Source organism: Polyodon spathula, chromosome 37 (genome assembly GCF_017654505.1).
Source record: "Polyodon spathula isolate WHYD16114869_AA chromosome 37, ASM1765450v1, whole genome shotgun sequence".
In the NCBI taxonomy this organism is placed as follows: Eukaryota; Metazoa; Chordata; class Actinopteri; order Acipenseriformes; family Polyodontidae; genus Polyodon; species Polyodon spathula.
Genome location: NC_054570.1, coordinates 906562 through 976724, shown reverse-complemented (window position 1 = coordinate 976724; position 70163 = coordinate 906562). Strand labels below are relative to the sequence as shown.

At 44.3% G+C, this 70163-nt stretch overlaps 5 protein-coding genes across 5 annotated transcripts; 4 read left to right on the top strand and 1 right to left on the bottom strand.

Annotated features, from left to right (window-relative positions):
* Positions 1-7892: 7892 nt before the first annotated feature.
* On the top strand, positions 7893-23682 carry LOC121304195 (IgGFc-binding protein-like). Its single transcript, XM_041235165.1, has 19 exons — positions 7893-9276; positions 10427-10761; positions 11435-12008; positions 12255-12859; positions 12946-13513; positions 13772-14355; positions 14548-15112; positions 15417-15616; positions 16074-16245; positions 16641-16954; positions 17172-17745; positions 18021-18613; positions 18724-19291; positions 19423-20003; positions 20846-21410; positions 21659-21858; positions 22180-22557; positions 22714-22985; positions 23561-23682. Exons 1-19 carry the CDS (start codon positions 7965-7967, stop codon positions 23568-23570), a joined length of 8970 nt encoding a protein of 2989 aa, XP_041091099.1. The 5' UTR covers positions 7893-7964; the 3' UTR covers positions 23571-23682.
* Positions 23683-32093: 8411 nt separating this feature from the next.
* Positions 32094-33850, top strand: LOC121304156 (IgGFc-binding protein-like). Its single transcript, XM_041235120.1, has 3 exons — positions 32094-32159; positions 32410-32989; positions 33234-33850. Exons 1-3 carry the CDS (start codon positions 32094-32096, stop codon positions 33848-33850), a joined length of 1263 nt encoding a protein of 420 aa, XP_041091054.1.
* Positions 33851-37697: 3847 nt separating this feature from the next.
* LOC121304217 (IgGFc-binding protein-like) lies at positions 37698-40347 on the top strand. The gene is made up of 4 exons (XM_041235219.1): positions 37698-37819; positions 38227-38555; positions 38795-39368; positions 39740-40347. The coding sequence occupies exons 1-4, from the start codon at positions 37732-37734 to the stop codon at positions 40345-40347; spliced, it is 1599 nt and encodes a 532-aa protein (XP_041091153.1). The 5' UTR covers positions 37698-37731.
* A 198-nt stretch (positions 40348-40545) lies between these two features.
* On the top strand, positions 40546-44930 carry LOC121304209 (IgGFc-binding protein-like). The gene is made up of 7 exons (XM_041235198.1): positions 40546-41107; positions 41230-41825; positions 42109-42679; positions 42934-43133; positions 43557-43937; positions 44145-44431; positions 44807-44930. Exons 1-7 carry the CDS (start codon positions 40585-40587, stop codon positions 44814-44816), a joined length of 2568 nt encoding a protein of 855 aa, XP_041091132.1. The 5' UTR covers positions 40546-40584; the 3' UTR covers positions 44817-44930.
* Positions 44931-45475: 545 nt separating this feature from the next.
* Positions 45476-69678, bottom strand: LOC121304192 (IgGFc-binding protein-like). Its single transcript, XM_041235161.1, has 29 exons — positions 69636-69678; positions 67990-69213; positions 66054-67280; positions 65371-65708; positions 64621-65191; positions 63843-64441; positions 63072-63639; positions 62388-62983; positions 61485-62055; positions 61160-61359; positions 60754-60889; positions 60050-60381; positions 59300-59870; positions 58522-59120; positions 57751-58318; positions 57067-57662; positions 56164-56734; positions 55839-56038; positions 55433-55568; positions 54729-55060; positions 53978-54548; positions 53200-53798; positions 52429-52996; positions 51745-52340; positions 50842-51412; positions 50257-50456; positions 47610-47981; positions 46824-47094; positions 45476-46228 (listed from the first exon to the last, which is right to left on the bottom strand). The coding sequence occupies exons 2-28, from the start codon at positions 68603-68605 to the stop codon at positions 46825-46827; spliced, it is 13074 nt and encodes a 4357-aa protein (XP_041091095.1). The 5' UTR covers positions 68606-69213; positions 69636-69678; the 3' UTR covers positions 45476-46228; position 46824.
* Positions 69679-70163: the final 485 nt, after the last annotated feature.

The window sequence follows — 70163 nt, the reverse complement described above, 5'->3', positions numbered from 1 at the left end:
ATCTTAAAGTTTCAAGGAAGTGGAAAGAAAAAGCGAACAACCAAAATATTGGCCGCACTATAAAAGGGGGAGCAGTGATAACGTTAACAAAGCTAGGCTCTATATATATATATATATATATATATATATATATATATATATATATATATATATATATATATATATATATATATATATATATCTTACCTTTAACATAAACTTCATGAAGGTCTTCATCGTCTTCATTTTAACAGTTTGGATGAAAAAATAAAATCAAATAATATGAATGAATAAACAAACACACACAATAAATCAATACACACAGATGGGAAGATGTAGCACACTTAGTTGAAGATGATGAAGGAATCTGTGGTAAATTCAGATTACCGGATGCCTCTAAAAGAAGCAGATCTGTGATCGTCAGAATGAACAGCCGTGTTATTTACCTGAAAAGTCTCCCGAATAACCCTCTGTTTCCAAAGAGGCTGCAACAAAGAGGGCAGAGAAACGGTTAGAGCCGGACTGGAAATGTCTAACCCTAGTCTGCATTTCAGTACACTGGACGATCAGCCAAGACGTCCAGACAGTGGTGAGATATGTTTGAACACTATTCATGCTAATCGTTGCATTGTACCCTTCTTTTATTCAAAAACATGAGTTATTCCTTATTGGAAAGAAAACGGACAGCATGGTAAAACCACAACAGAACCGAACCCCTACCTGCAGCTTTTAGCAAGACACACAAGATCAGGATCCGCAGCATGGTGGAATACTGGAACACAGAAGGACTGGGGTTATTATTTATCATATAAAATGAAAGATATAACAATCAGTTCATAGTAGTAACTTGTTTGTTTTGTATTATGTTGTTTACAGGAGTAACGTAGTGAAACTAGCACTTTGTCTCTCTTATCTTAAGAAGGAATTCTTATCTGCTCCTGGAGCCGAGCCAGTTGTGAACTTTGCAACCTGACTTTTACAGCATGGGAAAAACAAACAGCTTAAATGTGAGTCTACAGTATACCAGGAAATGTGGTGTTGTGCTTTATTGAATCCATTCTGAGACACCGCCACTAGAGGGCAGAGTGTGTCACAAAATGAAAGGGTGTCCCCCTCAATCAGAAGACTGTAAAGTCATAAATATTTGGCGAATCACACCCATAAAACCTATTTTGATCCAGAAATATTGGTGACCTGTTGCAACATACTAAGCATGCATTATCAGTGGAGTTTGATATTTGTGCAAAAAAGGTTTGCGGTCCTTTACTTTTTTCATATAAAAAAAAACACATCAAAAGTGTAATCCCACCTTATTTCTATTCAAAGGACATTTTGCCTACAAGCTTGTTTTTGCTGGAGTGGAGAGCTGGTGTGTTGCTAGTCTCATTGCTGGATTCTTTGAGAACCCTTTCCTTTTCTATCCCATGCACTAAGAGATATTTTGCAAACTGTTATATTTAAACAATCAACACTGATATTTACAAAACATTCCCATGAACAGAATTATGCAACAGGACACAATTCAAGTTTATCGTGTCACATTCGCAGTTTCAAACACTTCCATGCATATCTCAAGGACTCTATCGATAGGATCCATTATTTATTAATGTACATTATAATAAGAATAATAATAATAATAATAATAATAATAATAATAATAATAATAATAATAATAATAATAATAATAATAATAATAATAATAATATGCATTTACCATAGTTTAGCTTTTTACCAGATTGGCTCAGCTACACTTTGCCATGCTCTTACATTTCTAACGACGAAGGAAACACGTCTATATGATATTTAAGACAAAGTCTTTTCCTCTCTTTAATTAAAACACCACCCCTTAACTTCCTCGACTTCTTACTCTGACGTTAAACAAGTCAGCTTCCCATTTATCAATTGTGAGACCCCTTCATCAACTTTTAAAATAGCTCCCACAGCGAACATCTGCAGACTGGACAATAGCCCTCGCTGAGCAGAGTGGCGGGGGAGGAGCCTACCACGTGTGGAGTGACGTTTCCTTAGTAACCAGCTGCTGCTGACACACAGTAAGGTACAGGAGCAATGAACAGCTGTCTGATTACAGGAGGAGAAGGAGGAACTAGAAAATAAGAGAACAAAACATATCAGGATTTTAGTCACGTGTGCACAACAGGTGTACCAAGACAGGAAGTGAATGTTGTTTTTTTTTTTTTTTTTTTTTTTATTGTGCAAAATGCAAAACAAAATTATGAAATGAAGGAAATACTGGTCAAAAAAAATAATGACGAATTAAGTTAGCAGACAGTGTCTGATCACGTTTAACCATCTGTGTGCTGATGTAACGTAGACACTGCCATCCCAAGGTGGGAACCACTAGACTAGACACGACATGCCAACCTGTCAAGCCCCTTTCACACTGACATGCTCTAACGGGTTTGGACCTGGTGTCATGTGGGTCAGCTACGTGATTTGGTAAAGCAAGGGTGACAGGCAGACATTCACAGCGTGCGTATCAACGCCCTGGAAGCAGCTTGCTACAGACGCTTCCATCCAGCCTTCTCTGGACTGAACCTCCGGCCCAGACGTTGATTAGAGCGAATGCTGCTTCATTCCCGCTGCGATCTGTGTCTGTATCTCAATCAACAACAATATGGCTGAAAAGAATAAACAGAAGCGCTCCCTGCGGAAGTGAAACCTTCACTTCACTCTTTGTTATTTTGTCGGTTTACGAACGCCCTTCATGCCTTTTGTCTCGCTCAACCCGGGTCAAAGTGTGTCGACCCCTACACGGGATTCTGACCCGGGTAGCCAGAGCCTGGGTCCGGACCCGGGTAAGAGTGCCAGGGTGAAAGGGGCTTTAGTCTGGGTACCCAGGGCCTATTTCCAATGTGAGACTGTGAGGAACTAAAATCCTTTAGCACAGCTTCACATCTTGCGCAGAATACACACTGTTATATTTTTAAATCTCTGATAATATAGTAAAATGAAATCTAGCAGGTGTTAGATAGCCTAATACTGTACAGTGCAAACAGTAAGGGGTTGTGCGCTAAAGTTTTTGTGCTGTGGCAAGGTGCTACATTGCAAAGTTCTGCAACTTTGCATTATACATATAGCAAGCTTCCTACCCACTGCACCATTTAATATGCACACCACTGAGCCTACTCCTAAGCTAGAGGCAGATTCAAACACACCTGCATCATACATCTCTGCCCCAGAATTCAATTGCATTTCCCAAAGGCACAGCAAGCACGGGGCAATTAGAGCACAATGCTATAATATCAGCGTTCTCTAAAGTGCTGTACAGTCCAGAACGAATCAACCCCTTGGATGTCAGACTAAACCAGATTCTCCAATCTCACCCTATAGAGCCATTCCAGTCCCCATATGTTTTTTCAGCCAGGTTTTCCCCAACTAATTTAAGACTGGGCTGGAACAAAGTCCTAGACTGGAATAAACGTCAAGAGACACCTCATGGCTAGTTCTGTTACAGCAACTCAAACGCAGCAGGTCCAGTAACAAGTGACCGCTGTGACCTAGCACCTGCATGCAAACTACAAACTCTGAAGAAAAAGCTGATACAACAAAAAGGAAACATCCTACCTTTCACAGCATCAAGGCACCAGCGTCTTTTATATTGTTCAATAACAGCGTGAACTCCAGAACTCCCTGCTGCCAAACTACTATGCAAACAAACAGGTTCAGCAGCTCTTGCAGAGCCTCTGCTCTCCCGCACTGTACAGACTGAAACGTTCCCTCCTTGTTGTATTTTCAAGGACTGCTTCTACATTGCCGAGAAGCAAGAGAGGGAAATGATACAGGAAGCAGACTCTGAGTCCGATGCATTATTAAACCACAGAAAACATCCGCTAAAAAAAACTAGAGTAAGATGTTCTAAGAAAAGGAGATCATCTGATGCAATTCACAAAGACACGTTTAAGTACTTTGTAACTATGCATGATAACACTGTATTGACTAAGTAACTGCTGTGTAAATACACAGTAAATGCGACAGACTTTAATTTTACCAACGAGATTGCAGAACACACTTTGGATATCCCAAACCCCTTCTTACCTTCTCTGGGCTTTGTTTCTCACACAACTGTTTTTTCTATGTGAAGAAACATAGTCAGACAGGAACTGAGTGAAGAAGAGTCAGCATTATAATGTTTCTCCGAATTCTCGCTTTGATAATGATCATGAAAGCAGAACTTAAAATTGTCTGACTCAAACATTTCTCTGTAAAGCTGTAACCTCAGCGCCTTTTCACATCTCCGCTTCGTGACAAATTTGACTTTATGATTGGTTTTCTGCGAGTCCAACTCAAAACTACTCGATTTTGTTTGAAACAGCACACGGTGTCTGCTGATTTGAATTCTCTAAAGTAAGTTTTCATGACTTGCCTCACACTTAAAGGGGGTTGCTGGTTTTTCGTGTGGGGTATACTATCCTGCGACATAACGCAGCACAGCTGTTCTGCTCTGTGGTTACACTGTGGAAGTGTGGATCACCTCAATTGGGTTTTCCCCTCCTTGTGTTCAATGCTGCAGGTGCTACATGTAACCAATACTGTATTAATAGACAGCTCTCTGGTCATGGCAGGCATGCAAAGCGTTTGCCCCTGCTTCCTTGTAAAGCTTTACCATGGAAATTTTGCTTTCACAATGCGTTTCCCATAGCTTACCCTGGCTTGCCGTGTTTATGAATATGCTTTAGCATATTTCACTATTCTTCACAATGCTCACATATGCTTTATTAAACTTTGCTTTTACAGAGGTGAACTTTCATGAGGGTTGGCAGTCAAAGATCAGATATTTCTATTGGAACTACAAAGCGGGTGTTTGCAGAAACTATGCACGCGTTCTTATATTCTCCATCTGTACTGCCTCTGATGTAGACACGCTTGTGCAGTTTGGCTAATATGGAGATCATTTTATCCCACTTTGAATTGGTTTAATGTGAGCACCAAAGCGAAACAGCTTCAGTGTGCTGTTCATTATTGTGAGATGTGAGAAATCATACAAGACTGCGTTGTATAACGATGGCGAGCAGAGCCTGGTCAGCACACCGCACCGCACGCTTCTGCTACTAACGCTGCAGCATCAAAAGTGACTGCCTTGAAATTAGCATGGTACTGGAGGGGTCGACCTGAAACCGGGCTACCGTGCCACCTGGCATGTCCTTCAGTTGCTGGGCTGTGTTGTACTGGACGTGGATCCTGGTGGTCTGGAAAGCGACTACGTAGACCAAGTCTGAACCTGAAGGGGAAGGCAGGGGTGGCACCACATAGCTGAGCCCCCAGTTGGGGGCAGGGATGAGCTGTTGAAACCCATAGTGACACTTTGACTTGTTTTGAGGGGAGCAGGTGAAGACTTTAAAAACTATTTTTCTAACACTAGCAAGCACTTTCAAGGATGAAAATAAGACTCCGCTATTGCACAACAGTTTCACCCATTCCAGGACAACCTTATTTCCATCCCTGTTCTTGTTAGTATGAGAAACCTTATCACTAGTCATTTTGCGTACCTTTTTAGTTAATTTTAAGCAGATTCCGTGCTAAACTAGACGCAAGACAATAGATTTAAAGCAGGCGTGTCCAATCCACTACAGGTTTAACAGGTACAATGAGATAATGAACGACTTCAGGGCGTGGACGGAGATTTAATTGGTTCAATTAAAAACAAAATAGAAACAGGCGTGGAAGGGATAGCTTTGGCCACCTCTGGTTTAAACGCTTGGGGATGAAAGAGCCGCACCGAAGACCAAGGAGTTCTTAAAGAGCCATATTGAACACAAAAGAAAATAACAAATGAAAAAAAGACCGTTGAACAAGACTTCCACGCCCCTTCGGCGTTTCGACACCTAACAGCACTCAGCTGTCCTGTCCTTTGGGAGTCGTGTTTGCGCTCTGTCACGCAGCTCAGATTAATATGCTATAGGAATAGTTTTGGGTTTTTTCTGTCTAGACTCCAGACCCTCCTTCCTGTTTAATTCTCTATTATTTTATTAAATCGCTCAATACAGCTGTCTGCCCGCCTAAATTCATTTTTAATTCTTTAATTCAGAAATCCATCTTATATCCAAAGGGTTTCGTAAAAAAAAAAAAAAAAAAAAAAAGCATTCGCGTCTCCTGCGTGCTTCCTTAATTAAAGAACACATTGTAAATAATGTCGCGCATTCACTCATAGACGAGACTACTTGGAATGAAGAAGTACACAGAACAGGGACTCTGAGGTGTACATTTACTAATTAGAAGCATTATTGTTATAATTAGCCGTATTATCATTATTATGTTCACTAGTTTAGCCTTTTAAACACACGACCAATTACAGTTAATGCCAAGAAGGTCAGCCCAAGCCAACAATTGAATCTCGGTCCATTAACATCTCCAGCCCCGCAGGTGAGCCGAGTTTGCGATGCTAATTAGAAGCAGCCCACCCCAGACTCGATAAATAGGGACCATTCCCTCCGGGCTAGTTCAGACCGCTTTCAGGTAAGTACTTTTCAAGTGCTAGGATGAACGATGGCGAGGACGGTTTGTAAATAAATAAATAAATAAATAAATAAATAAATAAATAAATAAAACAAACAAACACACGAGTGCATGCGAAACTCTACAGAGTGGTTCTACAGCGTGAGTTGAAAGCTGCGCTTGTTGAAACAGGTCTGGCAGCGCGCAAGGACAGACTGTACTGCACATTGTAACCGTACCTGTACTGTAAGATCGCTCCACTGCCTTGATCCAATACGCTTTCAATAACAAAATCAGCCTTAAAGAACCCGTTGAAGGTGTCGCGCTAATCTATGTAGATGATATATATTTGTTAATATGCACAATACCCCCCTTCAGTCACTGTGTGCATAATTGCGCAATGTTCAGTTTCGTACCTATTTAAATAATGTTTTTTTGTTTTGGCTTTTTTTTTTTTCAAAATTTATACCAGGGCAGCTTTTCGAACTCCATGTAGTCCACACACCGTTTTAAATGTTCTACCGAAGGAGATATCTAATAGGTTTATATGTTGTTTAGCACACGAATTTGTTAAATTGACTAAGTACATCGATCAAACGGATACACAGGCTGCTGTAGAGTGCTTTGATGTGAACGCGGTGCTTTCAGCTGTGCACTCGCCCATGTAAACACGACACAAGTTCTAAAGCCTGTATATTTTGTTTCTTCCAGCAATGTGGCGAAAACTCTTGCTGGTTTGCGCGTTCTCTGTGCTGAGTGGAGGTGAGTCTTCAGTAGTTTTAAATCGCTGGGCTTTTCAGAACGTGGTGATCTGTTTCCCCTTCCCAGCAGTTTCAGTTGTGGAGACCCAAACTTGAACGCTTGCCCTTGTTTTGTCATTGTGTAAATAGTTCTTGTTTTTATCTGCAGCAACAGGCGGTAATGCACGACTTGCTCGTGATACGTGACTATTTTAGGTAACTCTGTACAGGCATTTTATACACACCCATGTTCCTTGCAACTACTGCATAGGAAAACATTTCAAAGCAGAAAGATATATATATATATATATATATATATATATATATATATATATATATATATATATATATATATATATATAATAAAAACACACAGCGGTGAGCAGTAACTGTAAAAATGAAAAAAGAACGGATTACCTCGTTGGAGTTATGCAGGGTGGTTGTCCAAAGTCAATTCCGTTCGAGTTTTGTAAAAGGCGGCTGGTTCTTGGTCATTCCTTTGTGCGACTGTCTCGGCTTGAACTGACTTCCTGTATTGCTGTTTAATTTGGAAGCCGGGGGAGGAATCTTCTAATATTCAGTTGATGAAATTTGAGCCGCAGTGTGAGGTAGCTCTACACACAATGGGTTGGCTATACTATCTGACATTGTGAAACACTGCTGAGCATTCAAATTCAAGGAACCTCAGGTTTTTATAGGATGAGGTTTGCAGTGAGATCAGGCAAATAGGATAATTAACAAACGATGTAGAACATGTGTAACTTTATATAAAGCTTGTATGTCTGTGAGTGAATGTCTGTAAATCAATATAGTTCTGCAGTACATGTAGCTTCTCAAGGGTTTCTTAACTCTCTCTCTCTCCTCCTCCCAGGTTTCTGCTCAGCAAGTCCTGCTGGCAAAGAGTTTGTCAATGTTTTTCTGCAGAACAATGACCCGAGCTCGGACTCGCGCCTGGAGGTGATGATAACCTCGTACTCTGCCTCTACCTTGGTCAAAGTGCAAGTCTACCAGTCCTCTTTCAGGAAGGAGTTCACTCTCTTCGCTGGCCAGAGGATGTCTGTAGAGTTACCAAGGAAGGTTGAGATGCGGGGTAACACCTATTCCTCAAACGCTTACATCGTGCAAGCTGATAAAGAGGTCTCTGTCTTGGCAGTCAGCTGCAGGTCAAGAGCTTGTGTCACGTCCCTGCTTTACCCAGTTGGGTTCTGGGGCAACCATTACTACGCCATCACCCCTCAAGTGCCCCAGCAACAGACCTACAGGCAGATTGTTATCACCAACCACGAGTATAAGAATGACATTGAAATCTCCCTGACCAGCCAGGTCGCTTTTCAAGGCACCCTCTACTCCAAGGGAGATGTGGTGAAGATTACCCTATCTGAGTTTCAGAGCGTGCAGCTGCAGGGTGGCAACAGCTTATCCGGCACAGAAATCAGGACGCGGAAATCCGTGGGTGTGATGTGCGGATTCACCTGCTCCCCTCAAAACAAGTCAAAGTGTCACTATGGGTTTCAACAGCTCATCCCTGCCCCCAACTGGGGGCTCAGCTATGTGGTGCCACCCCTGCCTTCCCCTTCAGGTTCAGACTTGGTCTACGTAGTCGCTTTCCAGACCACCAGGATCCACGTCCAGTACAACACAGCCCAGCAACTGAAGGACATGCCAGGTGGCACGGTAGCCCGGTTTCAGGTCGACCCCTCCAGTACCATGTACATCACAGCCTCCAAGGGCATACAGGTGATCTATTTCTGCACAGGAAGTGTTCCTGGGGCTCTGCCTGCCATCGCCCCCTTCATGATGGGCTTAGTAGACACTGACACATACTGCTTCAGTTACGCCTTCAACGCAATGCCGTCCTTTCAGAATAACGCTGTGGTGGTGGCCAAGGGTGCAAATGGGATCCTGATTGTGCTCGATCAGAAACCCTTGTCCCCAGATGTCCGCTGGAGTCCTGTGAAAGAGTCTGGCTACTCCTGGGCAGTGATGAGCATTGCAAACTCTGGGGATCACAGCATCAGGCAACAGGATGGCATTTTTGGGCTGTACATTGTTGGCACTGCCCCAGAAAGTTCCTATGGATACCCGGCAGTGTGCACAGAACAAAGTAAGACTTTCAATTGAATATTTCAGTCAACATGTAAGAACATAGTTTACCAACGAGAGGTGGCCATTCGGCCAATCTTGCTTGTTTGGTTGTTGGTAGCTTATTGATCCCAGAATCTCAAGCAGCTTCTTGAAGGATCCCAGGGTGTCGGCTTCAATAACATTTACTGGGGAGTTGGTTCCAGACCCTCACGATTCTGTGTAAAAAAAGTGCCTCCTTTTCTGTTGTGAATGCCCCTTTGTCTAATCTCCATTTGTGACCCCTAGTCCTTGTTTCTTTTTTCAGGTTGAAAAAGTCCCCTCGGTTGACATTGTTAATACCTTTTAGGATTTTGAATGCTTGAATTAGTTTGCCGCGTAGTCTTCTTTGTTGAAAACTGAATAGATTCAATTTTAGCCTGTCTGTATATGACATGCCTTTTAAACCTGGAATAATTCTGGTCGCTCTTCTTTGCACTCTTTCTAGAGCAGCAATATCCTGTGACTAGCCATGCTGGTCCACACTCAAGGTTCTAACATTTCTCATTTTAATTTTGTCTTTTTGAGTGTTTTAATAGGATCAGTTACAACAGTAAAATGATAGTAAAAAAAAAAAAAAAAAAATACAATAACTTTAAGTCATGCATAGAGGGTCCTAGAAGTCGGGCATTAGTTTTATCTGCATTTCATGTGACGTTTTAAGCAAATGGCTTTTTGATTTGGGTGCAGATGAGGCGTGACATCGTAATTGTTATAATGTAGCGTGAGCGGAGGAAGGCAGCAGCAGGGCTGGCAGGTGATGTATTCACACATGGAGACATAAGCCCTATAACATGAGCTTTGCAAAGGAGCCGGCTCTCTTGTACAGCGGTATCAGCGCTATGCTTTAGTGCGAGAGGCCCCAGGTTCGTGCCCGCTCTCTGCCTGTGTGTGGGTTGCCTCTCCCTGTGTGATGTGCCTGCCTTAACAGTTAACAAAGATCGCTACGATGCGATACCTGATTTATGGGCGCTCTGTGATCTCTTGGATGCATGTACTGGTTGAATACTCTTAAAGCCAGATATTCTACAAAGCTAGTTTTGGAGGGGTTTTTTTTTTTTTTTGGAGCCAGTTGAATTGGCTTGTGACAGTTGATGTGAGTGAATACTCACTCTAACGATCTATATTTGCAGTTGTGGATCCTTGCCAAGTTGTGCGTTGTGGTTACAACAGCAGATGTCAGGTTATAAACAACAGTGCAGTCTGCGTCTCTGACTCAAGAACCTGCTGGGTGTGGGGCGACCTCCACTATCACACCTTCGATATGACAGATTTCAACTACCGAGGCAACTGCACCTACACCCTCGTCCAAACTCCCTGTGGGAGCTCCAATGCCACCCCCTCTTTCACCATCCAGGCAGCCAATGAAAACATAGGAAGTGCTTCGGTGTCCTTCGTCAGAACGGTCTTCATCATGCTTATGGGAGTCAACATCACAATCGTGAAGGAGGAGCAGGCGTTTGTGAGGGTGAGGCGGAGATTAAGAGTTGATCTCGTGGTGTGGGTGCCATTGTTTGCTTCCTAACTAAATAAACAATGCATTATTTTAACATGGATTACTCCTGAACAGGGCATAGTAAACTATATCCCCTAATACACTACTGCAGTAATATCACAGGACCACTTTAGTGTTTATTAAGAAACAAAGCACTGTTAAGGCGGTTGAAGAGTCACGTGGCTTGGGGTATATTTGCATATGTTGATATTTGTATTGAATTCTGGGCAGGGGAGGGAACGACGACCCAAGCATGGTCCCGGCATCTGTTCATTCATTCAGCAGCAGTATTTATGCTCCATAATTAAGTGTAAGTGTTGCCTCCCTGTTCCCCGTGGCTTGTTATAGTAAGCCAAATTATGCGTGGATTGACCTCGTACAAGTTCGTGCTATGATCACTTATAGGGGAAATACAGCAAGAGCTCCAAGTAGCGTGCTTAGTGTGGTGTGATTTCTGAGGGGATCCATTTTGCTTGTAAACAGTGCTAACTAGTGGGAAACTTGACTAATAACACCAGAAACTTTTTAGGTATTTCTAGGTTTTGTGCATGAACAATTTTACTTCAGTTACATTATGCATTTGAATTTGGCATGCAGCCTACGTCATCCCATTATTTCCTGCTTCTCTTGTGTTTATTTTTTTCAGGTAAATGGTGTTAAGCAGTACCTGCCTCTCGCTCTCCAGGACAGTAAAGTAAAGATCTACTATAGCGGGTCTTTCGCTGTTGTGGAAGCAGACTTTGGTCTTGCAGTGAAATACGACTGGAACCACCACTTGGTGATCAATTTGGCCAGCAAATTCTCGGGCCAAGTTTGCGGGCTCTGCGGCAACTACAACGACAACCCCGCTGATGACTTTGTGACCCCGGATGGCAAAGCAGTATCAAACGAAACTGAGCTGGGCAGGAGCTGGAAGGTGAAGAGGGACGACGGTCCCTTTTGTGTTGACGACTGTAATGGCCAATGTCTGCAGTGTAGCGATGATCTGTCCCAGGCATACGGGACTGTGAGATACTGTGGTCTGCTTGTGAAGCAAGATGGACCTTTCAGAGACTGCCATTCCCGGGTCGACCCTGAAGCTTATGTGCTTAACTGTGCCTTCGACCTGTGTATCTACGAAGGAGACCAAACCCTCTTTTGCCGGGCTCTGAAGATGTATGCTGAAACCTGCCAAGAAGCTGGGATCAAAGTGTATGACTGGAGAGGGATTACACAGTGTCGTAAGTGCATAAAATTGATTGTTATCTCTTCTTTTTACTAGGTTTAGATAGTTATGAACACATTCTGATGTGCTTCCTGAGTGCAGGAACATTGCTGATTAGTTTCCCTAGTTAGACCTTGACTAGATGTGGGTTATGAATTTGTTCATATGTTAACATTGCATACTTTTTGCTTTTTTTTCAGTCAGTTCTGCCATTTAAATCAGCTGTAACATTAACCCTAAAGGTCTTTGATCTCCTCTTTAGCCATGAACTGCCTGGACAGCAGTCACTATGAGTCTTGTGGATCTGCCTGCCCAGCAACCTGCAGTGACCCTGAAGCCTCATCCAGGTGCCAGCTGCCTTGTGTGGAGACGTGCCAGTGCAACGCTGGGTATTTGAGGAGCGGCAATCTGTGTGTTCCTGCCCAACGATGCGGCTGCACCTACCAGGGATATTACTACCCGCCCAATGAGAAGTTCTGGGCTGACGAGAGCTGCACACAGCAGTGTTCCTGTGATCTCTACACAAGCCAGGCGACGTGCAAACAAGCTTCATGCAAACACTCTGAGGAGTGCAGGCTTGTCAATGGGGTGCGGGGTTGTTATCCTTCCCTTAAATCCTTTAAAACCTGCTCAGCTGAGGGAGACCCTCACTACACCACCTTCGATGGACGCTGGTATGACTTCCAAGGCACCTGTAGTTACCAGCTGGTGGCGCTGTGCTCCTACAATCCCAGTTTGACTCCATTTGAGGTGCATGTGCAGAACGACAACCGAGGAAGCACAGTGGTGTCTTACTCCAAGATGGTATGGGTGAAGGTGTATGGCATTGCCATTGAGATTGGAAAAGACTACAGTGGCAAGGTTCAGGTGGGTTGGTTTCAACAGTTTGCTTAAACTTGGTGATGAATTTCCTGAATACCAATACCGATGCATGGATATTTTCTTTTGTATAGGTGGATGGCATCTTGACAAACCTACCTTATTCTTTGAGTAATGGCAATGTGAAAATATACAAGATTGGGATGACTGCAGTTGTACGAACCGATTTTGGTCTCGTGTTGACCTTTGACTGGAACAGCCGTGTCACTGTCACTGTGCCTGATGCATACTCTGGCTCCCTCTGTGGCCTTTGTGGGAACTACAATGGTGATCCTGCTGATGATCTGCTTGGGAAGAATGGCCAGCCGGCCCTCAGCCCAGATGCATTTGGAGGGAGTTGGAAGACTGGAGATGTTCCTGGCTGTATTGATGGATGTCAGGGTTCCTGTCAAGTGTGCAGTGATCAAGAGAAATTGACATATGCAGGGAGTGGCTTCTGTGGAAGGATCACAGACCCAAGCGGGCCTTTCAGAGACTGCCTTGGTGTTGTGGATCCTAAGAGGTTCTTTGAGAATTGCGTCTATGATATCTGTATCTACAAAGGTCTCCAGTCTGTCCTGTGTCAGTCTATTGCTAGCTATGTCGCTAAGTGTCAGGAAGTGGGGGCCAACATCTACTCCTGGAGATCAAAGGGCTTCTGTGGTAAGTCTTCCTGAAGCACCGATTTCCAAGGTGTTAGTATTTATGAAGCCTAATTAGCAGTGCCTAGAAAATGATCGTTCTATCACTAGCTAGCGAACCCAGTGTTGAGAATAGATTTTATTTTAGAAGGTATCCTAACTCTGATCAAGCCCACTGCAGTTTCATAGCCAGTATACTTTCACAATGATCCACTTGCCTGAACCTATTAAACTTTTTTTTTTTTTTTTTTTTTTTATCATTTTCTACTTGTCCCCACAGAGATGCCCTGCCCTGCCAACACCACCTATGAGTTGTGCACAACTGCCTTCCCCCGAACCTGTGTTGACTCTCCAGTCCCTCTTGAAGCTCCCTGCATGGAGGACTGCCAGTGTGCATCTGGTTTTGTACTCAGTGGGGCGAGTTGTGTTTTGCCTTCAGAGTGTGGCTGCCGCTACAACAACGTGTACTACCAGGCTTGGGAGAGCTTTTTCCCAGACTCTCTGTGCCAGCAGCAGTGCATGTGTGGGTCAGATGGTAAGGTTGAGTGTCGCCCATACTCCTGCTCCAAAGATGAAGAATGCAGAGTAGAAAATGGAGTGCGCAAGTGCGCCCAGGTGACTGTTTCTGGGAAGTGCTCTGCCTCCGGGGACTCGCACTACCACTCCTTCGACGGGCGTGCCTTCGACTTCCAGGGCACCTGCACCTACACGCTGGCTGTGAGCTGCCCTAAATGGGGAGCCATGAGCAGTGTGGAGCCTTTCTCTGTGCGTGTGCAGAATGAGAAGTGGGGCAGAGGGATGGTGGAGCTGGGGATTTATGGGAGCAACTTTACCTTGACGAAGGGCCTGATTGGAAAAATAAAGGTAAAATGTTATAGGTGGTCTATATTGTCTTTTTACTTGCATTTGCACAGCAGCTAAAATGATGTCGTTGCTGTTTTTCAGGTATTTCCGTTCTATACTATGGTTTATTTAATAGATTTGATGAATGGTACAATAATTATGTAGATAACGAGCCATGGAGGAAATCCTGGTTTTAACTTTTTTGCTTTTTAGGTCAATGGAGTGCTGGAGAATCTGCCTTTTGTTCTTGGTGATGTCAGAGTTTACTGCAAAGGGGTCCATGTGGTGATTAAATCAAACGCGGGTATAAAAGTCACCTATGATCTGCATTACCAAATGTCTCTGACGGTGCCTCAAACATACATGGGCCAGATGTGTGGTCTCTGTGGAAACTACAACGGGAGCCCGGGGGACGATTTCCAGCTTGTGGACGGCAGCCAGACTACAGACGCCCAGGCGCTGGGGTCTTCCTGGAAGGTGTTTGTGCCGGGTGCTGACTGTGAAGATGGCTGTGTGAATGACTGCCCTCGCTGTGATGCGACAAGGATGGCAGTCTACAAATCAAAGATCTACTGTGGGATGATCACTGCTCCAAGTGGCCCCTTCAGTTCCTGCATCTCCAAAGTGAAGCCCCATAGTTTCTTCAATGACTGTGTGTACGACCTGTGTCTGTCTGATGGAGACGTCAAGCAACTGTGTCACAGCTTCCAGGCTTACACAGCTGCCTGCCAGGAGGCAGGGGTGAAAATCCACCCCTGGAGGAACGAGTCTTTCTGTCGTAAGTGTCAGAGCCTCCCTCACTGTTTTTTTTTTTTTTTTTTTTTTTTTTTTTTTTTTTTTAAATGTAAAAAGACCCAAGCGCTGTTAGATAAAATCTCTCCAGAGCAATGGCTAATGCAACACTCCCTGTTGGGCCCTAGCCACATTCCAAGCAACAGCACCCCTCGCTAGGTGAGATGCTGTGGTCCCCACAGTGTTGAAGCTAAATTGTTCGACCTGATCTATTTGTTTAGTTAATGTCTTCAGTGTATCTGATTCGGGCATTATGACATTCAGTTCCTTCATTTTTTTCTTCTCTCCAGCACTGCAGTGCCCCCCTTTCAGCCACTATGATCTTTGTGCAGACTCTTGTTATTCTACCTGTAATGAAGTTTCTCATATCTTGGATTGCTCTGGGAAATGCTCGGAGGGCTGCAAGTGCGACGCGGGCTACGTCTTTGACGGCCATGTCTGTGTTGAAGCAGAGGCGTGCAGCTGCTTCGAGAATGGAAGAAGATACAGGGTACTGCATGAGTGCTGTTGATCTATACGTATCCCCACAGAGTCCAATATGCAGGACTCCCTTGACCTTTAACGATTTGATAAGTTGCACGTTTTGGGTTATTCAGTTAGGCCACATTGACAGTACAGGGATGGAAAGGAGATTCCTTTTGCATAGCGGTTTTACCTTTTCCAGATGTTATGAGCTTTATTTAACCACAGTGTATACTGGTAGGTAACAAGCTCAGTGTCTTAAACATGTTAAAACCAGAATAGATTAAACTGCTCTGCTCTTGTTTCCACCCCTGTAGTGACAGATAAAAGTACTATCGGGGTCCTTCACTAATTCACACCTTTGCAATATTTCATTTTTTTTTCTTTTGGGATGAGCAAGTCGGATACACAGGAGTACTGTACTTATATGCTTGTACGGTCTGGAAGTTTACTCGACTAATTGTTTCCAGTGTCTTTCCTGATAGCGTGGAGAGGTCATGTTGATGGATAACTGCACAAAGAGCTGTACTTGTGCTCCGCCAGAACCAAACTGCAGGGATTTCCGCTGTTCTCCTGACCAGACGTGCGGTGTCCAGAATGGTGTTACGAGTTGTATTGACCCAGGTGAAGGTGTTCCGCGGATTAATGTATCGCAAGGTGACTACAATTCACAGGCTCTGCCGCTGTGTTAATGTGTTGCAGCTTGTCAACCCCATAAGCACTTGCTTTTTTCCTCCAGTTGTACAAACAAGCAATAACCAGTGTTTTTACTGCACTATAAACCTTGCAGTACTGCTTTCACCAGAAACTAAAAAATGTGTTGAACTGTGCAATTTCATAGCCTACCTAAATGAAGGCTTGTCGCCAATAAGTATGAACAGGACACTGAAGATCTTAGATTCTTAATACTAAAATATATTTTCTGTTGCCTTTTAATTTAGGTTTGGTTTTAGATGGATTACAAAAATGCAATTTGTTTCATCTTTCTGCTTGTCATTTTTTTTATTTAACTACAAAGAAAGCTATTAACCTATAGATCTGTGTTCTTGTAGATCTGTGCGAAGGAACTTGTGGCCTGATGGAGACCTGTAGAGTGCAGAATGGAACAGGGGTCTGTGTTCCTCTGTCCACAAAGTGCTGGGCCTGGGGGGACCCCCATTACCGCACCTTTGATGGGTATAACTACGACTTCCAGGGCACCTGCACGTACATTCTTGCCATGAGCAACGGGAGCAGCTATGGGCTGGTTCCCTTCTCCATCAAGGAGAACAAGAAGAGAGGAGACTCAGCGGTGTCCTTTGTGAGGGTGGTGCACGTCTCTGTGCACGGCTTCAGGGTGTGCATTCAGGAGCAGAGCACAGTCCTGGTGAGTTCTACAAGCTTGGCATGCTTGTCTGGAATCTGGCAAAAACACAAACTATCTATCAATCTGCAAAGGTTTTAATTCCCCACCCTTCCCTATATGAAATTCTCCATATCCAAAGAAATTCTGCTCCTGTTGTAGGGTAAACCCCCCCCCCCACCCCATAACTAGTTCAAGCATTAAGTATGCAATTGGCTCAAAGTTGTCCCATGTTTTGCAGGTCAACAATCAAACAGCCAGTTTGCCCTTGACGCTCGCAAATGGAAAGCTTCAGGTGTACCGGAGAGGCGTTGAGGTGATACTGGAAACAGATTTTGGCCTGCAGGTCTCCTATGGTTGGAGTTCCACTCTCATCATCAACCTGCCTGGCAGCTACCAAAATAAAACGGATGGCCTCTGCGGCAACTTCAACGGCGTTCCTGATGACGACCGGACGCTCGGGAACAGAGCCCAGGCAGCCACCGTCGAGGAATGGGCCGCGAGGTGGAAGGTGAATGATGGAGACGAGCTGTGCTGTACCTCCTGCCAAGAGCAATACAAACCCTGCTCGCCAGAGGAGACGTCCCTCTACAAGAGCCAGGTGTACTGTGGGATTCTGAACCAGGAGGGTGGGGAACTGTTCGGCCAGTGTCGTCTTCTAGTCGACCCTGACCCTTTCTTCACGGGCTGCGTCAACGATCTCTGCCAGCATGGCGGCAGCAGGCAGGTTTTCTGCCAGGCTCTGGCAGCGTATGCTGCCCTCTGCAGGCAAGATGGGGCCACTGTCATGGAATGGAGGCACATCTATGGTTGTCGTAAGTATTAGATATATATATTATAAAAATATAATTTTTTAAATCTACATTTTGGTAGATTCTCCATCAGAATTTCATTTGAAACATAGCTTATTTACTTTCAGCTTTGTCACAGTTGGCTGCTTTATAATTACTCTGCTCTGAATGAGCTGCATTGTGTTATCTATTTATTTCCAGTGTGGGTTTGTTCACATCTTCAGCATCCAGGATAATGGTAGAGTTAAGTTACTCAATGTATGTTTTTGTGGGTTTTTTTTGGTTTTCCCTTCTCCCAGCTTTTTTCTGCCCAGACAATAGCCACTATGAATACTGTGGCAGCGCCTGTCCCCCCTCCTGTGGTATTCCCCAGATTATGATGTGCATCACGTTGTGTGTGGAAGGCTGCTTCTGTGATCGGGGCTACATGTGGAGTGCGGAGGGGTGCGTCAAGCCGGAAGATTGTGGCTGCGTCAGCGATGGCCGTTATTACAAGCCAGGGGAGAGCTTCTGGACCTCCAGCCGTTGTCCACAGAGTTGCACCTGTGACCCCGGGACGAAAACTATCCAGTGCAAAAATGCGCAATGTGCTTCAGACCAGAGATGCATGCTCCTTGAAGGAGTCTTGGACTGCCACCCGGTCAGCAGCTTCAAGTGCACCGCCCTGGGCAGGTCTCATTACAGCACTTTCGACAGCTTCCTCTACGACTTCCAGGGCTCTTGCTCCTACCAGCTTGTTGCAGTTTGCTCGCAGACACAAGCGCTGGAACCTTTTGAAATCCAGGTGTTTGACGGCAACTGTGGGAACAGGTTCTTCTACAGCAAAGACCTTAGCATTAAAGTCTATGGGACTGTTCTCGCCATCAAGAAAGCTTTTCCTTACAGAGTTCAGGTAAGGTGTTTTTTTTGCAATTGGAGTTCTAGTTGCTGTATCCTCTTTGAGGATAAATCTACTGTGTGGGGTTCAAGTATGCCTAACCTTGCATTACTTTGGTTTTCCAGGTAAATGGCTTGCATGCAGCTCTGCCCTACTATTTCAACACTGACCAAATAATCATCTATCAAAGTGGTTGGTCTGTGGTGGTGGTGACAGACTTTGGGTTAAAGGTAGCGTTTGACTGGAACAGTGCCATCACTGTCTCACTGCCCAGCACTTACCATGGTGCAGTCTGTGGCCTCTGTGGCAATGCCAACAACGACACCAGTGACGACCTTCTGACCCGCTATGGAGAGCTGGCGCCAAACCCGCAGGAGTTTGGGGCAAGCTGGCAGAACGAAACGACATCAGTCTGTGAATCAATCTGCAGCCCTGGCCCCAAAGACTGCACCACAGAGCAGGAGCAACAGTTCAAGATGGATCAGTATTGCGGCATCTTGCTCAATGCAATCGGCCCCTTCGCTCATTGCCACGATGTGGTTGACCCAGAGCCCTACCTGCGTAACTGTGTCTCGGACTCCTGTGCTTATGGAGGCCACTTCTCTGCCATCTGCAATTCCCTCGCTGCCTACACTGCTGCCTGCCAAGCATCTGGTGCAACTGTGTACCAGTGGAGGAGTGATACCTTCTGTGGTGAGTGTGGTTCTAAAGCATGTTCCATCGAACGCATTGCGTGAAGTAAAGATGCATTCTAACAATTCATAGCTTGATTTTTGATGCAGTACAGCATGTGTGCTTACAGGGATCTCCTCTCTCTTCCCAAGATGCTGTTTGCCCCATGAACAGCCATTACAATCTGTGTGGCACTGGCTGTCCTGCCACCTGTTCTGGCCTCTCCACCCCTGTTGGATGCAATGAAGGATGTAAAGAAGGCTGCCAGTGTGATAGCGGATTTGTCCTCGGTGGAGACGAGTGCGTCCCTCACTCAGATTGCGGGTGCATGTATAAAGACCAATACTACAGCAAAGGTGTCTTCTACCCAGACGAGCAGTGCGGACTGCAGTGCTTTTGTGAAGATGGTTCTGTCCAGTGTAACCAGTTCAGCTGCGGCCCCCAGGAACTGTGTGGCGTGAAGGCCGGTGTCCGGGAGTGCCTCCCCATCGATCACGGCAAATGCTTGGCAGTTGGAGACGCAGGTTTTGTCACCTTCGATGGATACCAGTTCAGCCACCGTGGAGCCTGTACCTACATACTGACTAAATCCCAGGGGCAGGGTTTCGTGAACTTCACAGTGCTTTTGCAGACCAAGACAAACAGCAGCAAGGTTGCCCTGACAAGGATGGTGGTCTTGCTTGTGCATGGGTTCAACATCACAGTTGAGCAGGCTGTGCAGTGGAACGTGAAGGTGAGTCTTAAACTGCTACTGTTTCACTGTGCCTGTTGGCAATCAGTAATACAGAGTGGGACCTGCTTGTTCGTTATGCTTTGATTTTAAAAATGCTGTTTGCAGTGTGCAGATTCAAACCACCTTTTAAGTTGCTTGTTTTCTTCCAATTTGTTGTTCCTGCTCTTGTTGGGTTTAGAAGGCTCTTAAACCTTGCTTTATTCTTTCCCTGCTTTGTAAAGTGAAGTGAACAGCAGATGGCAGTGCAGCACCTGGAATTGTATGGTTTATTTTTTGTTTTACCACCATGTGGCAATAGTTTTGATGACTACTTCCTGATGGAGTGTAATAGATTTTTTTTGTTAAAAAGGAACATTGTTACTACAATATAACCCAAAGTTTTTTTTTTTTTTTTTAACCCTTTTAGATTTACAATTGAGTGTGTTTAGGTTCTAGTGGACTTAAGAAAATCTAACTGGGTTTGAAACAAATTGAAAGTTATTGACTTTCTAATTTTTTTTCCACTGCATAGCTTTTACTACAGTTTTAGATATTTACAAATGTTCTGACTTGTTGGAGAAACAATATCAGGTTCTCAGTGTCAGTTTTTGACCCTTCCTCTTCCACTTCAGTCCATCAGACAATTTCTGCAGAGCTGGACAACCACTTGCAACTGAAAGAAAATGAGCCTCTAGCCTTGCAGAGTTGTATGAACATCTCTTCCAACTGGTGCAGCCATTTCCAGACAATACAAATAAGTGAAAGCATTTCATTTTCATGCATATAAAGCTACATAGGTGCCTCTGGTAATGCTTTTAGATTTGATTGGACCTTAAATTGGGGTTTGAAATTTGTTTTTCTAGGTCAATGGAGAAGACTTCACTCTTCCCCTGAAGCTAAGCAGAGGTCTGATCTGGGCCTACCAGGAAGGAGGAAGCATCGTGCTCTGGACAGACTTTGGACTTCAGCTCGTTTCCAGTTCCTCTCATTACATTCAACTCTCCGTTCCTGGGAACTACCGAGATCGCGTGTCTGGCCTCTGCGGGAACTTTAATGGCAGAGTCGTGGACGACTTGTTGCTTCCCAGTGGCGCCCTGGCCACAAACCTCCCAGGCTTTGCAGCTGGCTGGACAGTGGCTAACGTTGGAGAGCTTTGCGAGGACGGCTGTGGCCTGAAATGTCCCTTCTGTGATCCAGCCCGAAAAACCCTGTACAGCAGCAGCTGTGGACTGATCATCTTGGCTAGCGGACCCTTCAGCACCTGCCAGTCTCTAGTGGACCCCAGACCGTATTTCCAGCTCTGTGTCAAAGCACAGTGTGACACAGCTGGCAGCCCTGGGGCACTTTGCCAATCTGTGGAAGCCTATGCGACTGCCTGTCAGGTGGAGGGTGGAAACATTAAACCATGGCGACGTGGTGATTTTTGCAGTAAGTATTTGCAGAAAAGGAGGCTTAAGGGTCAGCAGAACTCAGCCTGATTGGCTTGTTTCGAGTTCAAGGGCTACCCTTTGGGCTTTATTTAATGTTTATTATAAAAGTTACATATTGAAACGAATGCAAATGACTCTGTTTAATATTTAAAAATAAGTCTTGTATGCCCGTCGCTGAGCTGGGCAGACAGTAACGGAACTGATCTGTGCAATTTTAACTTTACTCTCCTGGATTGTATTTTGTAGTGCTTCCTTGCAAGCAGAACAGCCATTTCGATGTGTGCGCGGACAGCTGCGCAAACACTTGTGCCGGGATCACCAGCCCGTTTGCCTGCGAGGGGAAGTGCTTGGAAGGGTGTCGGTGTGACGATGGCTACGTCTTCGATGGTGACAGATGTGTGCCTGCGAGTAGCTGTGGCTGTGTGTACGATGGCAGATACATTAAGGTAATGGACATCTGGAGCCCTTCCTGCATTCACTAGTCTTCATTTTCTACAGTGTGGTCATGCTCAACAGAAGGTATTTGTTTAAAGGCTGAGTTGCTGTTTTGAATGAACTTTAAAAAGGCTTGCAAATGAAGGTGACTGCTATTCTACAGGTCTAATCCTAGAGCAGGCATTGCAGGTTGCATTCAGTCAAGGATGAGACGGGAATAACCTGTATACTGAGGTTTAGCCAGTTTTTATAGAATTGCTTTCTGCAGTATAACCCTATTGATTTTTATCACGCATCTTCTCTGCTTTGTCTCCTTGATTTTTGTCTTCCAGTTTACTGAGAAGCTGTACAGTAGGGACTGCAGAGAGAGTTGCTGGTGCCACCCGGCAGGAGGTCTGGTCTGTGAGAGCGTGGCTTGTGGGGCGGAGGAATCCTGCCTGCTCAGAAGCGGAGTGCGAGGATGCTTTGGGAAGGAAAGCGTGTGCCAGCTGATCCAGGGCTCGCGGCTGCTCTCCTTTGATGGGATGTCCGGGGTGCTCGGAACTGGATCGCCGTATGAGCTTGTCTACCTTTGTGACCAGGTTTCTGAGAAGTGGATCAGGATCGTCGTCTACAGTGGGCTGTGCAACGGCATCCGAACGACAAGCTCCTCAACGCTGCACATCTTCTTGGGCCAGACAATGATTACTGTTCAAAAAGAAAAGGTTTGGGTAAGGCCTTAATAGTGGAAAAAGGTGGGGGAGCAGGGGGAAGTTTGGGTAAGAGTTAGGAAGCAAAAAGTAAATGTTTGGATAAAGGCAATGTTGATGGAGGAGGAGTGGTACCCATTGCCTGTCTGTATGGGAGACTTTGTCACTTTGTTGCAGGTCAATGGGCGCCCCGTTACCCTTCCAGTGGATGTTGCCATTGGGATTTCAGCCAGCCCTGACCCTAGTGATGGCGTGGTGGTAAGACAGGGTTCGGAGGTGGAGATCGGGTTCAGCTCCACTGGGGATGTGACTGTGAAAATAATGTCGTCTTGGTACTCCGGCAAACTCTGTGGTGCTTGCGGCAACCTGAACGGGGATGCTTCGGATGAAGTGATGAATTCCAATGAGCCACTCCACTCCTCCTGGATCGCAAGAGATTTCTCTCTCTGGTGAGTGGTGGAGATTTCCGGCACACCCGAACTACTCAACTGAGGTGAAGCCCGCCAGGGTTAGTGGTTCATTCAGCAAAATGTTCCCTGTTTTAATATATACAACACTAGTACCTACTTTATATGTAGGGTGCCAATAATATGGCATTAAGTTGGACAAGCCATTCGATCAATACTTAAATATTTAATTTATTAAAATGACACACTTGGAACTACGCACGCCTTAACTACACTTTCTGGAAACTATTGAATAGATTGTGATCGTAAATCACCAGCAGGATACATGTTACAGTAGGTTTATTTAGATCTGCAGCTGCTTGTGTAGTGTGTTTTAGTGAAGAGTTTCAAAAAGATACAAGTCTCATTCCCACTGGAACTTGTTAGCAACTTCCATCCTAATTGTGCGAGATCTACACTCAGCAACATGTCAATCGCAAAGCATTTAAACTACAACACTTTCTATAGAAAGTTTAAGTACGTTAATATTGGGGGTTTGTCTTTTTTTGTTGGCTGTAATGATTTTGCTTGGTGGCTACCTCCTCCTTGTTAAAGCTATGTGATTTTATTTTTTGCAGTCGCCCCTGAGATATTGGAAGATTGACAAATCCAGAGCACTTTTGCTTAAAACAAGTACCGGTCTTGTCATTTTGGTGTCTGTAAACTCATTTAAAAAGCTGTGACTCGCTACAATAAAAGAGAGAAAGAAACCCTTGGGTTCGTGTTAATTTTTTTGTGTGTTTATAACTGTGCCAGATTTAAATTGAGAGAATGCATTATCAATTATTGAAAGTTTTTTTTTTTTTTCATATAATGGAGCAGTAGAAGGAAGGTAGTTCCAAGATTAATCTTAACCTCGCCCATTGGGAATAACCCAACCAGATTGAGTTAACAGGTATGTCGGACACAATGCTCAGCCCAAGGTAAATGCATGTAGATATGAGTCCATGTTAATTTATTGACTTGCTCTTTCATTGCTACCTGGCTTACTGATAACCTGGCTCTAATGTGTGCTGAATTGTTTGATCAACAGCTTAGTTTCCCGTTTCCAACTCCCAATGACTCACAGATATCTGTACACCCTGTTGATTTAGGTAGGTGCTTTATGTATAGCTTTATACTAGAAATTCATCTTAAACCATAGATGAAGCAGATGATGTGTACAGAGGAGGAGGGTTGGTGAATGATTCATCTGGTAAACGATTCATCTTTTGTGTGTTGAATTCAGGGTTGACTTGCGGTTTTAGAGTTTGCACAAACCAATAAACTTCCATTCCAGAAACATTCCACTGCCTCAACAATTGATGCTCTGTCTGAAACATTTACTGTCCATGCCATAGTCTATCCAGTTGGCATTTTAATTTGTGCATCTGTGTCTCTTGAACTGACCATGGTGTAGTTGATCTGAATGAACAAGTCTTACTCATTCAGAATAAGTAAATGAATTGGTAGCACAGCTTCATCTTCTGCTATCCCTTAAACCAGGGGTGTCCAATCATAATCCCGGAGAGCAATTCCACTCAATGTTTAACGGATAAAATAAGTTCCCAGACTACTTCAGGGTTTGGATGAAGGGTTAATTGGTTCAATTAAATATGGAGAAAGATTGGAACAAACTCCAGGAGTGGAAGGGCCCGCTTTGGACATACTTGTCTCTTTTTAAACCCTTTATTTTTTATTAATTTCAGTTTTGCTGATAAGGACCAAACTCTTTTGATCGGTTTTGGTACTCTTTGTTCTATGATTTTTCCCAAGTTCCATTTGAGATGGGAAATCCTACAAAAAACTTTTTTTCTGCCATAGACCATTTTGCTGTGCGTACGGTCAATAAGCACCTTATGTTAGTCAAAGATTTATTTGAAAACCAAATTTCATAATGGCCAGAACGCAAACACCAAGCATAGGTTTACTACTTTATTTGGACTTCAGTAACATATTTGTTTGTGCCAGTACACTTGATTTACAAATTCTGACACTGTGGCATATGTTACAAGAAGTACATTTTATAATTTCATGCCAACTTTCATTACAGAAAAGCAAATGGAGAATGCCATCCTCTCTCTCATGGTCCACTAATCTGTGGTATTGGTTTGGTGTGGGTATCAAAGCTTATACTTCAAATGTTTTTGCAGAATTCATTGTACTCCTGGTTGCCCTTGTCTTGATTCTTACCTCCCAGTGAGGTAATGCCCACTAATGCTTAATAATGAAACACAATGGTGGCAATTTACTTTTTCTAAGGACAAAAAAATGCTGTAACACAATGTCTGTCCTTACTCCTGGCCAGTTTTCTTTGCTGTGCCTATTCTCCTCTTTCATGCAATTCAGAATTGTTCCGAACACTACCCGTGGTAAGGTTGAACAGAGGATTATGTGATTTGCATGCCTCGCTGGCTCCAGTGTATTCCTCATTACACCCAAAGTATAAACGTGATCTTCTCATATTGGCGTCATGCCTTTCATTGTCTTATTTAGAAATATGAGTTAAGTTACCAAGGCTGTGTATTTATTTATTTTTTGGCAATATTTCTTCAGCTTAAGAATGAAACTTTCGCCTCTGTCCATCCCAAACAATTTCTAACAAGTTCCTCGGGTGCCTTACTGAACCCTGAAGTTCAATTAGAAACCAAGCTGGAACAAGTTCCTGGATGTGAGAGGATTGGCGGAGCCAGCAGTGAGTGCCTCTACTCAAGCCTCCAGCATTCAAGTACACTTTTACCTGAAGCAGCCAATATGAGGTCCTGAAACATTTTGTCTATCTTCTGTCTGTCAAATAAAACCATATTTGGACGCATCTGGTTCACAAAACGTGACAAGTAAAGCAAGCTTTATTAAATGTACATTTTGATTTTAAAAATGAGTGAAGCATGTTCGGGTTAACTGCGCACCCCTGCCCTGAGCTGTACTTGTTTGGCATAGCAGTGTGCCACCCTCATATCTGTTTAATATCGGCCACATAAAGTGAAACACCCTTCGCCTGCAACACACCCATAAGCAATTTTTGATCTATCATTCATCGGTTCTTTGTTTTCTTTCTTGGTGTCTGGTATTTTTCCTCCCTCCCACGCAATATGTTGTATGTACAGTATTGTGCTTTTTATGAATTGTAAAATGATCCATTTCTTCATTTTTTTTTTTTTAACCATTTTCTTTACCTAAACTGAGTACGGCATGCAGTGTAACCTTCACTTCAGAATAAGGTAGCTACCTGTGCATCTTCCGCTTAAATTAAAGGACTGTTTGCTATCCAAAATTTTATAAAGACAATATAATGTCACTCTCTATTCTCTTTCAATGAATACCTTTTTCGTTCTTTGTTTAGTATTTTATTATTCAATGTGAAAGACTCAGATATTTTAAAGGTAACACCATGGGTGAGAATCTGCTCCTGCTTCCTGGGACGGAATCGCTTCAAACGCCCTCCAATGTTCTTGCTTCACGTGGACCATAGGATCTACAGAAATGGTAGCGGGATGCAGCAGATCCAGAAACAAGTAAATAACCAGAAAGGTCTGCAATGCAATAAAGCTGCACTCCTTGAAGGGGCCATGGCTTCTCAGATGAGCTGTGTAGATATGGGCAGAGTGCATTGCTATTAAAATACACATAGCACAATACACCAAAGCATGCCTACACAGTGCCTCCCAACCCCAGTCCTGGGGACCCCCCTGTGTGTCTACTGGTTTTCATTAAACTGGGCGCTCAATTACTGAAACAGACCCTTAATTTAACCAATCGTTAGCTTAATTAGATCTTTTTAATTGTTTTCAGCTCTTATCAGTTGCATATTTCATGTTATAACTTGAACTATGCATGCACTTAAGAGCTGAAAAAAATTAAAAAGGTCTAATTAAGCAAATTATTCATTTAATTAAGGGACTAGTAACTCAATTGAAATGCAAACCAGCAGAGAGAGGGGCTCCCCAGGGCTGGTTTGGGAACCACTGCGCTATTACAATGCAAAGAGAAGTACTACCACAAAATGAAAAACTGGGGTGGAAATCAGACTCCCGTTCCATAGCAATATGATCCATTCCTGCTTTTGCTATAGGTTTAATGAGACGCACCTGAGCTTGTAGTAAAACCTGGAAGGGGTGAAACCGCAGGCAACATTCCCACCTTGTAGGCCCTTGACTGTTCCTCCAGTGTTAGAGGTCCTGTGCCAGCCTTCCTGACGCATTAGTTAGCGTAATGCAGAATTCCATTATCAACACTCAGATAAGCTTCTATACTCTCATCGTTCCTTTCCAGCACTGAGGGCATCACCTTTCACAGAGCAAGGTCAGCCATTCACACCTGTTTAAAGATAACTGATCTGGACCACTGAAGTTTACCCATGGTGCGCTTCTTATCTGACCTTTCTCACAGTGTTCTGGGATTATTTGGTTACACCTGATGCTTAAAAAATATTAAACAAATAGAGGGTCCTCCAGTGCAGGTTGAGTCACACAGTCAGGGACTGCAGAATTATGTCTTGGCTGGGCAAGGTCAGCACGGATTCCAGAGTGTGCATCTCATTGCCTCTGGCGCCTCCCCTGGTTACGGAGGCTTAGTTGAGTCTCGCTACTTTATCAGAAAGCAGACCTTGTTGACCGTTCAGTTTTTACACTGCAATAGCATTCAGGCCAGCAGCCCTTACAAAGACGAGGCCTCAAAAATGAAATTTATATGCCATAAAACCACAATGAAGATTGCCTTTGATATGGACTCAATCCTGCTTAATTGTCCTAATGTGTAATTTTGTATTATCTTGATCCCACCTTCCCTGCTTTATCTTTTGATTTACTGTTTAACGATCAGATCAAAAGCTTTCACAGTATATACATTTGACTATAGCAATATTTAAAACAAACACACTGTCTCCAGCTTATATTCAAATTTTTGGTTTATAGTTTTATTTTTTATTCCTCATCTATGCAAAATCCTGTCAGGTGACCAATTCAATAGATCTGAAGGGTTAAGATGCACACGCTTTCCATATGGCCCTGATTGTGTGTGTGTGTGTGTCTAGCTGTTTGTTTACATTCAATACACCCACTGCAAATATCCGGGTAGGTGGTTTAATTTTTGTGTACCAACTTCAAGATGGGGGTATTTAAGGAGGAGAACGAAAGCTGCCACCAAGCCAGGGGTCCTGCGCAGGTAAGTATGTTTCTTGCTAAGTGTGTATGGGGTGTAACATATACAGCATGTGACATCTCTGCCCTCGCGCTTCTTGAGGGGTGAATACCATTTATTAGATTGCTTATTAATGGGTACCACTGTAAAACATTGTTTATACCATTTATTTATTTTTATTAACAAAAACAGATGTATCTTATATAGAACATGTTTCCTTAAACCACCAGTGAAATGTTCAAAATATTCCAATATCTTGAAACATATATGTTAAATATATTTTAATCCATAATATTTGTATCAAACTATGCAGAAAGGGTATATTTGCCAATGTGTATATACGATCACTTTGTGCTTTTAGATCACTTACCCCTGGCATTGAATCTGTATTATGCTGCCGTACCAAATAACAAATAACTGTATGCTAATTGTATGCATTTATTTAATGATAACACTGGAAATGAGCTTTATATTTTTTTTGGAGACCCTACAGCATATCCAAACCAGAAATGTAAACCCTCAAAATACTCTTATAATGAACAACCTGGGGACTTTGCTTGCAATCCAACTCAACTTAAATTATGATGAAATAACAGAAACCCTTGGTGCATTTTTAGCTGTACATTTCTTACCCATTGCTTTCCATCGTGTGATTTCCACACCCTGCAGTGGTGCCGTTATAAGCTGGCTGGTTTACGATGCAAATACAGACTGTGTGTGTGAGTGTTAATGCATATCGTGAAGTACACATGCAATGAACTGCATTTCTGAACGCTCTTATCTGTTCTGTTTCAATTGTAGCCATGGGAACTTTACGTTTACTGCCTTATTTTGCTGCCATCCTACTCTGTGGTAAGAACTATATTCCATACTTTTATACGTTTAAATATTTTATAAAATTTTTATAGCTGAATCTCTCTCTGATTTACAGTGCATTCCTCTATCTCTGTGTTATATTCTTATGCCACTGCTATTGTTAGTCTCAAGCAAGGTAGTGCAAGGATTTAAAAGACACACATTTCTTTGAACCCAAATGGAAAATGAACAGAACTGATATACAATGCACACTAAAATGTCATAATTGTAAACATTTACAGAAATGTATTTTATGCTCTCCAATAAAAAATGTACATTGACACTAGAATTGTGAAGCCTATATAAAATATAAAAATATTCATTTCGAGATTTGAGCATTTACAAATTACACCCTGTAACAATTATTATTATTTTTTTTATTTTTATTTTTTTGTTCCTGGGTAGTAAGTGTTATTTCCTAATTGCTTATGCCTCAAAAATATAGAAAATGGCTAATACAAAAATGACTACAAAAAATTTAGAAGTGAGTAGTTTTTCGAGATTTACGATTATACTGTATTTACTAGATTTATTATTCTTATTTATTTATTATCTAGATTTAAGGGAAGTCAGGTCAAATTAAAGTAGGTCAATTGAATAAGATACTTATAAAGAAACCATAATGAGAGCTCATTAAAAAAAAGTCAGTTTAGATTTAGAAAGATACAAATCACTGGGTTTGTTTATGCAAGACGTGCTTCTGTGACATTTAGAACTGCACTGAACGCCCTGACACACCCAGAAGCACTTCTTTGTTTGACAAACTTGTTGTACTTGCAAGAAATGAAGCCTTGCGTCTTCCAGATGTGTTCGGGAACTCAAAGCACATTTCGCAATTGAATCAAAGACTAAAGAAGCTGTCTGTTCTTTTTAGTTTCGTTCTTTGATAACTTGTAAATACTAAAATCACAAAATGTTTTTTTTGAATTTAGCGGAGATTGACCGAATCCTGACTCTGAGTGTAATGTATACAGTTTAAAAGACAAACAGTTTATATTCTTTATTTTTTTATGTCTCTAATTCATCTCACTCCCTTGATGGAATGACAGCTTCATAATGCACTGCTTGTCTAATATAATTCACCGGTACCAGAATCTTTTTCATTATGAAAGCTATGAATACTTTTAGCTCGTGTGTTATTTAAATGTTCTTGCTGCCTCTCTCTTTTCCAGGCCTCTGCTCAGCTGGTCCAGCTGGGAAAGAGTTTGCCACAGTTTTTATGCAAAATTATCTTCCCAACTATAGTAACTCTCGCATTCAGATCCAGATCTCAGCCTTTCACCCTGACACCAGGGTCAAGGTTACCGTCTACAAAACCAGTTTCCAGGAGGAGCGTGTGCTTGGGGCAGGCCAGGGCGCCACAATTCAGATGCCCACGAACATCGAGCTGAGTGGCAGTGAGAAGTCCAGCAACACGGTCCTCATCACTGCCACCAAGGAGATCACCGTGGTGTCCCTCAACTACAAGTACCTTACAGCCGACACAGCCGTCATCTACCCTGTGGACGAGTGGGGTACCGAGTACTACATCTTCACTCCCCTGGTCTCCCCGATGGGAACCTACAAGGAGATGTCCATCACCAACTACAAGGAGCACAACACCGTGGACGTGTACCTGAAGGGAGCAGTGAAGTTTGAAAACCGGGTGTACCCACCAGGCAGCAAGCTGACCATCAGCCTCAAACCGTATGAGAGTGTCCAGCTGCTGAGCATCCACGACCTGTCCGGCAGTCGCGTTGTGTCCAGGCTGCCGGTGGCCGTGTCCAGTGGCCATACCTGCACGTGGAAGAACACCAAGTGCAACCACGTTTATGAGCAGCTGATCCCTGTCGCCAAGTGGGGCAACAATTTCATAGTCCCCCCTCTCAGCTTCCAGACCAAGTACGACACCGTATATCTCAGCGCCTCCCAGCCCACTGAAATCCAGGTTCAGGCCGGACTAGCCAGTCGATCAGTCAGCCTTGGTGAGGGGCAGGTCTTTGAGTTCCAGGTCAAAAATCCCTATCCTCTTTACATCACCGCCTCCAAAGGTATCCAGGTCCTGTTTCTGGCCAACGGTGGCATTTTATCAGACGGCACCATGTTTGACCCCTTCCTGATGACCATTTTAGCCACTGACCACTTTTGTACCTCCTACAGTCTGGAAGGACAGGCAGAGTTCAAGAACATAGCCATCATAGTGGCACGCAACGATGCCCTAAGTGGGCTTAAGTTTGACAACAACAATCTGCCAAGCAATGTGCAGTGGAGGGCAATAACAAAAACAGAGTTCTCCTGGACTGAAGTTGCCCACACTGGTGGTGCTGGTAGACACACTATCGTCCACCCCAAGTCCCCCTTCGCTGTCTATAGTATTGGTACAGCACAGATGAATGGATACGGGGCACCAGCACCGTGCGGTTTAGAAGGTAAGAACAGCATGTTCTACATCTTTCCTTCTGCAAGCCTAGGACAAAACTAACAAACAAACACAAGGGCAGTGATGTGTTGCACACACCACTGTTTTTTTTTTTTTTTTTTAAATAAAAACCCACCATGTATTCTGATAGAATCTGCATCTTGCTAGTTGGTAGTTGGCACTGTCTCTCACATCTCCACTTCCACCTGTAGTTGTTGTTGCTTTTCGATTCGATTTCTTCACTGTGTATGAAGTGTAGAGAAGGAGTTAACTAAAGCTCTATTTTAAAACCTGGCACAAAATGTGCAGCTAGAGGAAACAAAAGAAGTTGGTGGCACTTGAAATGGACCGGCTCACAACAAATGTTCTGAACATCACTCTCTCTCTCTCTCTCTCTTTCTGTCTCTCTCTCTCTCTCTCTCTCTCCCTTCTTCTTGCTTCTCCTCTCTCTGTACTCCTTCCTCTCTTCAGCTCCTGTAACTTGTCAGAGCGTGACATGCAGCGCAAACGAGCGATGTGAGATGAAGGACGGCTATCCTAGCTGCGTGGTTGACAAGAAGGGGATCTGCTTGGCATGGGGTGACCCCCACTATCACACTTTCGACGGCCGCAACTTTGACTTCCAAGGCACCTGCACTTATACCATCTCCAAGACCTGTGGCAGCAACAAAGGGCTTCCAGAATTCGAAATCGAGGCCAAGAACGAGAACCGCGGCAGCTCTCGTGTCTCCTTCGTCTTTATGGTTACTATCAAAGTACACGGCTACACCATCACTGCAGTCCGGTCGGACGTTGGCCATGTCAGGGTGAGAGAAACTTTACTGAAGATCGTTCAAGGTAGAGTGAAAGCATGGTAATGCTTAACACTGTAAAGCCCAGAGACATATGGTAGAGCATATAAAAAAGAGCTTGGTAAATGTGTGGTATAACCATGGGAAAAGTGCAAAATTACACTTCAAATTACTGTGTTAAACCTTTTCATAAGGGTGCAGTCATAATTGCTGCTGTTACACTCCCAAGACTATTCTGTCCAACCTCCGGCCCCTCTCATTGCAGGTGAACTACAGGCTCGGGTACCTGCCCATCAGTCTGGATGATGGAAAAGTGCTGATATACCAGAGCGGTCAGTCTTTCATCCTGGTAAGCGACTTTGGTCTGCAGGTTCAATATGACTGGGAGCACTACCTGGTTGTCACCCTTTCCAGCAGCTATGCCGGGAAAGTGTGCGGCATGTGCGGCAACTTCAACGGCAATCCAAGCGACGACTTTGCCACACCCAGCGGCTCCCAGGCGCCCAACTCCCTGGACTTCGGGAGCAGCTGGAAGGTCCCTGGGTTCGCCGACGAGGGATTCTGCAGAGACGACTGCAACGGGAAGTGTCCGGAGTGCGAGCACAGCCTCATCAAACGATTCGAGAGCGAGCTGTTCTGCGGATTACTAACCCGCATCATCGATGGACCGTTCCACATGTGCCATAAAGTCATCGACCCCAAGATCTACTTTGACAACTGCATCTACGACCTATGCATGGCCGACGGCCACCGGAACTTCCTCTGCCGATCCTTGCAGGTGTACGCAGAGGCTTGTCAGCGCGCTGGCGTTGTGGTATACGACTGGAGGACTGTGGCAAAGTGCCGTAAGTACTGGGAGTAGATAAGGCAGGTACCCTCTAGATATAAAAGGGTTTATTCAATTTATCTTGTAACAGACGAGTTTTAAAATATCAGCACGGTTCAGATTGTTAGAATAGGGCTGTGGTGTGCCAATGTTATTAAAAAAAAAATTCTCAAATTCTGGCATCTATTTGTGTCGTTTAAAAGTATGCAAAAACTAATTTGATTCTTCTCTGCTCTCATCCCGTTCCCCATTGTGGTTCACAGCTGTCTCCTGCCCAGAGAACAGTCACTATGAGCTGTGCGGCAATGCCTGCCCCGCCACCTGCAGCGACCCTAAAGCCCCCTCTAAGTGCACATCCCCCTGCATAGAGAGCTGCCAGTGTAACTCCAGCTTCGTGCTAAGTGCAGGGAAGTGCGTCCCAGAGTCACGCTGCGGCTGCAGCTATGAGGGCCGCCATATCCCCGCAGGAGAGAAATTCTGGGGAGACGACAGCTGCAAGAAACTGTGCTCCTGCAACCCCAACACAGGCAAGGCAGAGTGCAAGAACACAGGCTGCCGCGCTGGCGAGCAGTGCAGTGTGGTGGACGGGGTGAGGGATTGCCACCCGGTGACCTACAGCACCTGCTCCGCGGCCGGCGACCCCCACTACCTGACCTTTGACGGCCAGCGGTTTGACTTCATGGGTACCTGCGTCTACCAGCTGGTCGGAGTCTGCTCCAAAGATCCCAGTCTGATCCCATTTAATGTGCAAGTGCAGAATGATTACAGAGGCAACAAGGTGGTCTCCTACACCAAGCTGGTTCAGGTTACTGTATACGGACAGACAATCGTCATGAGCAGAGAGAACTACGGGAAAGTCATGGTGAGTGTCTCCGGCTAGGTGATCTATAATTTACCCAAAGACCTTTACCATGTGAGGCAATTTAACTGACTCACTTTATATCTTGCAGTCTTTTATATATATATATATATATATATATATATATATATATATATATATATATATATATATATATATATATATATATATATATATGTCTTTCAATAAACATCATAACCCCTAGAGCCTGACTGCCATGTATATTGAAAATCTATAGCCAGATTGCTTTGTTTATAATGAATTAACTATATGCTCTTTCTCTCTCTATTCCTCCCTCTCTCCTTGCCTCTCTTATGGATGCTACCCCTGTCCTCTCTGATTCAGGTGAACGGGGAGCTGACGAACCTGCCTGTTTACCTGAGTGACGGTCAGGTGGTGGTGTACCACAAAGGCTGGTACGGCATCGTGCACACCGACTTCGACCTGACGGTGGCCTTCGACTGGAACAGCAGAGTCTCTGTCACCCTGCCCAGCACCTACGCCGGCGCCGTCTGCGGCCTCTGTGGAAACTACAACCGTAAGTCCCAGGATGACCTACAAATGAAAAATGGACAGATGACCAAGAACCCTAACGATTTTGGCCAGAGCTGGCGCGTTGCTGAGATCCCAGGCTGTGTCAACGGGTGCAAGGGCACCTGCCCCAGCTGTGACATCACCCAGAAGAATCAATACCAGACCAAAGAATACTGCGGCATCATCAATGACCCCAAGGGGCCCTTCCGTGACTGCCACGCCAAGGTGAACCCAACCGGATACTTCGATGACTGCGTGTACGATGTCTGCCTCTTCAAGGGCCTCCAGTCTTCCCTGTGTCAGGCCATCACTAGCTATACCTCCGCCTGCCAGGATGCAGGGGCCAAGGTCTATCCCTGGAGAACCGACAAGTTCTGTCGTGAGTGCTGCTTTTGAACCCTTTACACCTACCTACTGCACTTGCTTCTTATGAGGTCTTCCAGTGGTTCTGCTAAACATCTAAGGGAAAAAGGTCTGATCTGGAGGTCTAATAAACTCGGTGAAGGAGACAAAGGTTTTGGCTAATGCACTTATCACTAGCAACACTGATAAATGAATAAGCAACTGTTGACTTCGCTGTAGTCTAACGTATGTTTTTGTGGATGCTGGATGTTCTCATCTTTGTAATTTTATTTTACTTTCCCCGCCCTCTTGAAAACCAAATGACTATGTCCAGTTCCCCCTTTTTTAACATCATCATTTCTTCTCCCAGGTCCCAGCTGTGCCAAGAACAGCCACTACGAGGTGTGTGCCAATGGCTGCCCTGCGACCTGCCACAGCCTCTCAGCCCCTGTTGGCTGCCAAAACTTGTGCACAGAGAGCTGTGTCTGTGACGATGGCTTCATCCTGAGCGGTGAACAATGTGTGCCCATGTCTGAGTGTGGTTGCTTGTACAAGAACAAGTACTACAAAATCAAAGAGGTCTTCTACCCCAGTGGGCTCTGCCAAGAAATCTGCACATGCCAGAAGGACGGCAAGGTAGAGTGCCTCAAGTTCTCATGCGGTGCAAACGAGGAGTGCAAAGTGGCAAACGGCGTGAGGAAGTGCCAGCCGGTTGGAGAGGCCACATGCTCTGCCTCTGGAGACCCGCATTACATCTCTTTCGACGGGCTGAGGTTCGACTTCCAGGGTACCTGCACCTACACGCTGGCCAAAGCCTGCAGCATTGAAGGTGACTCCCATCTGACAGCTTTCTCGGTGAATGTGGAGAATGAGAAGTGGGGCAACAGCAAGGTGGCCGTTACCAAGCTGGTCGCTGTGGAGATTTATGGGAACACGCTGATCCTGAAGGCGGGGAAAAGGGGCCTGATCATGGTGAGTCCCAATGAACCTTTCACAGTATGGGACTCTCTCTGTTTTCTAACCTATAAATTCATAGAAAAGAACCCAATAAGTCTGGGAATGAGAAGAGGTCACTTCCTAGTCCACTCTTTGCTGGGAATCTAATTTCAAAGGACAGAATGAAACTGTTTTTTTATGTTCCTAGTGTTTTACTTGTTACTACTTCACATGGTGTAATTCATATATAGCTTCATAAAAGTACCTCATAACCTCTTGTTTGTCTCCTGCTATAGCTGAACGGTGTGTGGAACAACCTTCCAGTCAGTCTGGACAGCGGCACAGTGCGGGCTTACCAGCATGGGGTCAATGTGATCATCGAGACCGACTTTGGCCTCAGAGTCACTTACGATCTTGTCTACTATGCCACAGTCACTGTGCCCGGCAACTACCGCAACAAGATGTGTGGCCTCTGCGGCAACTACAATGGGAACCGGAAAGACGAGTTCCGCCTGCCCAATGGCAAGGAAACGTCTGATATCAGGACCTTTGGAGAAGCGTGGAAGGTCAATGTCCCAGGAGTGGTCTGTTCCCACGGCTGTGACGGCAGTACCTGCCCTGTGTGTGACAAGGACAAGCAAGCAATCTTTGAAAAGCCCAATTACTGTGGCATCATCAACGACCGCAAGGGCCCGCTCGCCGCATGCTACAACAAGATCAGCCCTGAGAATTACTTCAGCAACTGCATCTACGATCTGTGCATGTCTGAAGGTGATACCAAAGTGCTCTGCCACAGCATCCAGTCCTACGTCACGGCCTGCCAGACACTTGGGGTGGATATTAAGAGCTGGAGAACTCCGTCCTTTTGCCGTAAGTGTCTTCTTTCTCTTTGATCTATAAATCGCTCATTGATTTGTATTGACCACACTGTAAAGCATTTATACTGTAAAACTTTAAATGGGCTGAGGTTCAACTTCCAGGCTACCTGCACCTAAATGATTGTTACATTATTCGATTTTTTTTTTTTTTTACACTCCTTGCTGTGTTGCCTGTTATTGGTTATAGATGCTTTATTAATTGTTTATAATACATCCTTTAAACACATAGGATGGAAAAGTTTTTTTTGGTTTTCGGGTTCCCCTTGCTAAAAATATTACTGCCATGCTAGTGACATTCCGACCCTTCACTGTGTAGATTACTGATGCACAGCCCTGTGTCTTTCTTGTTATCACTGATGCACAGCCCTGTGTCTTTCTTGTTATCACTGATGCACAGCCCTGTGTCTTTCTTGTTATCACTGATGCACAGCCCTGTGTCTTTCTTGTTATCACTGATGCACAGCCCTGTGTCTTTATTCTTCCAGCAATGACATGCCCAGCAAACAGTCACTATGAGGTCTGTCCTGAGGTTTGCTCCACTACATGTGCGGGAGTCACTGACATCAGCAAGTGCCCAGCCCAATGTGCTGAGGGGTGTGCCTGTGACGATGGGTACTTCTTCGACGGAGAGGGATGTGTAACAATGGATAACTGCGGCTGCTTTGAAAACGGACGTTATTACCAGGTATCCTCTGTTCCTGTTTATTTCCTTTTGCTGTTGTAGTTGAGAATACCAGATGATCACATCTACCCCAACCCTAACTTCAACCCCAACCCCAACCTAGTAACAGGGTGGCACTCCAGCCAACCCATACCCTAAAAAATAATGTTAATTAAAAAACAGAAAACAGACAGACAGACATCCAAGCAGTAAACATCAGCCAGGTAATGGAAATCTAATTGTGACTTGCTTTTACTTCGTTTCCATTTCGGGCCCCGTCATCCTACTCTCCGTGATGAATAGAAAGTAGTCAAATAAATTTTGCTTTGGCATTTTGCATGGGAACTTTGCCAAGTCAGCACAAAAAGACAAAACGCTTCATTTAATTGTCAGCTAAAGCAATTCGCCTGACCTGAATACGATAAATAAGTCATGACCTGCCACATGTCATTGTTAATATGTTTTTGATTAGGATTTGTCCTTTTGTATGCCCTTAGCCTGGAGAAGTGGTCACTACTGACAACTGTAAGCAGAAATGTTCTTGCTCGCCAATGGGTGGTCTTGTCTGTGAGGAGATCTCATGTCCCAAAGATACCAAGTGTGAAATCAAAAATGGAATCCGGGCCTGCTACAACGTAGGTAGGTTATCCACAGTACAAGCAGAGTATCATTTTATATTTTTACTCCCGTCTTTTATCTACCAGGAAAGCATCTTAAACTTTTTGCATTTGTTAATTAGTTTTTTGGGGTTTTTTTTGCGTGTGAGTGGATTGCTACAACCTCTGTGCCTTTTTAACCACTTTAAATAGAATCTGTTCTTGATAGTTTTAGCAGGGTGAATATTGTTGTCTTCATACATTTTATTGAGGCCAGAAACATTAAAACCATAGGAAATATCTGTCCTGTCAGTTCTGTGTTCTCCTGTGAACTAACCTATCCTGAATAAAGTGTTCGGAAAGACTTACTTCTTCTGGTCAGCTGTCCATTCAATCACTACAGTGATCTCCCCACAGTGGCACTAACCTGTGAATCTGCCTCCCCTGCAGATCCATGCAAAGTAGCAAATTGCCGTGCAAAGGAGACCTGCAAAGTGGAGAAAGGAGAGGCGGTGTGTGTGCCTCAGTACATTGGCACCTGCTGGGCCTGGGGGGACCCCCATTACCGCACCTTCGATGGATACAACTACGATTTCCAGGGCACCTGCACCTATACCATCTCCAAGACATCTGGGAACGATACCGGGCTGGTCCCCTTCTCTATCGAGGAGAAGAACGACAACCGTGGCAACACAGCAGTCTCCTTCGTCAAGCTGGTGATCATCTCTGTGTACGGCTACACCGTGACAATAGAGAAGTTTCAGTATGGAAAGGTCCAGGTCAGTCACTCTTCTTCATCTGCTTTACATGTCGCCTGCAGTCCCAGTTTTGCAGTACACGTTAACTCCTTTTATGTGAGTTCTGATTATTTGCAGGTATCTCATTTACAGTAAACTGGACAGGATTAGAACCTGTCCGCTATTGAAATCTAATTAAAAAGCCGGGGTGTGTGTGTGTATGCTGCATGAGGCATCGCTGCTACGTCTGAATCTTGTTGTGTTTGGCTGCTTTCTTGCAGGTAAATGGTGAGGTGTTGAATTTGCCAGTGACCCTTGATGATGGTAAGATCAGACTTTTCCAGAGCGGCCTGAGTGCTGTGCTGGAAACGGATTTCGGTATGCGGGTTACCTATGACTGGAACTGGTACCTGCTCATCCAACTGCCCAGCAGCTACTATGACAGTGTAGGTGGCCTCTGTGGCAACTTCAATGGCAACATCAAGGATGAAATGAGAGAGCCTGATGGCAAACAAGTCTCCAGCGTCATCGACTGGGCCAAGAGCTGGCGGGTGAAGGACAGGGACCTCTTCTGTTGGGACTACTGCAAGGGCAACTGCCCTACATGCGAGGACAGCGCACGCAAGCTGTACGAGAGTGACGCCTACTGTGGGGTCCTTACCAAGGCGGTGGACGGAGTTTTCCGCGAGTGCCACGTCAAAGTCGATCCAAGGGACTTCTTCGACAGCTGTGTCTATGATGTGTGTCTGAACAAAGGCGCCAAGGCACTACTGTGTCAGGCGACGGCTGCCTACGCAGGCACCTGCTTGAAAGAGGGAATCATCGTGAAGGACTGGAGGAAAATAACTGGCTGTAGTAAGTGAAGCATTTAAAATACCTATCGTTGGGTAGGGTTAAGAGCAAAGGTCTGGGAGCCTGGAGGAGCCTGGAGTAACCTGGCTGCAAATGTTGACCTGTGTAAACCAAAAATGCCAAATGATTTGCATGTGAAAACTGTTTAGGGCACAACATCACACAAAGGAAAAAAATAAAACATTCAACCAACTATAGGGCATAAGAAGGACAGCAGTCACACCAACAGATTGCTTACACTAATTAGTGTCTCTTCATAACAAATGAAATGTAATCTTTCATTAACAGACAAAGCACAAATTAATTGAGAACCATAAAAAAAAAATCTAAATGCAGTACTGTATGTTAACACACTTTATTGACTTTTCATACAGCTATGAAATGCCAGGCAAATAGCCACTATGAAGCATGTGCCAGCCCCTGCCCACAGACCTGCCCTTTCCCAGAAAACAGCCCGGTCTGCAAAGGCACCTGTGTGGAGTCCTGCCAGTGCGACCAGGGCTATGTACTGAGCGGTGATAAATGCGTGCCAGCTGCCAGCTGTGGCTGCTCTTACCAGGGCCGCTACTACGAGCCAGGGCAGAAGTTCTGGGCCGATGAAAGCTGCCATGTGATTTGCCAGTGCGACACCTCCCTAAAGATGGTGGTTTGCAAGGAGTCCAGCTGCAAATCCAGCGAGCAGTGCAAGGTGGTGGATGGAGTGAGAGGATGCCATCCACTCAGCTACTCCACATGCACAGCATCCGGAGACCCACACTACCGCACCTTCGATGGCAAGCTATATAACTTCATGGGTACATGCATCTATGAGTTTGTGAAACTCTGTTCCAAGGATACAGGCCTCACCCCCTTCAGCGTCAAGGTGCAGAATGACAACCGCGGAAGCAAAGCCGTCTCCTTCACCAAAGTAGTGACCATAGATATATTCGGTATGACGGTTACCATCAGCAAGGACTACCCCTACAAAATACTAGTAAGTTAACCATGTAGAATGTAATCCAAAACTGTACTATGTTGGACTGGGTCTGGATTTAATGAGCTAGCAGATGATTTACAAGTCAAGGCAGCATGAACATTGATCACCTTTTGATTTGATTTATTACTTCTCATTTATCTGCTATAAGTGTCCTGTTGCACCTGCTTACCCTATTTTGTATGTCTCCCTCCCTTCCAGGTTAACGATCAGTTTGTGTCCTTGCCATTCTATTATGAAGAAAAGATGGCAATTTTCCGCAGCGGCTGGACAGCGGTGCTGGAGACTGACTTTGGACTGCAGGTGACTTTCGACTGGAACAGCGTGATTACCGTCACCTTGCCCAGCACCTACCAAGGCGCTGTCTGTGGCCTCTGTGGCAACTTCAACAAGAATCCCTCTGATGACATGAAGACTCCCGGAGGAAATTTGGAATCCAACGATGTGAAGTTTGGCGACAGCTGGAGAGTAGGTTTGGTGCCAGGCTGCTCATCAGAATGCTCCGGTCCCTTGTGCAAAACCTGCTCCGATTCCCAGAAGAAAGTGTACCAGGCAGAGCGCTACTGTGGCTTGATCACAAGCAAGTCCGGCCCATTCCGCGACTGCCTTGCTAAAATAGACCCCAGTGGTTTTATTGAAAACTGCATGTATGATGCCTGCCAATACCAGGGCCACCACACAGTTGTCTGTGATGCTGTGGCTGTCTATGCCTCTGCCTGTCAGAATGAAGGCATCACCATCTACCCATGGAGGAGCCAGACCTTCTGCCGTAAGTCATCTGGAGTTTTTGTTTTATTGTGATTTACTGGCTATTGAATCTCAGCATAACCAGAACTATTTGCAATAGATTTCAACTCTTTAATTTGTGTATTTTTATTTTTTTTCTCCCAGCTGCCACCTGTCCCAGAAACAGTCACTACGAGGTTTGCGCCACAGGCTGCCCTGCCACCTGCCATAGCCTGTCCTCCCCCAAAAATTGCCACCTGCCCTGCAAGGAGGGCTGCCAGTGCGACAACGGCTTCCTCTTGAGCGGGGATGAGTGCTTGCCCATTGCAGAGTGTGGCTGCGTGTATGGTGACCAGTACTATAAAAAGTGCGACGTATTCTATCCCAAGGGCAAGTGTGAGGAGCAGTGCAAGTGCAGCGAGGACGGCGCTGTCACCTGCAAGAAGTTCTCCTGTGGGGTCAACGAGGAGTGCAAGGTGGCGAATGGCGTGCAAGCGTGCCACCCCGTAGGGGAAGGCAAGTGCGTGGCCTCAGGAGACCCCCACTACATTTCCTTTGATGGCCTCAGGTTCAACTTCATGGGCACCTGCACATACACTCTGGCCAAGCTGTGCGACCAAGAGGGCAAGCTCCGGCCTTTCTCCGTGGACGTTGAGAACGTGGCGTTCGGGAACGGAAAGGTGGCCGTCACGAAGATGGTGAAGGTGGTGGTGTACGATTATGTTATCACCATAAACCAAGGGATGCGATGGAAAGTCATTGTAAGTATTAGAACAGTGTTAGACAACAGTGCTATAATGCCATCAAGGGTTTTCATAAAATTATTTTTTCATTAAGTTAATCTAGCATACATGCTGTGTGAAGGCGGTTGGGAATTTCACTTAACCTTGCACAATTAGCTTCACATTAACTTGACAACAAAAATACTGAAACTCAATGCAATATAAATTGTACAGATTTTTGTGTGAAACATTTCAACACAAGTTATAATAAGTTAACCGGCTACCCCTGTCAGCTAAATAGAATTATCTTCATACCTTGCAGGTGGATGATGAGGTGTTCCACCTGCCTCTGTCCCTCGATAAAGGAAGGGTCACGATCAACCAGGAGGGCTGGAACGTCGTTGTCCAGACAAACTTCGGTCTGAGGGTGCTGTACGACGCTGTGTACTATGTAGAAGTAATCGTCCCCGGAAACTACCGCAGCAAGATGTGCGGCCTCTGCGGCAACTTCAATGGAAACCAGAAGGACGAATTCCTTCTGCCCAATGGCAGAGTGGCCGAGAACGCTGACGTCTTTGGGGCAGGATGGCGAGTAGACATCCCAGGGGTCGTGTGCAATGGCGGCTGTGGCAAAGACTGCCCGCTCTGTGACCAGGGCAAGCAAGTAGTCTACGGGAATGACAACTACTGTGGGATGATCAAGTCCATCACAGGTCCCTTCCAAGCCTGCCACGCAAAGGTCAAGCCGGAGCCCTACTTCGAGGACTGTGTCTTTGACGTGTGTGCCATGGACGGGGATAAGGACATGCTGTGCAAGAGCCTCCAGGCCTATGTTATCGCATGCCAGGCCGTCGGGGTGCAGATCAAAACCTGGAGAACAAAGCAATTCTGTCGTAAGTAGAGTGAAAAATGATACTTGGGTTGCAGTGTTCGGAATTAGGGGCTGTATTCTTTTTTTAAATTCTGCTAATTTTCATCTATTTTGTTTTCAGTCTGGTCTGGCTTATAAGAACTAGGAAGTAGTTAGGAAGTAGAAAATATTTCTTAACTGTCCTATTGTTTTATACCACGATGAACAACACTGCCATTTTAACAGCATGTATCCAAGCTCTGGTAAACAGGAATGTGTGTTCCCTTCTTTCCACAGCTGTTTCCTGCCCAGCTAACAGCCACTACGAGCTGTGTGCCGACACCTGCAGCACCTCCTGCTCCGCGCTCGTCACTGCCTCAACCTGCACCAAGAGCTGCTTTGAGGGCTGCCAGTGTGACAGTGGATTTGTTTACGATGGAGACAAGTGTGTGTCCATGAACACCTGTGGCTGCATCTATGATGGCAAATACATGAAGGTACGATCTCCTCTCAATGTGGAATACAGCACTACCAGACACATCGGGAGACATTAGAGACTGGGTTTGTTCAGGAAGCTGGTCATATCAGCCTGCTGTTCCAGTTATTCTCGAGGGGGAGTGTTACTGTTATTATGGGCTATTTTCATAAAGTAGTTGTATGATTTGAGTTAAAAAAGGTTAAAAAGGTCAGGTAGAGTAATAATTTGGCTTGTGGCATGCCCTGTTCTGTACAGTGCGCTGAAGAAGGCTCTAAGCAGAAAATGTTTATTTTACTTCCATTAGTTTCTTGTGCTGTAGTTACATTAGAATTCTGACTTGAAAGTTTTGGATGACTGCTTGAGTTACAGCTTAAGAAGATGTCACATGCATGCCTTTAAATAAGATTCAGACACGCTGACACTGTCATCTGTGCTCTGGCAGGCTGGCGAGAAGATTGTGGCAAAGGGCTGTACTGAGCAATACACGTGCAAGGCCACAGGGGCCGTGGATTCTGAGCCGCTGACGTGCCCCGCCGGGGAGTACTGTGGGGTCAAGGACGGAGTTCGGGGCTGCCAGAAAAAAGTGGGAATTTGCACAGTGAAGCCTGGCACTCATCTCCATTCCTTCGATGGGAACGAGGGCAAGATAAGCAGTGGAGGAGCCTTTGAGATTGCCTCGCTCTGCAACCAAGGCTCGGAGGAGTGGTTCCGCGTTGTGGTGGACGTGCGGACCTGCACCCAGAACAGCATCGCCGGCGCAGTCACTGTCTATGTGTTCTTTGGGAACACCTACATTGCTGTGAACAATGAACAACAAACTTGGGTAAGGAGGCTGTCTACATGTGAAAACTGGAGGGAATATACTGACACTGCTGCAGAGAACTGTGTGAATGTATATGGCAGGGGTGACCCACCCTGGTCCTGTTGCATTTTTTACATTGCATTATTTGTAAACATTAGTTGTATAAGTATTGATACAATACAGGGCGACTAAAGTCAACCTCCCCCTCCTTCCATACCCTCCATACAGGTGAACGGGAAGAAGGTAACCCTGCCCATTAAGCTGCAGAACGAGATATCGGTCCACATTTCTAACAAGCTGATAATCATTGAGAGGAAATCCAGTGTGCAAGTGACCTACAGCATCACGCAGGAGGTGACTGTTACCGTGAGCGCCGATCTCGCCAACCAGGTGTGTGGTGCTTGCGGAAACTTCAACGGCAATGAACACGATGACATGACGTTATCCACCGGCAAAATCTCGATCAGCTTCCAAGAGGTCATCAACTCCTGGAAGGCCATGGATCACTCAAGCTGGTAAGGGAACCTGCATGATTGCTGCTTGAGTTTCTCATCACTGAGAATTAGAAATCGGCTTTCAAACCCTTACCTCGGATGACTTCTCTAAAGAGGGTCAATAAATTAAATCTGAAGATCTGAGCTGTGATTATGCAGCCTGCCACAAGAACCTTTCTGCTGATAATGGGCCTGCATTACCTTGTAGAGCCTTCTGAACCTCAATGTACAGAAATGTGTTAGCGAGTGCTGTCTTCATTGCACAGTGCAGAGGCACTAACCTAACCCTTTATCTACAACTGAGCTTCTTATAATTGTGTGCAGTGATTTCATGACGTCCATGAAAATAACAAAAAAAGCTTGCTAATTTTGATTGTTCTCCTTCTTCTCTTGCAGCGGTCTGTAATCTCCTGACAACTTGTCCCAAAATAGCCAACAAACGCACATGCAATGATTGCAGTTTTCAAAATGGGCTGGGTTTAATCAGACTTTATTCAGATTTTTTTCTTTTTTTTTTTTGGTAACCAGTTAATTTCTTTTAAACATTTTTTTTCAGTTTTTTTTTTTTTTTTTTTTTTCAAAATAAATTCTAAAAATCTATAAATAAAACTATATTGCAAAAAAAAAGTGGGTTGTTATCTTCTTTAAAGAAAGTTTCACAATATTCGACTGTGACTGTTTTCTTATTTTGGTAACCTAGCAGCATCTCTCTCGCTTTGTATGCAGTATTCCATGACTTGTGATTTCACCAATCCAAGTTACATTTTCACCAGCCTTTTTAATGACGAGCTTAAAATACACACAGGCAGCACATCAAAGTCCCACAGCCATTGCCATTGTAAAGCTCAGAAGAAAGGGGCACACATCCCTATTGCACCAACACCCTGCAGCACGATGTGACACTGTGAAAAGATTATCATTCAGCAGCGTAAATTATCTCATATCCTTTTCCTTGTTTCGACTCCACTGTGTCCTCCCAATGAAACCCCTAGGATTTCAAATTATTCAGGAGTCTTCAACATAATAAAATAATTTCCCAAAAGAAGACACTTTTGATTATTTAAGACCATTTGTTTTTATTTATTTCTTTGAAAAAGATACCTTGTGATTGTTACAGGTACATTGGAAAGAAGATGAAAATAAATGTTTCTCTAGAAATGTGAAACCAGTATAGTAAGCACAGAGGTAATCACAGGCAGTAAATGATTGTAAGGCTGTGGACCCAATTCACAAACTTTTACAAGAACTATTCACACAACCGTCATATAGACTGTTTTTATTTTTAATTTTGTTTCAGAGAAAGTTGGAAGTTTATTCTCATTGTTTAACATACATGATCAATATGGTTTATAAACAGCCCTTAATGTTTTGTAAATAGGTCAACTACAGCACATCGAAATTAACACCAAAAACAAAAAAGTTTGCTTACAAAATTGGTAAATGGTACAGAGTAGAACTAAGGTGAATCATAGTTACCAACAGTAATGAGCATGTTCTATGACTGACACTTAAACAACAAACTTAAGCCTGGTTCTTGCTTCTCAGGCAAGGAAGTGACATACAATCAAAAGTGGGGCACATTGTGTTAAACTATTAATCTATTGTCAATTACTGTTTTTGAAATGTCTGATTCAATGCTTACCAGTTTTTAAAGAACCTCAGATATCAGATTGATACGCCCTCAAATGGTTTTATATATTTAATAAACGCCTAAGAATTAAACCCACACAATTTTCTATTTGAAAAACCACACCAAGAGAATAAAGAATGTGATGAGCTGGGTGCTTGATTTCCAGCCTCGGAGGTTCATGCAAAGCCCTGAAAAACACAAAGACAGTGGATCACAACATGCAAACATAAGCTTGAGAGGGCTGTCCCATTTGAGCAATCTATGATGTCATGTGAATAAAAACCTCACCATGATACTTAGACTAGAGCGAGATGTGGAGAAGTGAGGATGCGAGATGTGGAAAAGCATCATTGCTTTTCTTATCCTCAAGCTGTCAGTTCTTTTAAATACAATTCTGTTCATGTTAAGATTTGTCCCAAAAATGATCTGAACTTGGAAAGGCAAGACCTTCTCCCAAAGGTAGCTGTCCACATTGGTAACCAAACAACCACCAAATGACATAATAACTACCCCAGATAAAAAATAAATAAACAAGACCCATACTCATAAAGCATTTACCACCTTGTTCATTTTGCACCCTCTTTTTGTAAAACGGCAAACATATTATTTGAAACTTTTCAAACATCAGTGGTTTTTTTTTTTTTATTATATAAGTAAAAACTGGTGCAAACATGGTATGTGGTAAATGCTTTTTGAATATGACCCCAACTGCAGTACAAACATCGACGCTACTCTGCGGAAAATAAAAAGGGTGCCAGTCTGAACACGCGTTCAGAAACGTACCTCACTCCTTCCAGTCTGTGTGGAAGGCTAAGATGTTGGTTGCAATCCGGCTGCTTCTCATCATCAGGTCATCAGGGATTAACCCATTGAAATTTCCACACAGGCCGCAGAGCCGGCTGGCGTAGGCCTCGCTCACTGTCACCTTCACGTTACCCAAGCTGCAGTACTTGAGCTCAATCCCAGAGCTGTGCTTAATCAGGACAGTTCCCTGGGACAGCCTGATGGAAATGTCTCCTATGTCCGCTGGTAACATCACCTGCTGTCCATTCACCTGGAGATGTAAAGCAGAGTGCATTGCAGCCTGTAACTGTTTTTAAAATAAGTAGAAAAATAAATGTTCTACTGTTTTTTTTTTTTATGCAATCATTCTTAGCAGTTTACTACAATTACTCACATGTGTTGATAAGCCTGTTTGAAGTTCACAAGTTAATGTGAAATATCTTATTGTGACATAATAAATACTGTTCAGCTTTAAACTAAGTCTTTGTGGCAACCTCCTTTCTGCAGGTGTGGTGAGTGGCAACCTGCTCTCCCAAGTAAAGTAACCTGTACTTGAGGAAGTGTTTTCCATTGACTTCATAGTGTCAGAGTAAGAATCCACTCTTCTGCAGATCTCTGTCCAAAAAGGTTATTATCAACCTGCTGTAAATTATAATAATCAGAGGCGCATGTCCCCTTTACAAACTAGCGATCAGCTGACGCTGACATTGCAAGCACAGGGGTGCGGTTCAATAACCCTGTCTAGTCTAAACCTCTTTGAATCATAGTGCATTATTCTGCACTCACCAGAACCACCAGATCCGGCTTCAAAACGATGGACGTGGCTTCATAGTTAAAGTAAATAGCTTTCGTCATCGGTGTCGGGGCAGCCAGGTTTAGGTCAGCGGTGACTTTGAAGCGAGTCTGGGAGCTGTCGCAGAGGGTGATCATCTTATACTTTCCGCTCGACCCCAGTGTTGTCATCAGCTTGTCAAACGTGGTGAGCCCGCCCATGGAGAGCAGGTTGCAGCTGGCATGAGTGCGGCCGCACGTCCGGATTCCTCTTTGCACCACACAGCTCTCCCCTGGGGCACAGCTGATCTTCCCACAGCTTACATACCCCTCGACCGTGCACTTGCACCTCTCTGTGCAGTCTTCAGACACAAGGGACTCCCCCACCTGCATGGGCAAGCAAAGAGTTCGGGGATTGAACAGTCAATGGGAAAACAACATGTTTCATTGTATTTGTTTAAAATGATGTGATCATATAACAACATTACAACAGGTCTATCCCTCTAATTCATGTTATAGGTCTCAATGTGCAGTTTTGAAAGAAAAACCTATTATAACAGATATGTTTTTTTCAAAACATGATACAAATGAGCTTGTTACCTATACACACTTGTAATAAAAAAAGTGTGTTCTAGAAAGTTCTAGAAATGCGTTCGAGTTCATCTGTGCCCTTGCCCTATAATAACCCGTATCTTATATAACTTTTTTTTGTCACGCTTATATAACTTGTTTTTGTCAGAATGTTCTAGGGAAAGGGATGGTTTATTCAGAGGGCCGAGCCTCGAGGGAGTGATCTGGCCAATTACTCTCTCGCACGCAGAAACCTAACTTGGTAAGTTATAAAGGACTGAGTTCAGCCGTGATTCGTGCAGTCCTGCTCGGTAACTTGTTTTGGTTAGAATCCCATTCTAGGGAAAGGAATGGTTATTCAGAGGGCCGAGCCTCGAGGGAGTGATCTGGCCAATTACTCTCTCGCATGCAAAAGCCTAACTTGGTAAGTTATAAAGGACGGGGTTCTCCTCTGCTCTGATGAGAGTCAGCCGTGAGGATTAGCGTGCAGTCCTGCTCGGTAATTTCTTGGAGACAGCTGCTTTCTCTTACCAGGGTCGAAGGGCTCTCCCGATCCGCTTGGAAGGGTAAGAATTAGTTCAGTTGCGTCTCATGGATTGTATTGATCTGTGATTAATATAATCTTTGTATGTAACCTTGTTGGGTTGTGTCCCGTTAGGGATATCGTTATTCGCAGTATAGCATCTGTGTATGTGTGTGTGTGTGTGAAATAATAAAGGACCTTTTGAAATTACTCTGTGAAGTAATTGTCTTATTTACCTCCACATCAACTTCCTTTTAAATTTAAAGTAATTAAATTTCACACAACAACACTGTGGCAAATAAGGCTAGTAAAACAAGGAATGGATGAAACTGCTATGCAATAGGGGTCTTATTTCCATCCCTGTGATATACTGCACTAGGTTTAAAAAAGCCATAATTTTTTTGTCTTTTTGTGGGTAATTTCACCTGGAGATTGAAACAATATAAAGGATATAAATGACACATCTTGCTAATGCATTTTCGCACTACTGTATATTGTAACGTAGCTGCCTCAGAGACCCGTCTCAAAAGCAGGTCAGTTGGTTCCGGTTGCTGAATGGTAAACTGTTACTGTTACTGTTACTATAGGTTAGACGACATTGTCCTGTTACTTCCATCATAGCAACGTGTTGCTTTTCCAATCGCCTGATTGGTTCTTTGATCTGTCCAATCGCAGTGCTCTGTTTGTATTCCGAGTTTATATCAGAGTGCTGTCCAGAGGGAATGCGGGAGAGTTGGCATATCCACATTCTCCTGGTGCGTGTCAAATAAATGCCGGTGAAGGCAAGTTTTATTCAGGTAGGGACAGTTTAGCTTAGTTATTGTCTAAAAAGACAAGTAACAGAGCTTTTGTGCTAGTAACACATGAATACGATGTAGCTGAAATGTGGGAGTGCGTAAAACAAAAAGCCAAGGTCTCCTTGTGAAGTTACTGTTCCCTTCATCAATGCATCTCTTCTGGCACGGAGCTCAGGCAAGTGAACATTACTTAATGTGTACTTCTATGGGTTGTAAACCTCTTAGAATAATGGTGCTTATTGCTGGTGTACTATGGTACTGAAGAGCAGTGTCACCGATCAATGATTCTAAATATTAATGCATTTTGTTAATTAACAAGAAACAAATGATTAAACGAGGCTACGCAGAACTGCGCAGGTGTTTCGGCAGTGGTTACTACACTAGATTTCGAGTTTTTCTCTTCAATTCTTGATGCCTTAGCAACTCTGAAACCGTTAAAAACAACTGCATCTAATAACGCAGAATTTAAAATTGAAACATTGGGTGTATTTATTGCAGTTCACAACAATTCATGTTTTTTTTTTATTTAATCAAAACATGTTAAGTGTACAAAAAGCTAGGTTAGACAATGTGATTACAAGATGTGTGTGTGTTTAGATCGACAGATAGATAGATAGAAATAAATAATACATTGACAAATAATACTTTGTATGAAAACAAACTCAAGTGAGATCTACATGTTTTAAACGTGCTCAGAGCTGCCTTTTGTTTATATTAGTGTATGTATAAGTATTCTGGTTAGAATAACAGTGATATTTAAAACTAGACTGACCTTCATGTATCTCCCATTGTGAACACAGCCGCACTTATTCAGCAACACACATTTTTCCCCATCAGAGACGTAGCCTGACTCACACTGGCAGCCCTCATAACACTTGGAGGAGCAGGTGAGGGTGGTGATGGCACTGGCACAGGTGCTGCCACAGGTGTCAGCACACACATCATATTGGCTGTTCACAGGACAGGTCATTGCTGAAATGCACAACAACAAAAACACTTGTCTTGTGAATGCAGTAAACTATGGGTAAGGTTTGCAAATAATAATCAAAATTATAATTCCGGTAATGAGAAGAAAAGGAAAAAAAACCCTAACAGTGTTTGTAATGACCTGGCGTGAATATGGATATGTGTTGGAAGTCTCAAAGACCAGCAGGAGTAATAAGCTACCCGTTACCCCAACCCCCACATGGGGGTGCCTCGCTGGGCCACAGCTGCTAGGGTTAGATTATTGGGAGGCACTTCTACTAGAGCTAACCTGCTACATCAGTGGGTAAAGCTCTCAAAGTAAAATAGACAAATGCTTTGGTTGATCACACACACACACACACACACACACAAAAGACACATATCTACATACGGCAGAACCCATCATTCCTCCAGGGCTTGATGATGACTCCAGCATCCTGGCAGGCAGCAGTGTAGGCTTCCAGATTCCTACAGAGGATGTCCCTCAGCCCGTCGGTGGCGCATACATCAAAGACACAGTTTTCAAAGTAAATGTCAGGACTGATGATGGAGCGGCAGGCTGCGAAGGGGCCCGTTGTGGAGGAGATGATCCCACAGCTGTCTGCTTTGCTATACTTGGCCTTGTTGGTTTCGTCACAACGGGGGCAGTCCTGGTCACAGCCATGGTTGCACTTGGCTCCTTCTACAAAGACTTGCCAGCTGGCCCCGAAGGCATTGACGTTCTCTGTGAGTCCGCCACCCTGCAGTGCAAACTCATCCTTTTTGTTGCCGTTGAAGTTGCCACAAAGTCCGCCTACCTTGTTCCGGTAGTTGCCAGGGACGGTCACCTGCACGTAGTACACCAAATCGTAGAGGACCTTCAGCCCAAACTCTGTCTGAAGGATGATGTTTTTACCCTGCTGGATCACGGAAACCTTTCCATCGTCCAGTTTCAGGGGTAGGTTTGTATTGATTCCATTCACCTGAAAATGATTGGGATATCTTTAATTAAAAGAAAATATTTAATCTTGTAAGGAAACTGAAAAATAGTGGAAACAGAAAGATTCATTAAGCATTCAGATTCTTTAATTGGGAATATTAACTATACAGAAAGGGACAAGTTGTTTCTAGACTAAATACAATATTTTGTTCATTGCATCCAACAAAAATGCCTGATTCATTAAAGACCGATTTAGGAACAATTGCAGGCACGCAATGTTTGTGCTTGTGTTTTGAATGACAGGACCTCTCAAATAGTGCTTTCCTGCATAATAACAAAACATGACAGAAGAGATACTCTTCCATCTCAGCTCACCTTCACTCTCCATTGGACCTTCTGCTCCATAGTGATGCTGTAACCATTCACCTTAGTGACCACCATTCTAGTGACAGCCACCTTCGTTTTGCCATAGCTCTCATTCTCCACCTGCACTTCAAAAGGTGTAAGACTGCCGTTCGTGTACAGGAGCTTTGCCAGTGTGTAGGTGCAGGTGCCCTGGAAGTCGAATTTCAGCCCATCGAATGAGGTGTAGTGTGGGTCCCCAGAAGCAGTGCACTTCCCCTCCCCTAGGGGATGGCATCCCTGCACACCATTCTTTACTTGGCATGCCTCGTTCTCCCCGCATGTGATTGGCTGGCACTGCACAGCTCCACTGGCACCGCACGTGCACTGACTCGTGCACAATCCATCAGGGAAAAACATTTCCCCAGCCTTGTAGTAGCGGCCACTGTACATGCAGCCACACTGGGCAATGGGAACACACTGGACTCCACTGAGAATGAATCCCTCATTACACTGGCATCCTTCCTCACACAAAGCATCGCACTGGGTGCCAGTGGTGAGACTGGCACACGTTGATGGGCATCCACTGGCACACAACTCATAGTGGCTGTTTTGAGGACAGACAGGAGCTGAGGGGAGTAAAATTCAAATAATCCATAAACTGTTTCAAGTAGGACTATACTTTTTACAGAAGATTGAAATAAAAACTACACTTACCGCAAAATGTGTCTTTTCTCCATGCATAAACCTGGGCTCCAGCCTCCTGACATTTGGTGACGTAGCCACTAATAGCCTTACACACAACAGTCTGCATGCCCTTGTAGAGGCAGGCATCAAACACACAGTCATCGAAGAAATATGTAGGGGGCACCTTGGCATGGCAATCTCTGAACGGCCCAGTCGGATCCGTCATTATGCCACAGTATGCATTGGTCTCATATTGACGTTTCTGAGTGACATCGCAGTTTGGACACGTTCCTTTGCACTGGTCACTGCAGCCGGGGATGTTTTCTGTCTTCCAGCTCGCTCCAAACTCTGCTGGGACTTGGGTCAGCTGCCCGTTCTTCATAGTCAAGTCATCCTTGCCATCCTGGTTATAGTTTCCACACAGACCGCACATAGCGCCTGCATAACTTTCAGGTACAGTGACTGTCACTCGGCTGTTCCAGTCGAAAGTCACCTCCAATCCGAAACCGGTCTGAATGATGGCTTTCCAGCCTTTGCTTTGGATTGATAATCTGTTGTCTTCTATGCTCAAGGGTAGGTTCTCCCACAGGTTGTCCACCTAGTTTATTAGTAAAGTAGGAAAATATAATCAACATTAATGTAATCATACAAAAAATCATCAAATAAAATTAAATTACACATCCCTCTAAAATGCAGCTCTGTGCCAGTAAAGCATGTATTACCTCTGTAAGAGTTTGAATGAGGGAAATCCCTAAATTGTCAGTTTGTATCTAAGAATATACATTAGACACAAACACTCACCTGGACCTTCCCTGCATGGTCTGTGCTGATGATGATGATGTGGCCGTACACGTTGACTTGTACGAGCCGTGTGTAAGCCACAGCCTTATTGCCTCGGTGCTCATTCTGCACCTGCACCTGGAACTTCTCCAGTTCATCAGTGGAATTGCAGACAGCTGCTAGCTGGTAGAAGCAGGTTCCCTGGAAGTCAAACTTGCGTCCATCAAAGGAGATGTAGTGCGGGTCCCCACTGGCACTGCACGTTGCCTTTCTGTTGGAATAACAATCCCTTACTCCTTTAACTACCTTACAAACTTCGAAGGGCTTGCATTTTGTGTTTCTGCACTGAACTTTGCCAGTGCCTGCGTCACAGATGCATGATTGCTCGCAGCTATTGTCAGACCAGAGTCTGACCCCAGGTGGGTAGTATCGGCCCTGGTAGGTGCAGCCACATTTCTTGACAGGCACACACTCTCCAGCACTGAGAACGAAGCCTTCGTTACACTGGCAGGTCTCGGTGCAGGGCAGCTTGCAGTTGACAGAAGCACTAGGGTTGGAGCAGGATGCAGGACAGGCACTGCCACAGGACTCGTAGTGACTGTTGGGAGGACATGTCAGAGCTACAGGGACAAGACAGAATAAAATGGAATTCAGTGCCTATACAAGTCTCTCGTCTTCAAAAAGTGAATGTAGCGCATGCATATATTTAATCCCTTTTGCATACATTGATATGTTTTGTAAGTACTGTTCATAACATGTTAATTTAAATATTGGATGATTGTGCAGCCTGGATACTCACGACATTGGGACTGCTTTCTCCAGTTGTATACTTCAACTCCCCTTGCCTGGCAAGCATCTGCATAGGTCTTCAAAGCCTGACAGAGGAAAACCCTAAAGCCGTCATTCAAACACACATCGTAGACACAGCCGTCCATAAAGAGCTCTGGTTTGATGACTGCATGACAGTCCCTGAAAGGCCCATCAACTTTGGCCAGCAGACCACAGCTCTCCTGTCCCTGGTACTTGGAGATGAGGTTGGACTCGCAGGTCTTGCACTCTCCCTTGCAGTCATCCCAGCATGCAGGATCATCATCTTTAACTTTCCAGCTTGTCCCAAAGGACGCAGCATTGTTGGCCTCTTTTCCATCCACCATTACGAAATCATCTTTTGAGTCACCATTGTAATTACCACATAGACCACACAGCTGACCAAGGAAGGTGCTTGTGATAGACACAGTGAGGTGGTGGTTCCAGTCATATGACAACCTGAGACCAAAATCGGTGTCCAGAACAGCGTGGCCTCCACTTTGATAGATTTTTACTTTTCCTTCCTGCAGCGTGCTGGGCAAGTAATACATGTTCTGATTGACCTGAAATAGAAAACAAAACAGTTATTTATATTGCTAGAAATGTGATGGTTTGTGAAAAAGACACAGAGCTCTATGGAGCACACTTTTCAAATGTCAATTAATTGTGGAGAAATCCACATGGTCATAAGATTTTTTTTTTTTTTTTTCAGTGACACTCAGTATTGACTACATAGTTCTTACCCTCACTCTGCCATTTTCAGATTTGGCCATAGTTATCGTTAAGCCATAGACCTGGACGTTGACATGTTTTAAGTAGGCCACTTGTGTGCTACCCCGGTTTTCGTTCTTTGCCTCGATATTGAAGCTGGGCAGGGTTTCATTCCCGCAAGTCTTGGCGATGGTGTAGGTACAGGTGCCCTGGAAATCGAAGCTTCGTCCATCGAAGGTGCGGTAATGTGGGTCTCCCCAAGCGATACACTCCGCTTTCGATAGTGGTAAGCACACAGCCTGGTTGTCCACTTGTTGGCACGTTTCCCCGTTCCTGCACTGCTTCTTTTTGCATAGATCCACAACTGCAGGTGGGTAGGAAAGGAGAAGTAGGTTAGGATTAATTAAATTGCCAAGGTAGGAGAGTAAGTCGGAGCAGAAAAAAGAATAGACCACATCATCTCAAAGATCACAATTAAGATAAAGGTAATACCAGGAGCATGCAAACGTTCCAACATCGAAGACATTTTGTGTAGAAACAACTGAAGTTATGCAGGAGTCACCAAGATTAAAGGAATGCCTTTTATCTCTCTACTGCCACCATCTTTACACAAGATTCAGCAGCAGCAGGATGGCCTACCAGAGTAAGGCACAGATCTGTTATTACCATCACAATTCAGCACCATGCTGTCCTTTCCTTCCACCATTAAAGCCAGCAGTGCCATTATCAAACTCACGCTCATCTAAACAGATCTGGGCTCCGTTGTGCACAGCACACCCTGTGGTGCATTGGATTGTCTCACAGCTCACCGCTCCCTTGGGGTTACATGTGCACTTCCTGGAGCAGTCTGCAGACATCAGGGACTCCCCAACCTGGGAAGAAAAGGGAGTACATTGTAACGGGGTCAAATTGAGCAGGAATCTAGAGATAGATCACACTGTACAGGATCTCGCTCTGCTAGAGGCCATGCAGCGGCACAGGAACTGGTTTTATAATCCACAATGAAATATTTTCTGTTGCAAGAGGAATTACTGTTTGAAAGGAAATTGCTATTGATATCCTCTGTCGCAACCAAATAGCTTCATAAACAAATTTGCAGTCACCAAAAAATTTCACAATAAAAGACGAGGAATGGGGCTGACCTTCATGTATCTCCCGTTGTGCGAACAACCACAGTTTCCAGAGGATACACACTGTTCCCCATCAAACACAAAGCCAGGGTCACACTGGCAGCCCTCATAACACTGAGATGTGCAGGTGAGGGGGGCGATGATACTTGCACAAGCACTGCCACAGGTGTCCGCACAAACCTCGTACTGGCTGTTCTTTGGACAAGTCATTGCTAAAATGAGACACAGAAATACTTAAAATACATTAAAAAAGCCCCAGTTAATTCAATACTCTTAAAACACCAGTGTAACATACTCATTATATCAATTGCAACAAGATAAACAATGAATTGCTTACGGCAGAACCCATCGTTCCTCCAGGGCTTGATGATGACTCCAGCATCCTGGCAGGCAGCAGTGTAGGCTTCCAGATTCCTACAGAGGATGTCCCTCAGCCCGTCGGTGACGCATACATCAAAGACACAGTTTTCAAAGTAAATGTCAGGACTGATGACGGAGCGGCAGGCTGCGAAGGGGCCCGTTGTGGAGGAGATGATCCCACAGCTGTCTGCTTTGCTATACTTGGTCTTGTTGGTTTCGTCACACCGGGGGCAGTCCTGGTCACAGCCATGGTTGCACTTGGCTCCTTCTACAAAGACTTGCCAGCTGGCCCCGAAGGCATTGACGTTCTCTGTGAGTCCGCCACCCTGCAGTGCAAACTCATCCTTTTTGTTGCCGTTGAAGTTGCCACAAAGTCCGCCTACCTTGTTCCGGTAGTTGCCAGGGACGGTCACCTGCACGTAGTACACCAAATCGTAGAGGACCTTCAGCCCAAACTCTGTCTGAAGGATGATGTTTTTACCCTGCTGGATCACGGAAACCTTTCCATCGTCCAGTTTCAGGGGTAGGTTTGTATTGATTCCATTCACCTGAAAATGATTGGGATATCTTTAATTAAAAGAAAATATTTAATCTTGTAAGGAAACTGAAAAATAGTGGAAACAGAAAGATTCATTAAGCATTCAGATTCTTTAATTGGGAATATTAACTATACAGAAAGGGACAAGTTGTTTCTAGACTAAATACAATATTTTGTTCATTGCATCCAACAAAAATGCCTGATTCATTAAAGACCGATTTAGGAACAATTGCAGGCACGCAATGTTTGTGCTTGTGTTTTGAATGACAGGACCTCTCAAATAGTGCTTTCCTGCATAATAACAAAACATGGCAGAAGAGATACTCTTCCATCTCAGCTCACCTTCACTCTCCATTGGACCTTCTGCTCCATAGTGATGCTGTAACCATTCACCTTAGTGACCACCATTCTAGTGACAGCCACCTTCGTTTTGCCATAGCTCTCATTCTCCACCTGCACTTCAAAAGGTGTAAGACTGCCGTTCGTGTACAGGAGCTTTGCCAGTGTGTAGGTGCAGGTGCCCTGGAAGTCGAATTTCAGCCCATCGAATGAGGTGTAGTGTGGGTCCCCAGAAGCAGTGCACTTCCCCTCCCCTAGGGGATGGCATCCCTGCACACCATTCTTTACTTGGCACGCCTCGTTCTCCCCGCATGTGATTGGCTGGCACTGCACAGCTCCACTGGCACCGCACGTGCACTGACTCGTGCACAATCCATCAGGGAAAAACATTTCCCCAGCCTTGTAGTAGCGGCCACTGTACATGCAGCCACACTGGGCAATGGGAACACACTGGACTCCACTGAGAATGAATCCCTCATTACACTGGCATCCTTCCTCACACAAAGCATCGCACTGGGTGCCAGTGGTGAGACTGGCACACGTTGATGGGCATCCACTGGCACACAACTCATAGTGGCTGTTTTGAGGACAGACAGGAGCTGAGGGGAGTAAAATTCAAATAATCCATAAACTGTTTCAAGTAGGACTATACTTTTTACAGAAGATTGAAATAAAAACTACACTTACCGCAAAATGTGTCTTTTCTCCATGCATAAACCTGGGCTCCAGCCTCCTGACATTTGGTGACGTAGCCACTAATAGCCTTACACACAACAGTCTGCATGCCCTTGTAGAGGCAGGCATCAAACACACAGTCATCGAAGAAATATGTAGGGGGCACCTTGGCATGGCAATCTCTGAACGGCCCAGTCGGATCCGTCATTATGCCACAGTATGCATTGGTCTCATATTGACGTTTCTGAGTGACATCGCAGTTTGGACACGTTCCTTTGCACTGGTCACTGCAGCCGGGGATGTTTTCTGTCTTCCAGCTCGCTCCAAACTCTGCTGGGACTTGGGTCAGCTGCCCGTTCTTCATAGTCAAGTCATCCTTGCCATCCTGGTTATAGTTTCCACACAGACCGCACATAGCGCCTGCATAACTTTCAGGTACAGTGACTGTCACTCGGCTGTTCCAGTCGAAAGTCACCTCCAATCCGAAACCGGTCTGAATGATGGCTTTCCAGCCTTTGCTTTGGATTGATAATCTGTTGTCTTCTATGCTCAAGGGTAGGTTCTCCCACAGGTTGTCCACCTAGTTTATTAGTAAAGTAGGAAAATATAATCAACATTAATGTAATCATACAAAAAATCATCAAATAAAATTAAATTACACATCCCTCTAAAATGCAGCTCTGTGCCAGTAAAGCATGTATTACCTCTGTAAGAGTTTGAATGAGGGAAATCCCTAAATTGTCAGTTTGTATCTAAGAATATACATTAGACACAAACACTCACCTGGACCTTCCCTGCATGGTCTGTGCTGATGATGATGATGTGGCCGTACACGTTGACTTGTACGAGCCGTGTGTAAGCCACAGCCTTATTGCCTCGGTGCTCATTCTGCACCTGCACCTGGAACTTCTCCAGTTCATCAGTGGAATTGCAGACAGCTGCTAGCTGGTAGAAGCAGGTTCCCTGGAAGTCAAACTTGCGTCCATCAAAGGAGATGTAGTGCGGGTCCCCACTGGCACTGCACGTTGCCTTTCTGTTGGAATAACAATCCCTTACTCCTTTAACTACCTTACAAACTTCGAAGGGCTTGCATTTTGTGTTTCTGCACTGAACTTTGCCAGTGCCTGCGTCACAGATGCATGATTGCTCGCAGCTATTGTCAGACCAGAGTCTGACCCCAGGTGGGTAGTATCGGCCCTGGTAGGTGCAGCCACATTTCTTGACAGGCACACACTCTCCAGCACTGAGAACGAAGCCTTCGTTACACTGGCAGGTCTCGGTGCAGGGCAGCTTGCAGTTGACAGAAGCACTAGGGTTGGAGCAGGATGCAGGACAGGCACTGCCACAGGACTCGTAGTGACTGTTGGGAGGACATGTCAGAGCTACAGGGACAAGACAGAATAAAATGGAATTCAGTGCCTATACAAGTCTCTCGTCTTCAAAAAGTGAATGTAGCGCATGCATATATTTAATCCCTTTTGCATACATTGATATGTTTTGTAAGTACTGTTCATAACATGTTAATTTAAATATTGGATGATTGTGCAGCCTGGATACTCACGACATTGGGACTGCTTTCTCCAGTTGTATACTTCAACTCCCCTTGCCTGGCAAGCATCTGCATAGGTCTTCAAAGCCTGACAGAGGAAAACCCTAAAGCCGTCATTCAAACACACATCGTAGACACAGCCGTCCATAAAGAGCTCTGGTTTGATGACTGCATGACAGTCCCTGAAAGGCCCATCAACTTTGGCCAGCAGACCACAGCTCTCCTGTCCCTGGTACTTGGAGATGAGGTTGGACTCGCAGGTCTTGCACTCTCCCTTGCAGTCATCCCAGCATGCAGGATCATCATCTTTAACTTTCCAGCTTGTCCCAAAGGACGCAGCATTGTTGGCCTCTTTTCCATCCACCATTACGAAATCATCTTTTGAGTCACCATTGTAATTACCACATAGACCACACAGCTGACCAAGGAAGGTGCTTGTGATAGACACAGTGAGGTGGTGGTTCCAGTCATATGACAACCTGAGACCAAAATCGGTGTCCAGAACAGCGTGGCCTCCACTTTGATAGATTTTTACTTTTCCTTCCTGCAGCGTGCTGGGCAAGTAATACATGTTCTGATTGACCTGAAATAGAAAACAAAACAGTTATTTATATTGCTAGAAATGTGATGGTTTGTGAAAAAGACACAGAGCTCTATGGAGCACACTTTTCAAATGTCAATTAATTGTGGAGAAATCCACATGGTCATAAGATTTTTTTTTTTTTTTTCAGTGACACTCAGTATTGACTACATAGTTCTTACCCTCACTCTGCCATTTTCAGATTTGGCCATAGTTATCGTTAAGCCATAGACCTGGACGTTGACATGTTTTAAGTAGGCCACTTGTGTGCTACCCCGGTTTTCGTTCTTTGCCTCGATATTGAAGCTGGGCAGGGTTTCATTCCCGCAAGTCTTGGCGATGGTGTAGGTACAGGTGCCCTGGAAATCGAAGCTTCGTCCATCGAAGGTGCGGTAATGTGGGTCTCCCCAAGCGATACACTCCGCTTTCGATAGTGGTAAGCACACAGCCTGGTTGTCCACTTGTTGGCACGTTTCCCCGTTCCTGCACTGCTTCTTTTTGCATAGATCCACAACTGCAGGTGGGTAGGAAAGGAGAAGTAGGTTAGGATTAATTAAATTGCCAAGGTAGGAGAGTAAGTCGGAGCAGAAAAAAGAATAGACCACATCATCTCAAAGATCACAATTAAGATAAAGGTAATACCAGGAGCATGCAAACGTTCCAACATCGAAGACATTTTGTGTAGAAACAACTGAAGTTATGCAGGAGTCACCAAGATTAAAGGAATGCCTTTTATCTCTCTACTGCCACCATCTTTACACAAGATTCAGCAGCAGCAGGATGGCCTACCAGAGTAAGGCACAGATCTGTTATTACCATCACAATTCAGCACCATGCTGTCCTTTCCTTCCACCATTAAAGCCAGCAGTGCCATTATCAAACTCACGCTCATCTAAACAGATCTGGGCTCCGTTGTGCACAGCACACCCTGTGGTGCATTGGATTGTCTCACAGCTCACCGCTCCCTTGGGGTTACATGTGCACTTCCTGGAGCAGTCTGCAGACATCAGGGACTCCCCAACCTGGGAAGAAAAGGGAGTACATTGTAACGGGGTCAAATTGAGCAGGAATCTAGAGATAGATCACACTGTACAGGATCTCGCTCTGCTAGAGGCCATGCAGCGGCACAGGAACTGGTTTTATAATCCACAATGAAATATTTTCTGTTGCAAGAGGAATTACTGTTTGAAAGGAAATTGCTATTGATATCCTCTGTCGCAACCAAATAGCTTCATAAACAAATTTGCAGTCACCAAAAAATTTCACAATAAAAGACGAGGAATGGGGCTGACCTTCATGTATCTCCCGTTGTGCGAACAACCACAGTTTCCAGAGGATACACACTGTTCCCCATCAAACACAAAGCCAGGGTCACACTGGCAGCCCTCATAACACTGAGATGTGCAGGTGAGGGGGGCGATGATACTTGCACAAGCACTGCCACAGGTGTCCGCACAAACCTCGTACTGGCTGTTCTTTGGACAAGTCATTGCTAAAATGAGACATAGAAATACTTAAAATACATTAAAAAAGCCCCAGTTAATTCAATACTCTTAAAACACCAGTGTAACATACTCATTATATCAATTGCAACAAGATAAACAATGAATTGCTTACAGCAGAACCCATCGTTCCTCCAGGGCTTGATGATGACTCCAGCATCCTGGCAGGCAGCAGTGTAGGCTTCCAGATTCCTACAGAGGATGTCCCTCAGCCCGTCGGTGACGCATACATCAAAGACACAGTTTTCAAAGTAAATGTCAGGACTGATGACGGAGCGGCAGGCTGCGAAGGGGCCCGTTGTGGAGGAGATGATCCCACAGCTGTCTGCTTTGCTATACTTGGTCTTGTTGGTTTCGTCACACCGGGGGCAGTCCTGGTCACAGCCATGGTTGCACTTGGCTCCTTCTACAAAGACTTGCCAGCTGGCCCCGAAGGCATTGACGTTCTCTGTGAGTCCGCCACCCTGCAGTGCAAACTCATCCTTTTTGTTGCCGTTGAAGTTGCCACAAAGTCCGCCTACCTTGTTCCGGTAGTTGCCAGGGACGGTCACCTGCACGTAGTACACCAAATCGTAGAGGACCTTCAGCCCAAACTCTGTCTGAAGGATGATGTTTTTACCCTGCTGGATCACGGAAACCTTTCCATCGTCCAGTTTCAGGGGTAGGTTTGTATTGATTCCATTCACCTGAAAATGATTGGGATATCTTTAATTAAAAGAAAATATTTAATCTTGTAAGGAAACTGAAAAATAGTGGAAACAGAAAGATTCATTAAGCATTCAGATTCTTTAATTGGGAATATTAACTATACAGAAAGGGACAAGTTGTTTCTAGACTAAATACAATATTTTGTTCATTGCATCCAACAAAAATGCCTGATTCATTAAAGACCGATTTAGGAACAATTGCAGGCACGCAATGTTTGTGCTTGTGTTTTGAATGACAGGACCTCTCAAATAGTGCTTTCCTGCATAATAACAAAACATGGCAGAAGAGATACTCTTCCATCTCAGCTCACCTTCACTCTCCATTGGACCTTCTGCTCCATAGTGATGCTGTAACCATTCACCTTAGTGACCACCATTCTAGTGACAGCCACCTTCGTTTTGCCATAGCTCTCATTCTCCACCTGCACTTCAAAAGGTGTAAGACTGCCGTTCGTGTACAGGAGCTTTGCCAGTGTGTAGGTGCAGGTGCCCTGGAAGTCGAATTTCAGCCCATCGAATGAGGTGTAGTGTGGGTCCCCAGAAGCAGTGCACTTCCCCTCCCCTAGGGGATGGCATCCCTGCACACCATTCTTTACTTGGCACGCCTCGTTCTCCCCGCATGTGATTGGCTGGCACTGCACAGCTCCACTGGCACCGCACGTGCACTGACTCGTGCACAATCCATCAGGGAAAAACATTTCCCCAGCCTTGTAGTAGCGGCCACTGTACATGCAGCCACACTGGGCAATGGGAACACACTGGACTCCACTGAGAATGAATCCCTCATTACACTGGCATCCTTCCTCACACAAAGCATCGCACTGGGTGCCAGTGGTGAGACTGGCACACGTTGATGGGCATCCACTGGCACACAACTCATAGTGGCTGTTTTGAGGACAGACAGGAGCTGAGGGGAGTAAAATTCAAATAATCCATAAACTGTTTCAAGTAGGACTATACTTTTTACAGAAGATTGAAATAAAAACTACACTTACCGCAAAATGTGTCTTTTCTCCATGCATAAACCTGGGCTCCAGCCTCCTGACATTTGGTGACGTAGCCACTAATAGCCTTACACACAACAGTCTGCATGCCCTTGTAGAGGCAGGCATCAAACACACAGTCATCGAAGAAATATGTAGGGGGCACCTTGGCATGGCAATCTCTGAACGGCCCAGTCGGATCCGTCATTATGCCACAGTATGCATTGGTCTCATATTGACGTTTCTGAGTGACATCGCAGTTTGGACACGTTCCTTTGCACTGGTCACTGCAGCCGGGGATGTTTTCTGTCTTCCAGCTCGCTCCAAACTCTGCTGGGACTTGGGTCAGCTGCCCGTTCTTCATAGTCAAGTCATCCTTGCCATCCTGGTTATAGTTTCCACACAGACCGCACATAGCGCCTGCATAACTTTCAGGTACAGTGACTGTCACTCGGCTGTTCCAGTCGAAAGTCACCTCCAATCCGAAACCGGTCTGAATGATGGCTTTCCAGCCTTTGCTTTGGATTGATAATCTGTTGTCTTCTATGCTCAAGGGTAGGTTCTCCCACAGGTTGTCCACCTAGTTTATTAGTAAAGTAGGAAAATATAATCAACATTAATGTAATCATACAAAAAATCATCAAATAAAATTATATTACACATCCCTCTAAAATGCAGCTCTGTGCCAGTAAAGCATGTATTACCTCTGTAAGAGTTTGAATGAGGGAAATCCCTAAATTGTCAGTTTGTATCTAAGAATATACATTAGACACAAACACTCACCTGGACCTTCCCTGCATGGTCTGTGCTGATGATGATGATGTGGCCGTACACGTTGACTTGTACGAGCCGTGTGTAAGCCACAGCCTTATTGCCTCGGTGCTCATTCTGCACCTGCACCTGGAACTTCTCCAGTTCATCAGTGGAATTGCAGACAGCTGCTAGCTGGTAGAAGCAGGTTCCCTGGAAGTCAAACTTGCGTCCATCAAAGGAGATGTAGTGCGGGTCCCCACTGGCACTGCACGTTGCCTTTCTGTTGGAATAACAATCCCTTACTCCTTTAACTACCTTACAAACTTCGAAGGGCTTGCATTTTGTGTTTCTGCACTGAACTTTGCCAGTGCCTGCGTCACAGATGCATGATTGCTCGCAGCTATTGTCAGACCAGAGTCTGACCCCAGGTGGGTAGTATCGGCCCTGGTAGGTGCAGCCACATTTCTTGACAGGCACACACTCTCCAGCACTGAGAACGAAGCCTTCGTTACACTGGCAGGTCTCGGTGCAGGGCAACTTGCAGTTGACAGAAGCACTAGGGTTGGAGCAGGATGCAGGACAGGCACTGCCACAGGACTCGTAGTGACTGTTGGGAGGACATGTCAGAGCTACAGGGACAAGACAGAATAAAATGGAATTCAGTGCCTATACAAGTCTCTCGTCTTCAAAAAGTGAATGTAGCGCATGCATATATTTAATCCCTTTTGCATACATTGATATGTTTTGTAAGTACTGTTCATAACATGTTAATTTAAATATTGGATGATTGTGCAGCCTGGATACTCACGACATTGGGACTGCTTTCTCCAGTTGTATACTTCAACTCCCCTTGCCTGGCAAGCATCTGCATAGGTCTTCAAAGCCTGACAGAGGAAAACCCTAAAGCCGTCATTCAAACACACATCGTAGACACAGCCGTCCATAAAGAGCTCTGGTTTGATGACTGCATGACAGTCCCTGAAAGGCCCATCAACTTTGGCCAGCAGACCACAGCTCTCCTGTCCCTGGTACTTGGAGATGAGGTTGGACTCGCAGGTCTTGCACTCTCCCTTGCAGTCATCCCAGCATGCAGGATCATCATCTTTAACTTTCCAGCTTGTCCCAAAGGACGCAGCATTGTTGGCCTCTTTTCCATCCACCATTACGAAATCATCTTTTGAGTCACCATTGTAATTACCACATAGACCACACAGCTGACCAAGGAAGGTGCTTGTGATAGACACAGTGAGGTGGTGGTTCCAGTCATATGACAACCTGAGACCAAAATCGGTGTCCAGAACAGCGTGGCCTCCACTTTGATAGATTTTTACTTTTCCTTCCTGCAGCGTGCTGGGCAAGTAATACATGTTCTGATTGACCTGAAATAGAAAACAAAACAGTTATTTATATTGCTAGAAATGTGATGGTTTGTGAAAAAGACACAGAGCTCTATGGAGCACACTTTTCAAATGTCAATTAATTGTGGAGAAATCCACATGGTCATAAGATTTTTTTTTTTTTTTTCAGTGACACTCAGTATTGACTACATAGTTCTTACCCTCACTCTGCCATTTTCAGATTTGGCCATAGTTATCGTTAAGCCATAGACCTGGACGTTGACATGTTTTAAGTAGGCCACTTGTGTGCTACCCCGGTTTTCGTTCTTTGCCTCGATATTGAAGCTGGGCAGGGTTTCATTCCCGCAAGTCTTGGCGATGGTGTAGGTACAGGTGCCCTGGAAATCGAAGCTTCGTCCATCGAAGGTGCGGTAATGTGGGTCTCCCCAAGCGATACATTCTGCCTTGGATACTGGGACACACGTAGCCTGGCCGTTTACTGGCTGACACTTTTCTCCTGTCCTGCACTGCTTGTTTTCACAGGAGTCTATGGGTACAGCTGGAATAATGGAGTGGTCAAAACAAGGAGCATGTTTGCAAAGCACTTACATAGGAAATGAGAACGAGGCATCAGAAAAGTGTAAGAATGTCAATTAGCTCTTAGACTTTGTTCAAAGGGGTCTGGAACTGTTTACTTCTGGATTTTCCGAGATATTGGGCCCTAAACACAGCAGTAAATCATTTGTCCATTTTCATTTTTTTCTAAATATTAGTATTATCTCCTATTAAGGTTTATTATCAAAATTTTGGCATTTCAGATGTTTGATATAAATCTTAATATTTGCATCAGCAAAAGCAACCCCCCCCCCCATCAAATAAAATAAAATGTAGTTGCCATACTTACAGTCTATTGCACAAGGTGCAGGGGATCCATATCCATTATATAATACTGTCCCAATGCTGTAGACACCAAATGAAGATTTTGGATGCTCTATGTAGTGTGGTTTTTCCTCCTGACCATATTCAATATGAGCCCAGGAATATTCAGTGCCTTTTACTGGGGCCCACGTGACCGTTTTCAACAGCAACTGGTTATCAAAGCGTATTTCTGAGATGTCTGAAGGTTTTGCCACAACCAGTAATCGGTTTTCAAATTTGTCGTAGCCTTGAATAAAGTATTTACTGCAAAACAAGTTGGTTGGGACAACGTTCATTAAAAATGTATCAAAGCCCCACTCGCCTCTTGATCCTCCAGTACTGTAGAACATGACCTGGATACTTCGGGATGCTGTGATGTAAAGGGGAGTGGTTCCGTCTATTTTCAAAGAGATAACCTCTCCACTTTTGAGCTGTTTGGAATCCTTTTTATCTCCATACTGAATTAGAACATCAGTGGACTGCGAGGCAGCAACATAAACATAGTCATCCTTCCTCTGATAAGGTTGAGGTGGTACAATAAAGGATGATCCCCACCTGGTTACAGGTAGCAGCTGCTCAAAGAGAACGTTGCACCTAACATTGAGATTGGAACACACGTGGCCCGCTATTACACCGACAGGTTTAGTGGAAACAATCTTTGTGCCTGAAAGGTCGTCCATGCTCATTAGCTGAACACTCTCATACTTGGAAAGAAAGATTGTGAGTTTACTCCCTTTTATGTATGTTATCTGGTTAAAGGTCACTTTCCCTGTGAGGTACACATCAACAGAGTTTGAGTTTTCCAAATTCATGATAGCAAAAAGCTTGGAGAGATCCCCATAGTTTGGAGTAACCACATAATACTCATTACCCCAGTCTGTAACAGGGTATACAATGGTGGTGTCTGCTGTGCGGGTCTTGTAGTTCATAAGAATGGATGACAAGGGCTTCTGTGATGTGATAACAATCATGTTAGAGGACCTGACACTACCTTGGACCTCCAGGGTCTGGGGAAGTGAAATCACTTGGCTCCTGCTTTGTTCAAGTTCAAGACACATAGGAAAACCAGGCATGTGTACATTTATAGATACTTGAGTGGCAGCTGCAGAGCGAGCGGAAATAGACAAGTTAAACTGGGGATCATTGCCTGGCAAATAATTTTGTGTGATGAGTGTGGCATATTGGATCCCATCTGTGATCTCCAGACAGTCCGCTGTGGAAAAAAACATTCGAACAATCAAACTGATGAACAGAAGAAATTTACAAATGAGAGATGACCATTTGTCTGCTCTATACTCATCCGGTTCCCAGCTGTTGGTTGATCTCTAAACTTTTTCAAGTTGTCTCCTAAAGGATTCCTATGATTCGGCATCAACCACATGGTTAGATAACCCATTCCATTCTCTCTGTGTAAAAAATATCTAGAACCTTCTGTCCTAACTCTGTAAATAGGACTTTGAAGGAGTGTCTCAGTGGCTCTGCACATTTGTTTGGTAAATGCATTCCATTACATATAAAAAATGCTTTATACTTTTTTTAATTATGAACATCTAATGTATTTTAAGAAGTCTCACAATTCACCAGTAACACATCTGCTTTGCAAGAACAATCTGTCCAAAGCTTGCTCCATTCAGATCACTGACAGTCTGAGGAACACAAAGTCGGACATGTCAGCTTAGGACTTTTGGTATCAAGGGCTTGATTCAAGAAAGATTCAAGAAACAAGTAGGACATGGTGAGAGCAGTCTTTCCCCACCCCCAGTACTTTGAGTGTCTGTCACATGTCTTCATGCTGCTATGGTACAGCAAAGGATCAGTATAACAGATCAGGCCTGTTTTTTATACCCAAGCAGATAAAAACAAATTCTCACCCAATGAAACACAGAGCCCAAAATCATTGTTAATGACATCCTTGTACTTACAATGATTGTAACAAGGTGCAGAAGATCCATATGCATTCTGGTCAGCTTTTCCTATGCTGTAGACTCCAATGGCAGCAGTAGGGTGCTCCACAACGTGTTGTATGGGCTGGGATCCAAAGTCAGAGAGTGCCCAAGAGAATTCTGTGCCCGGGATCGGAGTCCAAACAAGGCTTTGAACTTTCTTATCAAACATAATTCCTGAGATGTCTGCGGTCTTTGACACAACCATTGCTTGACTTGTAAACCCTTCATGGCCTTGTACAGAATATTTTTGGCAAAATGTGTCAGTGGGGAGAATATTCATCAAAAACGGGTCAAACATTTGACCACCTACTCTACCGCCAGTGCAGTAATACAAGACCTGTATGCCTGCTGAAGCATGTATATATAGGGGTTTGTGGAGGCTTATTGGAAGTGAAATACTTTGTCCACGATCTAAAGCTAGTGACTTGAGTTCACTTCCAGATTGGATCTGGAAATTGGTTTGCTGGGATGCAGTTACATAAACTAGATCAAAATCGTTCTGATAAGGGAGAGGAGGCACAATGAAGGTAGTTCCCCATTGTGGTACGGGCAACAGCTGCTGAACAAGGGTATTGCAATTAGAGTTTTTCATTGAACATGTGTGACCAGTGATTACAGCTACTGGTTTCTCACTCTTGATTCTAGTGCCCGACAAGTCGTTAGAACTCTGCAATTGAAAGCTTTCAAACTTTGAAAGGGACACAGTGAGTTTTGTACCTGCTGTATATTGTTTCCCTTCAAATCTCACGTCCCCTTTCAGATCCACCTCAACGGTGTTTGGCTGTTCTGCATTTATGATGGCAAACTGTTTGGAGGCTTTCTGATAATCTGGGGTGAGGGCAAAGTACTCTACTCCCCATTCATTTATAGGGTACACAACAGTGGAATCTGCTGTTTTGGGCTTGGAGTTCAGCAGAACAACAGTGATGGGTTTGCTGGACTCGATTACAATGGTATTGGAGGACTTGACAGTGCCCGCGACCTCCACGTTTCCTGGGAGTGAAATAACTTTGCTTTCTATTGAGTTAATCTCCAGATTGAGGGGAAATCTAGGGCCTGGGCCAAAGACTGTCACTATGGTTGTGCCAAGGGACTGTGCAGTAAACACCAGGCTAGACGTGGATGGCCCATATGCATTAGAATAATTCTCAGTGATGACTGTCGCAAACTTGGTCCCAGCTGTGCTTATAGAACAGACACCTGACAAAAATGACATGCATAATAAATATTAGGAAATATATTGGGAAAGTCAAGGCAAGTTCTTTTTAGAGCATATTGAGTCAAATTGATTTTGGCTGGGGTTCGATCAACTAAAATCTTTTAACTCAGAAATAAAATGTGCTGATAAATGTAGGACAGGAAAAAAATACCTTCGCTATTGCACACTGTGGTATGGGTAGGACTTAAATAATAAATTAAACCATATCTGAGTGAGAGAGTGCTTAAATCTACCCCTGGACAACTTTGGGAAAACCATATAGGCTATTAAATCACATCAATATTAAATGCAAAAAAGCTGTATTAATAAAAAAAAAGCAACGTGTTCAAGTTTGTACACATGACGTTCCTCTCTAGACTCTATACATAACCTATACGTAACTTCAGACCAGTTCAGTACTTACTGTAGAACAGCGCTGCTAAAGCACAAAGCTGCACCACCTCCTTCTTCAACCCCATTTCTGCAAGAGATCATTACATTAAAACAGCAGTCAGAGAAGCTATTCTTAGAAAATAAACGTAGCATTTATAAAGAAAAGCCCCCTAACTGCCTACAGCAATGTCACATTGGGAGATGTCATAATGATAAGAGCATTTAGTCTAACTTAAATTCCAAGGTCTCAAAACAGAAACCGATTATCCTTGTAACACCTTGTGACATGACTTACCCAGAAGATAAAATAAACATTTTTTAAATACAACCAGTGTCAGAGGTCATTAAACAATTAGAAATTAAACATAAAATACTACTACTACTACTACTACTACTACTACTAATAATAATAATAATAATAATAATAATAATAATAATAATAATAATAATAAATAATAATAATTCTGCATTATTTTAAGAAACACTTGGTGAATGGTAAGTTTAAAAAAAAAATAAAATAAAAAAAAAAATTCTGACTTTGCAATTATCAATCCTCATC

Bases quoted from the DNA above. Each gene is read 5' to 3' on its own strand.
- LOC121304195 (XM_041235165.1), top strand. From the start codon at position 7,965: ATGTCTGTAAATCAATATAGTTCTGCAGTACATGTAGCTTCTCAAGGG. The intron at 16,955-17,171 runs GTGAGTTCTACA...CATGTTTTGCAG, and splicing joins AGGAGCAGAGCACAGTCCTG to GTCAACAATCAAACAGCCAG. The intron at 22,558-22,713 runs GTAAGGCCTTAA...ACTTTGTTGCAG, and splicing joins TTCAAAAAGAAAAGGTTTGG to GTCAATGGGCGCCCCGTTAC.
- LOC121304156 (XM_041235120.1), top strand. From the start codon at position 32,094: ATGGTTACTATCAAAGTACACGGCTACACCATCACTGCAGTCCGGTCG. The intron at 32,160-32,409 runs GTGAGAGAAACT...CTCTCATTGCAG, and splicing joins CGGACGTTGGCCATGTCAGG to GTGAACTACAGGCTCGGGTA. The intron at 32,990-33,233 runs GTAAGTACTGGG...TGTGGTTCACAG, and splicing joins GAGGACTGTGGCAAAGTGCC to CTGTCTCCTGCCCAGAGAAC.
- LOC121304217 (XM_041235219.1), top strand. From the start codon at position 37,732: ATGGGTGGTCTTGTCTGTGAGGAGATCTCATGTCCCAAAGATACCAAG. The intron at 38,556-38,794 runs GTCAGTCACTCT...GCTTTCTTGCAG, and splicing joins TTCAGTATGGAAAGGTCCAG to GTAAATGGTGAGGTGTTGAA. The intron at 39,369-39,739 runs GTAAGTGAAGCA...CTTTTCATACAG, and splicing joins GAGGAAAATAACTGGCTGTA to CTATGAAATGCCAGGCAAAT.
- LOC121304209 (XM_041235198.1), top strand. From the start codon at position 40,585: ATGGCAATTTTCCGCAGCGGCTGGACAGCGGTGCTGGAGACTGACTTT. The intron at 42,680-42,933 runs GTAAGTAGAGTG...TTCTTTCCACAG, and splicing joins GAGAACAAAGCAATTCTGTC to CTGTTTCCTGCCCAGCTAAC. The intron at 43,134-43,556 runs GTACGATCTCCT...GTGCTCTGGCAG, and splicing joins ATGATGGCAAATACATGAAG to GCTGGCGAGAAGATTGTGGC.
- LOC121304192 (XM_041235161.1), bottom strand. From the start codon at position 68,605: ATGAAAAACTCTAATTGCAATACCCTTGTTCAGCAGCTGTTGCCCGTA. The intron at 55,061-55,432 runs GTGAGTTTGATA...ACCCACCTGCAG, and splicing joins CCAGATCTGTTTAGATGAGC to TTGTGGATCTATGCAAAAAG. The intron at 53,799-53,977 runs GTGAGTATCCAG...TTGTCCCTGTAG, and splicing joins GAGAAAGCAGTCCCAATGTC to CTCTGACATGTCCTCCCAAC.